At 36.8% G+C, this 72089-nt stretch overlaps 6 protein-coding genes and 1 pseudogene across 6 annotated transcripts; 4 read left to right on the forward strand and 3 right to left on the reverse strand.

Annotated features, from left to right (window-relative positions):
• Positions 1–18209: 18209 nt before the first annotated feature.
• LOC145005567 (uncharacterized) lies at positions 18210–21499 on the reverse strand. The gene is made up of 3 exons (XM_078964669.1): positions 21345–21499; positions 18465–18592; positions 18210–18376 (listed from the first exon to the last, which is right to left on the reverse strand). Exons 1-3 carry the CDS (start codon positions 21497–21499, stop codon positions 18210–18212), a joined length of 450 nt encoding a protein of 149 aa, XP_078820795.1.
• Positions 21500–23030: 1531 nt separating this feature from the next.
• Positions 23031–24039, reverse strand: LOC144997744 (lipid phosphate phosphatase gamma pseudogene; annotated as a pseudogene).
• A 1393-nt stretch (positions 24040–25432) lies between these two features.
• On the forward strand, positions 25433–28994 carry LOC145034736 (importin subunit alpha-9-like). The gene is made up of 11 exons (XM_078983247.1): positions 25433–25639; positions 26118–26340; positions 26415–26568; positions 26674–26776; positions 26873–27057; positions 27171–27250; positions 27332–27482; positions 27845–27926; positions 28025–28083; positions 28240–28545; positions 28643–28994. Exons 1-11 carry the CDS (start codon positions 25588–25590, stop codon positions 28805–28807), a joined length of 1560 nt encoding a protein of 519 aa, XP_078839373.1. The 5' UTR covers positions 25433–25587; the 3' UTR covers positions 28808–28994.
• Positions 28995–29982: 988 nt separating this feature from the next.
• LOC145034753 (P-loop containing nucleoside triphosphate hydrolases superfamily protein) lies at positions 29983–32891 on the forward strand. Its single transcript, XM_078983261.1, has 12 exons — positions 29983–30203; positions 30356–30467; positions 30582–30697; positions 30797–30888; positions 30963–31059; positions 31145–31225; positions 31317–31549; positions 31644–31838; positions 31918–32008; positions 32092–32214; positions 32290–32440; positions 32537–32891. The coding sequence occupies exons 1-12, from the start codon at positions 30120–30122 to the stop codon at positions 32749–32751; spliced, it is 1590 nt and encodes a 529-aa protein (XP_078839387.1). The 5' UTR covers positions 29983–30119; the 3' UTR covers positions 32752–32891.
• LOC145034746 (Tetratricopeptide repeat (TPR)-like superfamily protein) lies at positions 32834–35349 on the reverse strand. Its single transcript, XM_078983252.1, has one exon. The coding sequence runs from the start codon at positions 35172–35174 to the stop codon at positions 32865–32867; it is 2310 nt and encodes a 769-aa protein (XP_078839378.1). The 5' UTR covers positions 35175–35349; the 3' UTR covers positions 32834–32864.
• An 8560-nt stretch (positions 35350–43909) lies between these two features.
• LOC145034764 (elongation factor 1-alpha 1) lies at positions 43910–46227 on the forward strand. Its single transcript, XM_078983270.1, has 2 exons — positions 43910–44030; positions 44656–46227. Exon 2 carries the CDS (start codon positions 44666–44668, stop codon positions 46007–46009), a length of 1344 nt encoding a protein of 447 aa, XP_078839396.1. The 5' UTR covers positions 43910–44030; positions 44656–44665; the 3' UTR covers positions 46010–46227.
• Positions 46228–48960: 2733 nt separating this feature from the next.
• Positions 48961–50878, forward strand: IRX9 (Nucleotide-diphospho-sugar transferases superfamily protein). Its single transcript, XM_078983281.1, has 3 exons — positions 48961–49856; positions 50067–50301; positions 50664–50878. Exons 1-3 carry the CDS (start codon positions 49153–49155, stop codon positions 50781–50783), a joined length of 1059 nt encoding a protein of 352 aa, XP_078839407.1. The 5' UTR covers positions 48961–49152; the 3' UTR covers positions 50784–50878.
• The last annotated feature ends 21211 nt before the right edge of the window (positions 50879–72089 follow it).

The following is a 72089-nucleotide window of genomic DNA, read 5'->3' on the forward strand; positions in this document are numbered from 1 at the left end:
TGGGTTACAAGCAAGTGCTACAAAGTCCAATTTAGGGTTCAAGGTAACAAAATAGTTACCCATTACAAAAGGGTGCGCCAATGCGATCCCTTATCCCCATTATTATTCATAATATTAATGGAGGGTCTAAATATTGCATCACAAAACTGCATGTGAGAAATATTTATATCATGAAATATCTATATCTCACTCAAATACATCTATATCATACCTATTATATGTAATGACACACTTCATGGGGGAATGGAACATAAGAAACTTAAAAAATATGGCTAAAATACTTTGATCCTTCCATATGTCTGTCACAACTAGCATTTTAGCTAGGAAATTTTGTTTTCATGTGAAACATCAACTATTGTAAGACTTGTACTCTAAGCAGATATCATACTCTATGCTAAATTGAAATCATCCATTTAAATCAAAACTTTTGAGTGAAGTTCAAAACCTAATACAATACATCTCATATATTCAACTATGGGTCTGAAACCCTAAAAATCCCGATTTAAATTTATTATCGACTAAGAGCCTCATATAGGGCCTAATAGGCCAATAAACTTTCAAATTAGGTAACTTGGGCCAAGGAACCCGATTTCGGCTCTAATTGGACCCACATTCATTAAGCTAAAGTATTTTGGGCCATGTTGGGTCAACTTCATTTTTATGGGCCCTAATGAGCCATAGATGTTTTCTTGGACCTAAATAGGCCTAAAACCTATTATGTTCACTCTTTTGGGCCGTAAACCCCTAAGAGGGCCCAATGGGCCAAAAACCTCCACCTTGGACCTTGTAGTTTTAAGTATATTCAATTCTAGCACTATATTTCTCCTCACACTATCCCATTCTTGGCCTAATTAAAAAAAAAAAGAAATGAAATATAGAGACATATTAAGATCATGACACCTCATTAATATCCTTCATGCAATTAAGCTTAATACACTTCATGTAATTACCCAATCCCATACTTCCATGCAAGGTGATCCTTTTCCTTCTCTTTTCTTTTTAACTATCGGCCAAAAAGTGTCTCACCACTCTCATTTTCTTTCATTTGAACTCCACCAAAAAGATCTCTAGAACATCAAGAATTCACTCACCATATCTCCAAAATTTCGAGTTTGACTTGTGAAAGATCAAGAACTGTTCTTCAAAGCTCATCAATCTTGGTAAGTTCTTGTTTGACTCTATGGTTAAACTTCAAGTTTACACCAAAATATCTTCCTAACCCACATCATTTCATGATCCATGCTCTTGGGATTTCATAGATCTCGAAAATCTTCTCGAGAACACATCTAGGGCCGAGATCTTCTCATTTCCTCACCAAAAACCAAAAACTTCAAAGCAATGTGAGTTCATACACCTTATTTTCGATTTTTACTTTGTTTTGGGGGAGAATACAAGTTGTTTTGTGTCGATATATGCGTGTATGCATGATTTTGTGTGTTTTTCTAGTTATATTGGTATAACATAACACTTATTTCAACTTTTCTTACAAGAAAAAGGTTTAAAATACATATAAGTTACTTAAAGCTAAGAAAAACTTCATAAAGGAGGCTAAAAGTGACAAAATGACAAAAGAATGGGTTACTTGTGTAACTCACGGCTAGTAAGGGGTTCGAAAGGATTTTTTTTGCTAAACAAGGCTAATTTCGACATTTTCATAAATGGGCCTTATTTGGGCTTCTCACGGTTTTGGGCCCAAAATTATAATTTGTGATCTTTTGTGAGCTTAAATATCATTTTCAAGAAAGTTGTGCCAAAAATACAATTTTTTTTTATAAAAAGGGATGCGAAATTATAAAAATTTGGGCGAAAAAGATGAAATTATCTATTATGGGCCGAAAATACATATTTTTATGAAAATCAAGCCAAAAATGATATTTCTGACAAAAAATGAGTTAAAAATGTTATTTTTACAAAAACTAGCCTTAAATGCAAGTTTTGTCCAAAAAGGGGCCTAAAATGCTATTTTTTTTTTACCAAAAATGGGCCTTAATTGTAAATTTTTGGCTTAATGTGCCAATATGTTATTTTTACAAAAAGTTGACCTTTTATGCCATTGTGGTAAGTAATTGAATTAAAACAAGCAATAATATAACAAATGCGCTAATTATTATTTGATTTTGGGCCATTATAAATAATATAAACTATAAATTTACACATTGGGGCTCCGAGTTTATTGTTTAATTACTCTATTTTAAACGGGATGTTACATTTTTTCTTGCAGGATCGGTAAAGGGGAAGATACTCTATTTTGGAAATAAGAGTAGACAGACAATGGATCTCTGGAAGGGAAATTTATGTCCCTATATACACTAGATAAACATAAGATATGTTGGGATTCAGATAGAATCAAAGTCAATGGACCGTCGTGGGAGTGGAAAAGACAGTCGCACATCACAATGGAAATTTCAGAAATCCTTTAACTACAACAACTTTTTTATTTTGTCCAAGTGAAAGATTGTGCTGATCGATTGTAACATCCCAAAAATATGAACCAAAAATTTCATTTTTAATTATTAAATAAACCATAGTTATCAAATCATTTCATCCAAAAACATGAATCATCGTATCAAATCAGAGCATCATATCAAACCACATGTTGACATATCAGAGAAAAACATCTCAGGCTAAAACAAATGGTGTGTGAACTGTAGTCATCCCGAGCTCTTCCCCTTGCTATCGGAAGTACCTGAGACCAAAACTGAAAATTGTAAGCATGAAGCTTAGTGAGTCTCCCAAAACTACCACATATCATACACATAATCACACAATAACATAACATTAGGCCTTGCCCACTACATCAGGCCCCGCCCGGCATCGGATCGAAGTCCGGTATCGGGCCCTGCTCGACATTGGATAGAAATCCGACATCGGACCGAAATCCAAAAATATATAAACATTCCTCGGGTTTTCCCAGGAATCGAACCGAAGTCCGGAAACACATAAAACAAGCACATGCAAGAATCATGAAAACATCAAGCATACAAACATTCCTTGGGCTTTCACCAACATCAGACCGAAGTCCGGAAGCACATGTATAACTACATCGGGCACTGCCTGGAATCAAACCTTAGTTCGGAATATGCTAACATACATAAACGGGCCGACACTAGTGCCTCGACCCATTCCTACTAGAGGAAACTCACATCGCAAAGCTGAAAGATGAAATCTCACGGTAAGGAATCTCTAACGGCTGCTCCCACGACTCCCCGAGCTATTATTACCAACATATTACTTAGTCAAAATCCAATAATCCTTTTAGATATCATTCCATACCCCAAACCCCTTCACGGGTCAACCTTGGTCAAAGTTAATGTCAAAGTCAACACCTTGGTCAAAGTCAACATTCTAGTCAAAGTCAACGTTCTGGGTTAACTCAACTCGCCGAGTCACCCCCCTCAACTCATCAAGTTTCCATGCTACTCGTGGTCGTGATAAAATGAGTCAACTCTTCGAGTTCTGTGCTTTCTAGGATCGGGACAAATCGACCCAACTCGTCAAGTTCCTTTATGAACTCATCGAGTTCTTCAGTTTGTTAAGCCTTTCTTAATAGATTAAGTTTCTATCCTTCAGATCTAAGCTCCATACTTTATATGCATACTAAAAATTTCCTTTTAAGGGTAAAGTTTCCAGCTTTACCCGTTAATACCCTTCCTTAATGGATTTAGCTCAAACCCTAACTCTTTAAGACCTATATCTTGATCTAAAATCCATTAATACTTTAAGCTAAGGCATACAAACTGAGATACGGACCCTAGACACTACATGAACATGTAAAGTCTCTGACTTTCTCTCCATGCATGGCCTTTTGGAGCTTAAAAGGCCAAGATGACATCCTAAAGCTTGCATGGGACTTCAATGGCCATAAAGTTTGCACCTTTATGCCATGAAAGCCCTTCAAAGTCCTAGATCTGGAAGTATACTCACTTGGGACATCCATTTCTGTGACATCCCCAATTTCTCGGCCAAAAAAGTCCGATTTGTTTATGCTTTGTTTTATAAATCAGAGTAATCGTTTAAAGAAAACAGTTGCGGAATTTGTTCCCAAAACAAGATATGATAAAAACTTATCAAAACATTTCTCAAAGAGAATGTATTTTCATTAAATAATAAAACCTCGGGATTTCATGTTCCGATACAGACACATAAGCATAAACAGAACATACATTCATTTACTCTAGTGATTTACATCTCCTTTAATATCTCAGTGCAAAGCAGTTTCGTATCGATACATGTGATACAATTAAACTGAGTGGGTCAGGCTTGGGAGCCTGGTGAGCATATAGGGTTTTCAACCCACAATAATATAATTATTATATTCAATCATCAAACAATCAACCCAATTACCCATCCCCATTATATTCTTTTAATCTTCCCTAAAGATATTATCGTAAGGGTCATCTCCTAAATCATATTTACCGCTCATCTCCTTACATTTTATATCCTTAGATGCTTGTTCCTAAGAACTTTTCCTAAGGATCATCGCCTACATTGCAGAGACAATACTAATTCGGGGATCACTCCCTCAATATATGTCTAGTAAGGGTTAGGGTATCATCGCATGATTACGCAGCCACAACATCGCCTGGACTCGTAAATCATAATAAGGGTTAGACTATCATCGCATGAATACGTAGCCGCAACATCGGCTGGACTCATAATTCATAGTAAAGGTTAGTCTATCATCGCATGAATACGTAGCCACAACATCACCCAGACTCGTAATTCATAGTAAGGGTTAGAGTATCATCGCATGAATACGTAGCCACAACATCGCTTGGACTCGTAATTCATCACCTACAGGTAGTGAGCCTGCTGGTGTTTCCACGGGGTCATCTAGAATAGTCCGTGGTCGCCATCTATACTCTGGTAGATGACTACATCGCCAAATTGCCACATTGTAGGCCAAGGTTATGGTATCTCCTCTCATCTCACATCACCTAATTATCATCACCTATCTATCATCACCTTTCTATCATCACATAATTCTCATCACCTAATTATCATCACCTATTTCTCATCACCTAATTATCATCACCTATTTCTCATCACCTAATTATCATCTAATTCATCTACCCATGTTCTGCCCAACATATTTGTAGATATAAAATACATATACATATTAACTCATTTAATACCTATATAAAACATCCATTCGACACTCATCTCAAATAGACAACAATATATAAACACATAGCACGTATTTCATAGCAAATACTTAATATATATATATATATATATATATATATATATATATATATATATATATATATATATATATATATATATATATATATATATTGAAACAACTCAAATTTTCAAATGAATTTTTCATTTAAAATAGAACAACATTATTCAACAAAAGTATTTATTCCAAGTTCATTTCAAAATACAATTAAAGAATCCCCAAGATCTCCAACAATGGCAGTGTGTACGCGTCACGCCGGCGCCTTCCCACGGTCGTCGCTAGTACCTGAAACACATACATACAACTTGTAAGCATAAATGCTTAGTGAGTTCCCCAGTATACGACTTACACACATACGCCTTTCCAGGCCCTGACCTTCCGGTCCACTATACATTGCCTTCCGGCCCGTAACATATTCGCCTTCCGGCCCATAACATTTCGCCTTCCCGCCCGTATCATATTGCCTTCCGGCCCATAGTATATTGCCTTCCGGCCCATAACATTTACAACACATAATACATATAACATAACACACATAGCACATACATCATACATCATACCTGTTCTTTCTGTCACATAACATATCGCCTTCCGGCCCGTATAACATACATATCATGTATTGCATCTACCTTTCTAATTATAGCATAAGTAACACATATCACATACGACCTTCCGGTCTCACAGTCAAACCCTTCCGGGTGAAGTATAGTGAGAAAACTCACCTCGTAGTATGCAAGCTATAAATCCTTGGAGTTACTCGCACTCGATCCGCTAATCTGCAGGCTCCCTATAATACCACATACCTTTATTAATGATCTTATCAAACAAGACAACTGACCCTACGAAATTACATGCAGGTCAACGGTCAACTTGACCGGACTCGTCGAGTGCAAAGGCGACTCGGCGAGTCTAGACGTCCTCCCCAACTTCCTTGTTGTTCCCCTTTCTACCCGTCGAGTATCCCCCTTGACTCGACGAGATCCTCGTGGAAGAATAGCGGGGCCACCCCGACTCCACTCGTCGAGTCTAAAGAACGACTCGGCGAGTCCCAGTAAATCTTCAAGCTACTCGCTGAGTCTGAAGAACAACTCGGCGAGTCCCAGTGAACCTTCAAGCTACTCGCCGAGTCTGATCATTGGACTCGGCGAGTCCATGCCATGCAGTCAATCAACTGCCTCCTGTAATTCGCATGGTTCCGAAATATATAGACATGGGACTTCCTGGACCTTTAAACATACTATTACTGGGATTTAAACGCTTGGTAACAACACTATAATCTATCTAATCACTAAATGGGTTTCCTAAACCCTAGATTCGTGTACAACACCAAAACAACAGAATGATCCGAGTATTACCTGGAAAACGTGTTCTCTGTGTCCCTAACCTTCAGAGCTCAATCCTCTTGATCCTCCTTTGACCACAACCTTGCCTCTTCTTGCCTAACAACTCCTTCAAGTTTCCACTAGCCTTTACTCCTGCTCCAGATGCCCACAGACGTTTAGGTTATCTTCAATCGGCCAAAAGATGAGAAATGACGGCCCTAAAGACGTTATATACGATCCAGAATCAAAATGGCTAGGGTTTCTGCTGAACAGCGTCGACTCGCCGAGTCCCTAATGGACTCGTCGAGTCCAGTCGCGAATCTGTGACCAAGACCGTGGTCCTACTCGGCGAGTCAGGCACCAACTCGCCGAGTCCCCTCCTAAAAATGCCCCAAAAATAGATTTAAAGCAATACCTGAAATTCCAGGCTGTTACAACTCTCCCCCACTAGAACTAGACTTCGCCCTCGAAGTCTCACTCTGCGAATAACTCCGGATGTTGCTCCCGCATTTCACGCTCCGGCTCCCAAGTCATCTCAGATCCCTTCCGATGTTGCCACTGAACCAACACCAGAGGTATCTCCTTGTTCCGCAGAACCTTGATCTTCCGATCCCTGATAGCTATTGGTCTCTCGGCGTAATTCAGGCTCGCATCCACCTGAATATCCTCTAACGGAACCACTGCCGATTCATCGGCTATACACTTCCTCAACTGTGACACGTGAAAGGTATTGTGAATCTGACCCAACTCCGCTGGCAACTCCAACCGATAAGCTACCCGACCTACCCTTGCAATTACACGAAATGGACCTATGAACCGGGGCCCCAATTTGCCCCTCTTTCTGAACCGGATCACTCCTTTCCAAAGAGAAACCTTTAGGAGAACGAAGTCGCCAACCTGGAATTCGAGCTCGGACCGGCGTCTGTCCGCGTAACTCTTCTGTCGGCTCTGGGCGGTCAATAACCTCTGCCTAACCTGCTGAATCTGCTCGGTCGTCTGAAGTACGATCTCTGTACTGCCCATCACTCTCTGTCCCACCTCTCCCCAGCAAATGGGAGTCCGACACCTCCTACCATACAACAACTCAAAAGGTGGCATACCAATGCTCGAATGATGGCTGTTGTTGTAGGAAAACTCAGCCAAAGGCAAATGTGCATCCCAGCTACCCCCGAAGTCTAACACACACGCTCTAAGCATGTCTTCCAATGTCTGAATCGTCCGCTCGCTCTGACCGTCTGCCTGGGGATGGTATGCGGTACTAAAATGCAGTTTAGTACCCAGCTCCTCATGGAATTTCTTCCAGAACCTGGAAGTGAAACGTACATCGCGGTCCGAAACAATCGAGATCGGCACTCCAAGCCGAGATACTATCTCTCTCACGTATAACTCTGCCAACTTCTCTACTGATGAACTTTTGCTAATGGCAAGGAAGTGTGCACTCTTTGTCAACCTATCCACAATCACCCAAATTGCATCGACTCCTCTGGCAGTTCTCGGCAATTTGGTGATGAAATCCATCGTAATCTGTTCCCACTTCCACTCAGGAATCTCCAAGGGCTGCAACTTACCATGCGGTCTCTGGTGCTCGGCCTTAACCCTACGGCAGGTCAAAGACCTCTCAACGAACCAAGCGACGTCTCTCTTCATGCAAGGCCACCAATATTCCTTTCTCAAATCCAAATACATCTTCGTAGCACCGGGATGGATCGAGAATTTCGATCTGTGAGCCTCCTCCATCAAAGTAGCACACGTACCGCCCACGAATGGTACCCAAGTCCGACCCCGAAACGTCAGAAGTCCTCGTCCATCCTTAACGAACTCTGAAATTAACCCGACGACCCGCTCCTTCTTCTGCATCTCGGATTTCACAACCTCGGCCTGTGCCCCACGAATAGCATCTAATACCGGAGTCATCACCGTCAACCTCAGACATACATCCCGCAATGAAGTACTCTCCGCCCTACGACTCAATGCATCGGCTACCACATTAGCCTTGCCTGGGTGGTATAGGATCTCACAGTCATAGTCCTTAACCACGTCCAACCATCTCCTCTGACGCATATTTAGGTTGGGTTGATCCATCAAATACTTCAAACTCTTATGGTCCGTGTATATAGTACAACGAACCCCGTACAGGTAGTGACGCCAAATTTTGAGAGCGAACACTACTGCCCCCAACTCTAAGTCATGCGTGGGATACCTCGCCTCGTGAGGCTTCAGCTGCCTCGATGCATAAGCTATCACATGGCCCCTCTGCATCAACACTGCACCCAGTCCCGAAATCGATGCGTCGCAATATACGACAAAGTCTTCCATCCCTTCCGGGAGAGCTAATACCGGGGCTTCGCACAGTCTCTGACGAAGTGTCTCGAAGGAAGTCTGCTGCTCGGGTCCCCATGAAAATGTAACACCCTTCCGAGTCAATCTGGTGAGCGGTACCGCGATCTTGGAGAAGTCCCTAATAAACCTCCGATAGTACCCCGCCAACCCAAGGAAACTCCTGATCTCGGAAGGTGACTTCGGTGCCTCCCAACTCATCACTGCTTCCACCTTGGCCGGATCAACCAATATCCCTGCCTGATTAACAACATGTCCCAGAAATTGGACCTCCCGCAACCAGAAGTCACATTTGGAGAATTTTGCATATAGCTTCTCCGACCTCAGTACCTCAAGGACCTCCCTCAAATGTCCCTCATGCTACTCTCTAGACCGCGAATACACCAGGATGTCGTCGATAAATACAATTACAGACCGATCCAGCATCGGCCTGCATACCCTGTTCATGAGGTCCATGAACACTGTCGGGGCATTGGTGAGCCCAAAAGGCATCACCACAAACTCGTAATGCCCATACCGCATCCTAAATGTTGTCTTCTGGATGTCCTCATCCCGCACTCTTACCTGATGGTACCCTGATCTCAAATCGATCTTGGAAAACCAAGATGCCCCTTGCAACTGATCGAATAGATCATCGATCCTCGGTAACGGATAGCGGTTCTTGACCGTCACCTTGTTCAACTCCCGGTAATCGATACACATCTGGTGTGAACCATACTTCTTCTTAACGAACAGAATCGATGCTCCCCACGGCGAGCTACTCGGCCGAATAAATCCCTTTCCCAGCAACTCCTGGAGCTGCGAGGACAACTCTTGCATCTCTGGAGGTGCAAGACGATAAGGCACTTTCGCAATAGGCGCAGCCCCTGGAACCAGATCGATACCAAACTCTACTTGTCTCGCAGGAGGTACTCCCGGCAAATCCTCGGGAAAAACATCTGGAAACTCGCGCACCACTGGAACCTCCTCCACTGTCTTCGGTCTCTCGGAAGTCTCCTGCGTATCCATCACATACGCCACAAAACCTTTGCATCCCTGCTGTAGGCATTGCCTCGCCCTAGCGGCCGAACAAAAAGCTGATCCCGAACGGGTACCCTCGCCGTATACCGTAAGAACTCCCCCACTAGGGTCTCGTATAGTCACCAGCTGACGCTCGCAGTCAATGACGGCGTTGAATCGGCTCAACCAGTCCATGCCTACGATGACACAGACATCCCCCATCGCAATAGGGATTAGGTCAATCGGAAACGCAACCCCGAAAATCTCTAGCACGCATCCCCGAAGAACCTCCGTAGCACAAACCACCCTCTCGGCCGCAATAGAAACGCTCAAAGGCCGACTTAACGGCTCACGACTAATGCCGATATGCTGACTAAAAGCTAACGATACAAAAGATCTACTCGCACCCGAATCAAATAACACTAGAGCAGGCATAGAGTTCACAAGAAAAGTACCTACACATACATTTTCATAAGCATAACATTTCGACTTTAAAGTAAATACGTGAATGATAACATACCTGCCACAACATCGGGCGCAGCGCGGACCTCCTCCGCAGTCAGCTGAAAGGCTCTCCCGCGAGCCCTCGGGGCCTCGACCTTCGCCGGTCGGGTCTCAGTAGTCCTGGTAGTAGGTGTAGCTCCCTGACGAAGCTGCGGGCACTCGGCCTTCCGATGGCCTGTCTGGTTGCAGTGAAAGCAAACCATAAACCCCTTAGGGCAATCCCTGGCAATGTGTCCCTCCTTGCCACACTTGTAGCAACCACCAGCTCGACACGCCCCCTCATGACCCCTGCCGCACTTCGCGCAAGTGCGGCCCTTCGGACCTCCCATCCTCGAATCAGCGGACTTGATCCGCTTGGCTGCCGGCTGAGACTGAGCCGGCCGCCGATCCACCTGCCGAGACTCGGCCTCCTCCCTCGCCTGAGTCTCCAACTCGATCTCGCGCTTCCTGGCGTTCGCCTGGAGCTCAGTGAAAGTACGATAGGTGGAGTTTGACACAAACTCCCGGATATCCCTCTTCAAAACGCCCAAATACCGGCTCATCCGCGACTGCTCCGTAGATACCAGCTCAGGGCAGAACATCGCCCTCTCATGAAACTTCCGCGTGATCATTGCCACGGAATCAGTACCCTGCTTAAGGGTCAAGAACTCCTGAATCAATCGCTCCCTCTCCACCGGGGGAACGTACTCGTCCCTGAACATCTCAGTGAACCTCTCCCACGTCACCGCTGTAATCTCCGCCAGAGTGAAGTTCGCCGTCACGAACTTCCACCAATCCTTCGCTCCCAGTCGGAGCTGGTTCAAGGCGAACCGTACCCTCAGGTGCTCCGGGCATGAGCAAGTATAGAAGCACCCCTCAATGTCGGCGATCCACCTCATCGCCGCAATCGGATCCTGTGTCCCATCGAACTCAGGGGGTTTCGTGTTGCTGAATTCTCGGAACAGCAACGAATCGCCCCCTTGCGGCCTGGCAGCGGCCACGGCTGCGGTAGCGGCAGCAGCTGCAGCATCAGTCAGTGCGGCGTACCGCTCCTTGAATGTCTCCATCAGCGTGGTCTTAATAGACCCAAACATCTCCGGGATCTCGGCCCGGATCGCTGCAGCCACCTCTTCCTGGATCATCTGACGAATATCCTCGTCACTCACAGTGCTCGAACTCGCCCCATTGCGTGTGATGACCATGATGTCTCTGAAATACAACATAAACTCATCAGAGACTCCACCAAGTACAATTGTACTCGATAACGCACCCTACTTAGTCTCCGATATCCAGGGATTCTTACTTGGGTCTTCCACCGACCCGGTGTCTTCGGTAGTACGGGCCCAATACTACCGACCACACCGTATCAGTATTCGTCCCAAATCTTCCTCCCCAAACCCCGAATAATGAGTACTCTACCTCTAGTATGCACTATCTACTTGCACGCTACCAAATATCTCATATAAACAATCTCCCTAGACTAAGGCATCACAAAACAGACCATTCTAGTCCTATCATGTATACCTAGTCTTCTAGCATGCATAACAATTCATAATTCAGTGCATAACATAACATTGTAAGGTATTCTGGGGATCTTTACCGTTCGGGCGCTGGCTGATCGTACACACTGCTCCGTTCTTGTTTACCGCTTTACCATTTATAAAATTTTATGTCTTTATTATTTTTAAAAGATTTTTCCTCAAATCCTCGGTTTGAGTTCAGTTACACCCGAAGGTACACCCGAATCCCTCAAACCAAGGCTCTGATACCAATTGAAACAGCTCAAATTTTCAAATGAATTTTTCATTTAAAATAGAACAACATTATTCAACAAAAGTATTTATTCCAAGTTCATTTCAAAATACAATTAAAGAATCCCCAAGATCTCCAACAATGGCAGTGTGTACGCGTCACGCCGGCGCCTTCCCACGGTCGTCGCTAGTACCTGAAACACATACATACAACTTGTAAGCATAAATGCTTAGTGAGTTCCCCAGTATACGACTTACACACATACGCCTTTCCAGGTCCTGACCTTCCGGTCCACTATACATTGCCTTCCGGCCCGTAACATATTCGCCTTCCGGCCCATAACATTTCGCCTTCCGGCCCGTATCATATTGCCTTCCGGCCCATAGTATATTGCCTTCCGGCCCATAACATTTACAACACATAATACATATAACATAACACACATAGCACATACATCATACATCATACCTGTTCTTTCTGTCACATAACATATCGCCTTCCGGCCCGTATAACATACATATCATGTATTGCATCTACCTTTCTAATTATAGCATAAGTAACACATATCACATACGACCTTCCGGTCTCACAGTCAAACCCTTCCGGGTGAAGTATAGTGAGAAAACTCACCTCGTAGTATGCAAGCTATAAATCCTTGGAGCTACTCGCACTCGATCCGCTAATCTGCAGGCTCCCTATAATACCACATACCTTTATTAATGATCTTATCAAACAAGACAACTGACCCTACGAAATTACATGCAGGTCAACGGTCAACTTGACCGGACTCGTCGAGTGCAAAGGCGACTCGGCGAGTCTAGACGTCCTCCCCAACTTCCTTGTTGTTCCCCTTTCTACCCGTCGAGTATCCCCCTTGACTCGACGAGATCCTCGTGGAAGAATCGCGGGGCCACCCCGACTCCACTCGCCGAGTCTAAAGAACGACTCGGCGAGTCCCAGTAAATCTTCAAGCTACTCGCTGAGTCTGAAGAACAACTCGGCGAGTCCCAGTGAACCTTCAAGCTACTCGCCGAGTCTGATTGATGTGTGTAAAACCAACTAGTTTTAATCCTACTAACTTAGACACAAAATAAACACACGAAAGGCAGTGTACCTATCAATTAGTAATATAGTTCAAGCAAGTAGGGTATCGAACACAGGGAACGGTAAACAATTAAAATAAATGCTAATATTATCTAAATAAAACAAATAACAAAAAGGGGGTTTTCTCTAGTTTTACAAGACTAGAAACTTAAACAATTAACTAAAACTTAAACGAAGAAACTAAGAGCTAAGCAAATAAAAATCAACTAAATTCAATAATAAAGAGGACTTCTATTTAGGTTCGACTCATTTGTTCTCATGGATGATTTCGATGTATCGGATTAATTCTTCATTGGCTACCGACTAAGATGATTAGTTTCACGTTTGCTATTACTAATCCTTAGGAAACAAATTAACTCAAGCAGTGGCCAGTTGTCTAAATTAACGAATTTCCTAGTTATTGATTCGGGTTAAATAAGACTTGTAATGGTTAATTAAATTGGCCCTTCAATTAACCTCTTGCTGATGTTCATCAAACAATCTCACACATTAACTTACCTATCTTCTAGTTAATTCTAGTTTCACATTCGTTATTCCTAGACATACAACTATGTGGTCACAATAAATCATATGAAATTAATAACTAAGAGATGTTCATACAACTTAATTACTGATTTATTAACAGAAGAATAGTTATTGTTAACACATAAGGTTCTTTAACAAGCTTAATAAAACATAATCACCAATTAAAATTAATCCTACTCAAATAATTAATCCATGTTCACAAAATTGTCTACCCAAACAGAAGTTATGAGTTTTTAGCTCATGATTACAGCAGAAACAAGCACAAAAACGAAATCAATTGGTAAAAACATAGTTCAAACAAGAGATTAGGTAAGAGTAAACTTGATTTTGACTTGATTCTCCTTAAAATTGAATGTAGGGTTGATTCCCTTGCTTCCCACGCTCCAACAACACCTTTAGTCGACAATTGGCCTCCAAGGGTTCATCCCTATCCTAGGGTATCGATCTGAAAGTCCCTTTATATAGATTTTCACAAAACAGGGGCTACTCGGCGAGTCCATTGACCTACTCGGCGAGTTCATCACTTAAAACCCATGTACGGCAAGTCAGCGCGTCCAAAATCGCGAAACTTCAGACCAACTCGGCGAGTAATCGACCCTACTCGCCAAGTACGTTTGGAATCAGCATTTTCTCAAAACACGAAAGTCATCCTAAATTGTTTCTAGTTTTCAGAACATTTTGAATCTCGTCAATCGGAGTTACGGTTCATCAGATATCGCCAAAACACTGACGAGGGGTCAAGCTGTCCAGCAACGTCCTTCTTTCTTCAAAATCCAAGATCCAAGCTTCCAATCGCTAGTTCCGCTTCCTTTTCCTTCCGAGCATGTCATTATTGCTGAAACATGAAATTCTAAACTAATTAAGCACCTTTTGCTCATTAAATGAGATAAAATCAACATAAAGTATTAAGATAATGCATGAATTTTATAACTAAATATGCCCATATCACTGATCATTGGACTCGGCGAGTCCATTCCATGCAGTCAATCAACTGCCTCCTGTAATTCGCATGGTTCCGAAATATATAGACATGGGACTTCCTGGACCTTTAAACATACTATTACTGGGATTTAAACGCTTGGTAACAACACTATAATCTATCTAATCACTAAATGGGTTTCCTAAACCCTAGATTCGTGTACAACACCAAAACAACAGAATGATCCGAGTATTACCTGGAAAACGTGTTCTCTGTGTCCCCAACCTTCAGAGCTCAATCCTCTTGATCCTCCTTTGACCACAACCTTGCCTCTTCTTGCCTAACAACTCCTTCAAGTTTCCACTAGCCTTCACTCCTGCTCCAGATGCCCACAGACGTTTAGGTTATCTTCAATCGGCCAAAAGACGAGAAATGACGGCCCTAAAGACGTTATATACGATCCAGAATCAAAACGGCTAGGGTTTCTGCTGAACAGCGTCGACTCGCCGAGTCCCTAATGGACTCGTCGAGTCCAGTCGCGAATCTGTGACCAAGACCGTGGTCCTACTCGGCGAGTCAGGCACCAACTCGCCGAGTCCCCTCCTAAAAATGCCCCAAAAATAGATTTAAAGCAATACCTGAAATTCCGGGCTGTTACATATATATATATATATATATATATATATATATATATATGTTAGAAGAAAGTGATCACATACTCACACGTATAAACAACAATATGTATACACATAGCATGTATTTTATAAAATACTTCATATGTATGTGTAAGATGAAAGTGACTATACACTCACCCAAAACATATACTTAATACATTCAAACAATACTTGTATTATAATCATGTTTATGAAAGGGACTATACACTCACTTGATCAGAAGATGATCGGACAACACTACGACTTGTAGAAGTAGTATTCTTTGGTGAAACCGGGATCACTTCACACACCTAGTTTCTCGCGGGCAGAGCTTCGGCTCGGAAACTCTTTTCTTCTCGGGATCTTCGGGCTTCAGGACTTGCTTCGGGTCTCGGGGTTGATATCGGGGATTCGGGGGTACTTCTTTGCATGTAAATCGATGTAATATGGGAGAGAGATGAGAGAATGAGCAACCAAACTCGGCTAGCCCTTCAAATCTATTTATAGGGCAAAACTGGCCCTTGCCACGTCGTGGGCTTGATTGTCACTGCATGCATCATCCTAAGTTGCATCTGGGGGACTCCCGGAGGTGTCAGGAGACTTGCCACGTCGTGGTCTCTGACAGTTTTGGGGTTTCGCGCCCCGAACTTCAGAAATTCATAACTTTCGCATACGAACTCCGTTTTCGACGTTCTTTATATCGACGCGAAGGTGAGATTATGCTCTACAACTCTCATTTAGACTCCATTGGCTAATTTTGACTTAATTTTTAATATATTATAATTATATTAGTTATATATTATTTTTAGTAGGCCGGGACAGGAAAACTCCGTTATAAACTCATAACTCCTTCATCTAAACTCCGTTTTCGTTTGTCTTTTTATCGTTGGACTACTATCGCTGACATCTTCAATTCTCATTTAGATTGTTTTGGATAAATATCGCTCTTAACGTAAATTCACTATTTACGTTACGTTGTGTCGTGCCGGTTCTGTCGCGAAACTTCAACAGGTCATAATTTCTTCGTTATAACTCGGGTTTTGGCGTTCTTTATATGCACGGAAACCTTGTGACATATACTACAAATTGGTTAAGATTGATCCTTATAAATAATCTCCCATCAAAAATTCATTTTTGATGCTTATCGTCTCTAAATTGACTAGCCCGGATCTACGGGAGTTACAATTTCCCAAAGACCATGCTTCTTGGACCAAAACACAATAAAAGAGATAATGAAGAGATCCAAGAGATTATTAAGCAAGTTCAAGACTTGCTTACCAGAAAATGATGAGGATGGGATGAAGTTGTTGGATCTGTAATCTCCTCCTAGAGTCTTCAAGCCTCTCCTTCTTCCACAAGCTTTAAACACACAAGATTTCTCTCAAAAAATGGCTCACAAACTCACAAAATGCATTAGGATTTCCAGACTTAGGGTTTGGGACTTGGAGGCTAAGAATGAGGGGATTAAGATGATTTTATATGGTGCAAAACCCCAAAATTAGGGTTTCACCCCTGGCAGTCTACTCATCGAGTTGAGGGCTCTCGACTCGTCAAGTAGGTTGCTTAAAACCCGTGTCTCTTCTGATCTCTACTTGACACGTTTGGGGATCCCAACTCGTCAAATTTCTCTACAAAATGAATAAATTATTATTTAAATACATACCAGGAACCATGCTTTACATCGTTAGTGTTTTAAGATCTCTTCTAATGGATCTTATCACGAGAATATCCTAAGACGATTTTTAGACATGAATCATTCCACCCCTTCATCTGTAATTTGATATAGTTCGGTATCCATTTCATAAAGGTCATTTGTTTCATGTGGAGATCATGTTTGGGTAAAATTCCAACTACCTTTGCCTTTATCTTCGTAGGTGTAAATGTTCCCTCCATATCATGCCCTATGTGGCGATTTTGAAGTGGAGAATGTTCATCACTTACTATTGAATTGCAAGTTTGCTTTGGATGTTTAGGTGTGGATCTTGAACTGGTCCATAATTAATTCTTGGAATTTCTCAAGGATTCAGGCGTAAACTGATTTTGATGCAGAATGGGGTAATTGCCTTGAAAAAAAAATACGCCTTTCCATTTTTTGCGGGGCAATCATGTGCATTTGGAAATCACAAAACAAAAAGGTGTTCAACACGATTCCAACTACTCCCTCAAAGACTGTGGATAATGTTATTACCTAATTTTTGGTTGGGTAAAATATAAGGGTAGTTTTAGAAGGTTTAATTGGGCAAGCTGGAATTATTGCCCTATTAATATTTTATAATTCTTTTTTTCCTGTTGTGTTCCCTGCCTTGAGCCTTGCTTGGTTTGCGCAAACCAATTTTTTGTCATCTCATATATTATGTCACTTTCCATATACACCATTTTAGCTGAGAAATTGTCACCATACCAAAATAATTTCCATGTCATTTTTTTCAAGTTATAATTTTCTATTTCTTTTTTTTTTTATTTTTTTTATTTTTTTTTGATAATTTTAAAAATAAATTACTTAATTTTATAAAAAAAATTATAACATAATATGAAAATAAATTACATAATTTTTTTCTAAATACACTACTTGTCATCATCGTTAGCATCGTAGATATGATCCATCGTCTTGTCGAAAGTTGCTCGAGTTTTTGTGCGTCTTGAATATCAACGACTCTATGCAAAGATTCTGCTAAACATGGTACAAATTGCATGCGTCGAGGATCCTTTGACATATATTGCACCATATTCCATCCTTTATCTTCCACTACGATATTATGAATTATGATACATGCATACATAATATATCGTAAAGTTTCCAACTCATATGGACTTGTCGTATGTTCTACGATGTGTCACTTCGACTTTAGAACTCAAAAAACACGTTCTACATCCTTACATGTTGCTTCATGTCTTCTCCTGAATTGTTTTTCTCTTCGTTTCACTTGGTGTCAGAATCCCTTCACGAATGTGTAATACGTAGGATATATTCCATTTGTAAGGTAATACCCAAACTTATAGTAGTTTCCATTCATTGTGAAAGGAACATCTATTACTTTTCTGAACAAAATATGGTTGAATACTGATGATTGGTCAAGAACTTTGATGTCGTTGGAACCTGCAACCAAAAAAATAAGCATGTAAAACCCATAAATCTTGGGAAACAATGGCCTCTAATACCATCGAAGGCGTCCCATGATGACTACTTGCAAACTCCCCTCTCCACCCATCAGGACAATTTCTCCAATCCCAATGTGTGCAATCAATGCTTCCATTCATATCGGAAAAACATTGTCTCTCTTCATGTGCCAAATACAGGTGTTGCATATCATTCCTACTCAAGCGAAACATTTGTTTGAAATCCTTTAAATTCTATATACCATTATCTGCAAAGCAAGCTAGTAAAAAACGCTCGACGTTTGCTAGTACGTGAACTGAGGTTAAGAGATTAATACCCTAGGCAGAGAGTAATCGGGGGATTGATCGGATACCATTAATTATTAAGAAAAATATTCAAAAATTAATAAATCTAACTTTAATCCTAAGAATATAAGTAAATAAAATCATTAATAAAATTATACTTCATTAATATGTACACTCTGATAAATAAAGAAAGTAGTTAGTATATCTTGAGAACTCATTTGTTTGAACGATTAATATACTTATCATAAACTCACCAATAACGCATAACAAAGTACTCATATAAACCTACCTTAATATCTTCAGTTGGTTCTAACGGTAAGAATAAGCTAATAACTTCAACTTGGTTTTATTTCCTTGATTCGAAACGGTATGTAAGATACATATTTGTAACTTTGAACAATTAAAGCCCAATAAAAGCCTACTATGCATTGTAAAGTACATAATCAACAAGGTGTTCATACTTTAGAGGGACAAATAAGCCAACTCCTCATCTAACACAAGATTGAAGGTAGTATATTTCTTCATTCTCTCCCCAAAAACATAATATCTCTTATTCTCTCCAAACTCCAACTGCCAAACCAACTCCATATGTTGCACTAAGTGTTGTTGTCTCTATGTCTGGTCTCACCATGAGGCTACCCAATAAATCCACCTTCAATTTCACTTCAATACATTATCTAACACCAAAATTCATAACAAAATTAGTAAATCGAGAACATGTGAACACAAACAAACCTGAATCTGCATAAGAATATTACTGACAGTAGCCCTTCCGTCTACCCTAAGCAACAAACATGAATCGTTTTACATTGCTCACCAGTTAATCAATAAACAACTTAACACTTAATCAACATACCCAAAGCATAACCAATAATCATGGAACTCGAATTCTTCTCCTGAAGACAGTAGGTCACAGGTCGCAAGCAGTGGTCATTGTGAAGGCCAGAGGCGTTAAAGGAATCGGCGAATGTCGTTGTGGCGGTGATCGACATCAATAAAGGTTCATTTGATTGAGAGAGAAAGGGTTGAATCGTTCAATAATATAATTACAAGCAAGAAAGTATTTTGGTTGGGGTTGATGACTTAAAAGTTGTGATCGATCAAAGAGAAAAAAGTGGGGAAGATTGAGATGCAAAGAAGATATATGAAACTATTAAAAGTTTATACCACATCGCTAGTGGGAGTATTATTTAAAGGCAAATGCATTCTATAAAAAGAAGCTTGTATCTCTTGGAAAACCATACTCAACTACGTTTTGGGCAAGCCAACTCCTTTGAGCTGACAGGTCCTATAAAGTTAGTTGGACTGACTTTGTCCGATTTGGATCAATTTTGACCAATAGGCCAACTAGCCAACCCTTTAACCTCTATTCGTAGGTGGTTGGAGACCGCCTAATGTCTAGGTGTCGATTAATCAGTCGCCTAGGTCGATATTTACTAAAATGTTGCAAAGTAATCGTGATATAGACGTCCATATGCTTCCGTACGATTTCTGTTTAACCTCATGTTTCTTGTTTGTAAAGTGGCTTTATTTTCTTTTTCTAGCTCGTTAACGTAATACCCGTAGATCATAGTGATGAATATATCATCAATCATCATCATCAAATGACGAATCAAACGCATTCATAAAAAATTTTGTTGGAAATTTGTATAAAAAGATTAAAAAAATTTGAGTTTGGTGTTTAAAAAAATCAAATGGGTATTATATTTTTAAAGGATTTTTTTAAACAAAATTGACAGTTGGAGTGTTTTTCTTCGCATTGAGCACACGAGATGTAATTGGACATGTAGCCGGGACGATGTTCCTGTTGCCTCAATCGGGTTGAGGCTGTCCACATCATGGCCCATACCAAACAACTCAATTATAAAATGCTCAAAAACTTCAACGAGGAACAAATTAAGGTGGAATGGAAACAAACGGACATCTCGACAACTTATAGTTGAAGCATCAAATTCCAATTTCCCACACCTCAAGAAATTGTTCAAATGTCAACTCCTGAAATAATAAGATTTACTATTTTATTAAGCCGTTTAGATATTTCTATGTTGTTTGTATATTTACTTTGTACATCAACTTCAAAATATTATTTTCTTCGATCTATGCGGTTTCAAATAAGCGTATGTAGATTTTATTTATTATTAATTCAGTTTAAAACTATTTGATTACACACCCATTTTGTTGCCTCTAGAGTAAAGTATTGCCATATATATCCTAAAACAAAGTCTATAGTTCACCTTTTAGGCTATCAGGAGTGGTAGAGGAAAAGACGCGTGGGAGCTGACGTGTCAGCCCCCTTCACGCGTGAACACCGCCCCACCTTCTGGTGGGTGTCTTGTTCCGTGGAGTTGAAGACGGGTGAAGACAATGGATTTGATTGACTCTTTCTTTTTGACTGTTGCTTTATTGACCGTTTGTAAAAAAAAAATTTAATTAATTACTACCAATTCTCTATATATATCAACATATATTTTACCTTTCAAACACACACCAAACTTTGAACACAAACAAATATACTCTCATTCAAAAAATACACTTTCCTCCATGGATTCAAACCAAAATAACCCACCCACCCCAAACACCCCAAATACTCCAAATGATCCGTTAGCAAACATTGGCTATATGCAATTGTTATCATCCCCCGTTCAACAACAACCTTTATTTACCAATCTTTTATACCACCCACACTACTACCAAAACCAACCACAACCACAATTTGTTCAAACCTAATTTCAACCCTTTCAACAACAACCTCCTCCGCGTTTTCAGCCCCAAACTTTCCAACAGCCACAACCAAGTTCACAACCATCTCAAGTTTCATTATCGCAATCTCAACCCGTAAACCTCGACGATGAACGGGTTCAAGAAACACAACCAAGTCGTAGAAGGCAAAAAAAATCCAAAGATTCAACAAAGAAGAAAAACACCCAATAGACCGAGGAGGAGGAGGCGACTTTAGCTAAAGCTTGGATTGCCATATCACAAGACGGGGATGTCGCCAACGTGCAATCGGGACATAGCTTTTGGAATCGTATTTTAGACCACTTCCACGCGTTATTGGGAAGGCAAACGAGTCGGACATATGATTCAGCCAATGCTAAATGGCGCGATCTTAGAGCAACGTGTACCAAATTTAACGGCGTATTTGACAATTTAAAAAATATTCATCGAAGTGGTAGCAATGATTTCAACATTTTGTCAACGGCGTTGCACCAATACAAAATTACCAGTAATGGTAAACCTTTTGGCAACCAAAAAGCGTGGGAAGTTTGTCGCAATGGCCCAAAATGGGTCCTTTATCCGGAAACGGCGCATTCGGGATCTACCACCGGTTCCAACAAAAGGCCGAGAACGTCCGAGTCGGAGATCGGTGCTAACCTCGACCTCAATGATGAGTTCGACGCCACCGAGGATGAGGGTCCATCGGACGTCCATCTTCGTCGACCACCGGGTAGGGACAAAGCGAGAAAAGGGGCTTCGTCAAGCGGAAAATCAACCAACGAGGACGTGTTAGCGGAGAAAATCGAAAAAACTCTACATTTTTTAGAAAAAAAATTTGATTCAACGGAGGAGCAACGCCGGCGACAATTGGCACTCACCAATCTTCAAATCGTAAACACAGTGCCGCAACCCAATCTCGGCCCGGAAAATTTAAGGGTGTTTATGAAAATTCAACAAGAAGTTCTCGACCAATATCGCAACTAGATTTGATGTTTTTTTAATAATTTAGGTTTAATTTTCTAAGTATGGATTATGTTTTTTTAGTATTTTAGTTTTAATTTTTAGTGTTTTAAATTATGTAATATGGTTTTAATTAATATAAAATATGTTATTTATAAAGTGTTATTTATAAAATATGTTATTTATTTAATATTTTATTTATTTAACAAAATGGTAAAAAAATAAAAAAATAATATAAAAGTGAATGTTGTTAGTGGTGACCATTTCCATAGTGGAGTGGGTTGGTGGTGAAGGTGACGTGGCACATAGGTGGCGCCACTTTTTCGGTGAGTTTGTAGGGACCACTTCATATAGCCTTAGTGTCAAATGAGTTATTTTCCATATCAAAATAGAATAAATTTGTATTATTTGTTATTTTGAAACTACTTCAGCCATTCAATAAAAAATTGCAATGTTTTGACTCTATAAGTTTGTATAGAGTTTATTAATGAAGCATTAGTCAAATTTCCAAGATATTCTTTCATCAACACAGAATGAAAAATAATCTTGTTAGCAATAAGTAAGAATTTTCATAATTTGTAATCATCATACTGTAGATGCTTGTAAATGTTAGTATAATTCATATTTTATGACATGTCAACAAAAAGGTTAAAAACCAATCAACAAGAATTATGGCTGTATACTTTTGTAGATGATTTGTTATAAACATCAATCAAAAGCATAAGATCAAATAATGCAACAGACCACTGAAGTACCAAAAATATTACATTGTATCCTCAAGATTTAAAGAAAAAGGAGTTAAAGTTTAGGCCAATTTTCTCTTCAAAAATTCCCCCAAAATAACTTTGGAGAGAAAGGAAGAAACAAAAGCATACCTGTGAACTACAGTCATCAGTCTGAACGTTTGTACGATGGATGCCTTCTTGCACCTCTTGCATTTTCATACTCAAACTCCAAAATATTGGGAATGTGTGAAGTATCTTTGAGATAAAGCAACCTCCCAATCGAACTTTCTTCAATCGCCGGAAAACACCGTCTAATCTTACAATAAACCACCCAAAACCACACCCCACCAAGAAAAAGCCCAAGAGAAGCACCGGCAAACACCTGACCGACGGTATGGTACCCCAAATATACCCTAGAATACATCGTAAGCACTGCCAATGGCCAAACGACAAAACCCACGATCCACATTTGCTTTCTAAACAAAATCTCCAGTTTGTAATAAGTCAATAGAGTGAAATAGGTGGCGAAGAAGAACATGTAATTAGAATGGCTGGATGGCCAGCCATGTGAATCGCACATTTCGAGCAGGACGCAGGTTTCAGGTCGGGCTTGTTTGACGACTAGTTTGATCGAATCGCTGATGAATTGGGCAATTAATAAGCCTATAGCGAAGAACATACCTTGGAGCTCACGACGAAACATGAAATGGGAGATGAAACCACCGAGGCTAATGAAGACGGGAACTAATGAAATCCATGCTAAGAAATGGCCTAATTGATCTCCTCTTCTGTAACGGACATGGGTTAGGGTTACAGCTCTTAGTTGATTCGACATTGATGGAGTGAATTGATCAGAATTGGGTGTCATGTTTTAGGAGGTGATTGATTGATCAAATCTGGATTTAGGTTTGATTAGTAGTCGCCTTGGCTGCCCAACCACCTTTCATCAACACAATAACTAACTACTCATGAGTGGCCCTTTTTTTCCTGAAAATTTTGTATATTTCTTTAAAATATAATTATAATCAACTTCAAAACAAAAACTATAAATTTTGATAAAATTGACATCCAAGCATTTTACGATTCACTTTTAACTATAACAGCACCTTTCTTATTAGAAAACCCTTGAATAAATTTATAGTAAATTTATAGGAAATAATTTAAAATTTACACAAGTTTTGTTAACATTTAACAACTCTTAATAATAATAATAATAATAATAATAATAATAATAATAATAATAATAATAATAATAATAAACCACTTGAAAAGATTAAATATACTTATAACAATGTTGGACATTGAAACTAAGTGTAATTGATCCTAACTATAAAGCTAAAAGGAATGGATGAGGACTCTTACGCACAATGAAACTAGGTGTATTTGATCCTGACTATAAAGCTAAATGGAAAGGACGGATGATTCTTACACATAAAAAAATGATCACATCAGCTAAAAAGGAAATGACGAATGATTCTTACACATAAGAAAGTGGTGTAGATGTGTAAGTGAATTTTTTTGTGATATACCCCTTAGCCTAACTAGTCCTACAAAATATTAGACACTAAGATAAGATGCACATACAGGACACAATTTTTAAGGTCTAGAATTAAACATATTTTAGTAAAAAAAAATTACTTTTTTGTTGTTAGAAGTTTAAGATACAAAAGATCTTATAAATAAGTCTATCTATTTTATCTTTTTCTTATAACGGGTAATTGACAGTCTCTACCATTGGATTAAGATGCATACATCTTATTCCTTATTTACCTCATTCGGATATGCATAGGATATTGTATCTATTATAGTTGTTATTTTCACTATGAAGATTAGTAAGACAATATAAAAAGACATAACCCTTACAATTTAGATGACTCATATTGAACCCGTCCAAACAGTCATCATATTAAGATAAATTGTATAACACTATCAATATTTTAGATCCGTCATATTTGTAACATTGAGTATTTTTTATAATTATACAAATCAGCTATTAGACTTGTATCGTTTGTGGAAATTAATAGGACAATATACATTACTATTTTAGAGCATTTTAGAAAAGAAAACCAACATTGAAATTAACATCAATTATATTTTTTAATAATATATACATAAATACATTTATATGTATCTTATGTATTTCAAATACCAGCAAAGTAATTAAATAAAAACTTACATTTATATCCGTAATAATTAAAAAACTATATAATTCTTAATAATGAAAAAATAAAAGTCTTTGTGTTATTTTGAGTTTGATATTTTACCGTTATTATGATAGTTTATGTTAATTATGACCCAATCATTAAAAAATATTTCAAGATTTCACCCCTATAGGCTATAGCAACATTTGACATTAGGTATACGGTTACCCCCTAATTGCTGATTTGAAAGAACAAACCCCACATTGGATCCATCTGTGTCTGGTATTCAACATTACTGCAGAGGGTTTTGCTTGAGAACACGTTGAAAAACCTGAACTTGCTCCGTTTTTGGAGTCAAAACAATGGCCGATGAACACGCAGCGACACCCAAAAGAGACCCCATCAAGAATCATGGTTTGCTTTCTCTTTCCCTGAACAGTTCACATGTCAAATTCACGTCTTTCTTCACATGTTTGTTCGAGTTATCTTTAGTCGATTTTCGTTTTGAGTTATCGCTGTTGAGTATGTTAATTGAACAAATTAAGTAGATTATAGCTTCATGCGCTCTTTTTTCGAATGATAAAACAACTGTTTCACACTCAACCCCTTATATTTCCTCGATTAACATCTACTCTGCACTGAATCGATAACATCTACTCTGCACTGAATCGATATGATTTCATTTGGGTTTTAAGGGAAGTGAATTTGGAGGATAACCCTAAAACTGATAGTTTAATTTGTACATTCAACTAACCAATCCACCAATTTTAGACTCGAAATCAAAAATTCTACATGTAGAATAACTATTCGTTTTAATTACCCGATAGCTTATTCTTCAAACTACATAACATGTACTTGATACTTAGACTGAAATGTTATTTCATCATTGTAGTTGGGAACACTGCTGCACAAAAGAGAAAACAAAATGCAGTTTCAGTTGGTAAAGAAAGAAGAGAAGCTTTATTCAGAACCAAACGACTATGTAGAGCAGGAGTTAGCACCGATACAGATGCCCCCATTGATGATAATGACATGATGATAGAAGAAGAACAATCAATTCTAGAGTCTCAAACAACTTCAGCTGTCCAAGAATTAAACCTTGCAGTCACCTTCCAGTAAGTTATCCCCTTTCCACAATCCTCAATTTCACCACATCAAATACCCCTTCATTCTCTTTGATAATCCTCAGGGGAAAAGGTGCAGTTCAAAAGAAAGTAAATGCTCTTCGTGAGTTAAGACGTTTATTGTCTAAATCCGAGTTTCCTCCTGTTGAAACTGCTATAAAATCTGGAGCTATACCTTTACTTGCACAATGTCTTTCTTTTGGATCCCATGATGAACAGGTAATAAACAATAATAATAATAATAATAATGGTAATGACTTTCTTTCTTTTTAGCATACCCTTTTTTTAATATGTTTTAATGTTCATTCTGGATCCATAATACAGTTGCTTGAAGCAGCTTGGTGTCTTACAAACATAGCTGCTGGAAAACCTGAAGAAACAAGAGCTTTATTGCCTGCATTACCTTTACTCATTGCTCATATTGGAGGTTAGTGATAACTGATAAGTACTTAGTTTTTATTCTTTCTTGTTTTTTTTTTCATCACTTCAATGGCATAATTGTAATTTTGTAATTGTTATCCAGAAAAGAGTTCAGTGCCTGTTGCAGAGCAGTGTGCATGGGCATTAGGAAATGTTGCAGGAGAAGGTGAAGAACTGAGACAAATTCTGATTTCTCAAGGGGCATTACTTCCTCTTGCAAAAATGATGTTGCCAAATAAAGGTTCAACAGTTAGAACTGCTGCTTGGGCATTATCAAATCTTATCAAGGTATGTGTACTTCCACGTCAGCAATATATATTACACGTGTATGTCCTACATGGACAATGACATTTGCTATTTTTTCCAATTTCTCCTTTGATGAGTTATGTTTGTGGATGTAGGGACCAGACCCAAAGGCTGCAACAGAACTCATAGAAGTTGATGGAGTAGTTGAAGCTATACTAAGACACTTGAGGAAATCGTAAGTTTTTTACACCATATGTCATATATTTTTCAATATTAAATGGTTTTAACTTTTAATTTATTCTTTTATTATTTTTAGCGACGATGAATTAGCGACAGAAATAGCATGGGTTGTGGTGTATCTTTCGGCTCTTTCAACTGTTGCTACTTCCATACTTGTGAAGACTGATCTTCTTCAATTACTTGTTGAAAGATTGGCCTCTTCAAATAGCTTGCAATTGCTCATTCCGGTAACAACTTAGATACGATTTGCTATTTTAATTTAGAGTAAATTACATTTTTGGTCCCCGAGTAAAACTGATTTTTTCAATTTTGGTCCCAAAAAGTTTTCCCTTGCTATTTTGGTCCTTATTTGAAGTTTTCATAATGTTTTCTGTCGTTGTTCCAATTAAAATGACTATATTTTTGGGACCAAAATTGCTAAAGTTCACTATACATACATAGTAGGTACCAAAAATAATTATTTTACTTGGAACATGGACCCAAAACGCTACAAGAACCTCAAAAGAGACTAAAACTGCAAAAATCAGCTATAGTCAGGGACCAAAAGTGTAAATTACTCTCGAATTTATATAGTGATATACACATGTAGGTGCTTCGGAGTTTAGGTAATCTCATAGCAGGCGATGCTTACACAACTAATGCCATTCTTGTTCCTGGACATCAAATCACAGGCTAGTTTTATTTATTTATTTATTTTTCTGTTATTTTCTCAATTTAGTCCTTCTTTCTTTATTAAGTTGAATGAAACAACGTTTTATAAAATTTGCAGATAATATCATATCGGCATTAAGCAAGTGTCTAAATAGTGAGCACCGTGTCTTAAAGAAGGTATACTCTCTCTCTCTCTCTCTCTCTCTCAATATATATATATATATATATATATATATATATATATATATATATATATATATATATATATATATATATATATATATATATATATATATATATATATATATATATATATAAGTTTAACATTTGTAGGAAGCTGCATGGGTGTTATCAAATATAGCAGCGGGTTCAGTGGGTCACAAGCAATTGATATATAAAAGTGAAGCGGTGGCATTATTAGTAGAGCTTTTGTTAACAGCGCCATTTGATATTAAAAAGGAAGCGGCGTATGTTGTGGGTAACCTTTGTGTTGCACCAGCGGAAGGTTCCGGAAGGTCAACTTTGATATTTGACCATTTGGTTTCATTTGTTAGAAGTGGATGTGTTCGTGGTTTTATTGATTTGGTTAGATCTGCTGATATTGAAGCTGCAAGACTTGGTCTTCAATTCCTAGAGCTGGTAACTTGTGATATTTATGTGTTTTTATATATTTTTTTTACTTTAACCTTTTTAAACTGTCATAAAATAATAATGGTTTGACTTTTTTTTTTTGTAGGTGTTAAGAGGGATGCCAAATGGTGAGGGACAAAAGTTGGTGGAAAGAGAGGATGGGATTGATGCCATGGAAAGGTTTCAGTTTCATGAAAATGAAGATCTTCGGAATATGGCTAACCAGTTAGTTGACAAATATTTTGGGGAGGATTATGGGGTTGATGAATAATATAGGAAATTTGTTTGTAATGTCCCACAAATTGATCATGTAACATTAAGGTTTGATATGGGTTAAGTGTTGGATGTTGAATATATGTATGTTGTCAATGGTAGTGATGATTTTGTGTTGATGTCACGTAGGCGGATGAATGTTAGAAATCGGAAGGAGGAACTTGCTAAAAAGAGTTTTGACATTATAGTCGTTTGTTTGTTATTTATGTTTAGTTATTTGTATAAAAAACTAGCGAAGTGTTGCAAGATAGCTTGATAAACAAGAAAATCTACTAAGTAGCAACCATGGTTATTAAGATCCATATCTTAATTTTAAGACCTTATGATTTTAACAGCATTAAAGGGAAAAATGATCTTGATCTTGTTATTCTATTGCCGATTCTTTAGTCTTGTAACACTACGAATTCTATAATTTCGGCTAAATAAATCACATGCATGACTTAAAAATTGCCTATTCAACTTAACATCAAGCCTTTAAAAATTCGCCAATTTAACTCAATATGGAGGTGTATCATATATTTCATATATCATCACAACTTCATCGATTCATTTTCAATTATAAAGAGAATCGTTACACATATGTTACCTAGTGAGTTTGTGTCTTTAGTTATACATGATCATATGATTTTTTTGTTTTTTCTTAATTGTTATGATTTGCATCTACAAATTTTATGATTGCTGCTTTAAAGTTAAAGTTTATACCACTGTTGAAGTATTAATCAACATCATGTTGTAATAGATATTTCACAAACAATAAATTGGAAGCAAATTTGAAGACTAATTTATTTTTATTGGAGCTTCCATTCTCAATATCTTACGATACATAAAATGGTTATAGATAAGATCTTCAATTTTGACTTTACTAGTCTACTATTATGTTATAAAATCAGAAAGAAAATACACAAAAATAATAAAAGTATTTTGGTGATTTAACTTAATATGTATTCAAATTCAGGATTAAAATAAACAAATGTGAATTTTGTTTCACTCAATTTATTGCGGGGAAATTCTAATTTCTTTAATATATTTCAATGTGATTTTAAAACATCATAAGGACCAAAAAGTTGAGAATAAAATAACAAAGAGCATTCATTGGAATAATCTACTTATAAGGGTATATATTGCTAATAGCGTATAGTTTAGGTCTATATCTGCAATAAAAAAGTTAAACCTATTTTCTGGTTTCTCAAACAGAGGTTTATGGTTTGTTGTCCTTTAAACCCTAATTTTGTGGCGCTTCATCTGTTCAAGGGAAATTGTTGATCGTGGCGTGGAGAAGTTGATTAAGTGAAATTTCTTAGGGTTTACGAATGACAGATAAGGATCCTTCTTTTCTTTTCTCCGGAATCACATTCAACCGGAAGAGATTCTCCAGTGATTTTGCTCGGTTCAAGGTAAAATAGTGCTTACCTAAGATTCTAGAGCTACTTTATCGTCATAAGAAATGTTCAAGTTGTCGATATCAAATTCAAGTTCCTAGTTATTTTGATTAGGTGGATTGCTTTTGGCACATATCTGATTGTTGTTTCACCGTGTTCCTGTTCAGGAAAAGAAGGAAATCAATGATTCCGAAGGGACATTGCCTGAAAACAAAAGTCCCGAGGTGGAGGTGGCAGCAAAGCCTGCTAAAAAGAGGAAGAGGAAGTCATCGGTTTCAGGTAATTCTAGAATATGGGTTTAGTTATATACAAGTACACCTGAATGCGTATAGAGATTTTCCAAGCTTCTTTATGTTCTTACTTTGATAGCTTGATTTGTTGCATTGATTTTAGACCCTGTAGAAGGATTTAATGTCTTCAAGAGCTCAAAAACAGAGCCAGTACTCGAAGAGAATGAAGAATCTGAAAATGCATCTGAAGGAAAGAAGGAACTATATAGACAAATGGAGGTTCTTTCTTTCTCTGATCATCTTATTCTATATGATCTGAGACAATTATATAAACATCTGATACAAACTTATTCCTTTTGTAAACTCTTTAAAACTCAGAGGGATGCAATTTTCCGTAAGCAGCATAACATTCATACATCTGGAAGTAACATCCCATCACCTCTTCATGATTTTTCAGAGTTGAGATCAAGGTACTTTCATATCCATTTCTACTATTTAATTATTTATAGAACGAAAATTTCACTTTTAATTATGTTCTTCACAGGTATAAATGCAAACCGTATATCTTGCGAAATTTAGCAGAACTTGGAATCAAAGAACCAACACCAATTCAAATGCAAGCCATTCCATTACTCCTATCTGTATGATCTTTTTTTTATAACACTAAGTTATTAAACTTTTTATATTTTAACATTTATTCTGAAGCTTCTTTTAACTTTTTATCAGGGTAGGGAATGTTTTGCGTGTGCTCCAACTGGTTCAGGAAAAACATTAGCATTTGTTTGTCCTATGCTTATGAAACTAAAGGTACTTAAGTAACTTCAATTCATTTGATATTGATTATAAACATTTGAAACAATTGTTTCACTGACTTTTTTTTTTTTTTTTACATTATCAGCATGCATCAAAAGATGGTGTTCGTGCTGTTATACTTTTGCCTACACGAGAACTAGCCTCTCAAACAGCAAGAGAATGTAAAAAATTAGCAAAAGGAAAGAAATTTTACATAAGGTTAATGACAAAACAGCTTGCTAACACTGGTGAATTCTCAAAACTTCCTTGTGACATACTCATCTCTACACCACTTCGCTTAAAATCTGCAGTCAACAAAAGGAAGCTTGACTTATCCAGGTTAGTTTTTTCACTTCTAGTTTTACGGAAGGGCAATCTTGTCATTTTTCATAAGATAAAGAGAATGTTTAATATTGTTTTTTGGTTTTTTCAGGGTTGAGTACCTTGTTTTGGATGAATCTGATAAGCTATTTGACCTTGGTTTACTGAAACCAGTTGATGCAATTGTGAAAGCATGTTCAAATCCTTCAATTATTCGTTCATTATTTAGTGCTACTTTACCTGATACAGTTGAAGAACTTGCACGTACAATAATGCATGATGCTGTTCGTGTAATTATTGGAAGAAAGTAATATTTTATTTTTTACTTACATTTATTTACCAATATAGGCAATGTATGTATACTTACATTTATTTACCCATATAAGGAACTCTGCCTCTGAATCAATAAAGCAAAAATTGGTATTTGTTGGGAGTGAAGAAGGAAAGCTTATGGCTCTTCGTCAAACCTTTGAAGAGGTACAAATAATTAAATAATCATTTGATTTGGGATTAATGAAATATTGATTTTGATTTTATGAAATATTATTGTTTCTTTGCAGAGCTTGAATCCACCGGTATTGGTTTTTGTGCAAAACAAGGAAAGGGCGAAGGATCTTTATAAAGAATTGAGATTTGGTGATATTAGAGTGGATGTTATACATTCTGATCTGTCTCAAGAACAGGTAAAAAAATTTAATTCCAAAAATACAAAACATTAGAAATTGTTCATGATTTTTACTTTTTGAAATTTAATTCAGAGAGAGAATGCGATTGATAACTTTAGAGCTGGGAAGACATGGGTGTTGATTGCGACTGATGTGATTGCACGTGGGATGGATTTCAAAGGGGTCAACTGTGTGGTCAACTATGATTTTCCGGATTCCTCTTCAGCCTATATTCATAGGATTGGTAATGTTATTTTATAATTTTTCTAAATGTTTTTTTTTTTTTTTTGAAATTTAGATTTTGTTATTATTATTATTTTTAATTTTGTTATTTTATTAGGTCGGTCTGGGAGAGCGGGTAGGAGTGGGGAAGCGGTTACATTTTATACAGAAGCGGACATACGATACTTGAAAAACATCGCGAATGTGATGAAAGCAAGTGGTTGTGAAGTCCCCGAATGGATATTGTCTTTACCCAAGCTTAAGTGGAAAAAACATAGACCAAAAAGAGAGTTTTTGTCCACAAAACCACATGATGAAGAAGAAGAAGAATAAGTTATAATTAAGCATGTGTTACTTTTATGCATCCCCCACCCCCCCTAAGAATATGCTTGTAATACTTCAAACACAAACCCAATTTTGGTTGTAATAGGACACATGATTGGATTTTATGCATTCATTCGTTTCTCTCTCAAGTCTATTCCAACTTGCTCAATTTCATTCAACTCAATATCACCCCCTACCTTATCAAATGAACTCATATGTAACCACAATTCCTCTAAAACTCCATATATTTTATCCCTTTCGTTATGCAAAACATCTTCTACACAAAACACATGTACTAGTCCCTCAATTTCAATCCAACTTTGCCCCGGAACTTTACCTACACCCTTCTCTTTCATCAACCTTCTCAACTCACCAACCTCTTTCCACTTCCCTAAACCCGCATATATCCCACAAAGCAACACATAACCCGTATAATTCCCCGGATCAATCTTCAATATCTTCTCCACAACCCTTTCACCAATCTCAACATTATTATGCGTCTTACACGCAGCCAACACAGTCTTCCACATCACAACATCCGGATCATATGGCATCCAATCAATAAACGATTCCGCTTCTTTTATCAATCCACCTCGAGCAAGCAAATCAACCACACACGCGTAATGTTCTCGAGTTGGCATGATCGCGTGTTTTGTTTCCATGGAATTGAATAACTCCAATCCTTCTTTTATCAATCCCACATGGCTACAAGCGGTTAAAACACCAACAAAAGTCACACCATTCGGGTCGACCCGTGAATCTCTCATTCGTTTGAAGAGATCAAGAGCTTCTTTTCCGTATCCGAATTGAGCATACCCAAGAATCAAACTACTCCATGAGAAAACATCATGATAACACATGTAATCAAAGAGTTTTCGACCGTTTAAAAGGGACCCACATTTCGTGTACATGTCGATTAATCCATTTGTCATGCATATATCAACCTCAAAACCAGTTTTGATTATAAAGCAATGAACTTGTTCCCCTGTTTTTAAAGATGCAAGTTCCCGACAACCCACGAGTAAGGAAGCAAAAGTAACATGATCCGGGTTATTATTAGACAAAATCAGTAATCGAAAAAGTTTGAAAACTTTTTCCGATTGTTTATTCTGAATGCAAATGGTAAGTATAGTGTTCCAAGATACCAAATCTTTGTTGTTTTCAAGGTCATTAAAGATTTGAAAAGCATTAACAAGATCCGAACACTTTGCATACATTGAAAGTAAAGTATTACATACAGAAATGTGTATGTCTAACCCTGTTTTAGTGACGTAGGAATGCAATTGTTTACCTTGGTGTAGAGTTGATGGGGTTGTGAAAGCACAAAGTAGAGACCTAAGAGTAATGTCATCAGGTTTGAATCCCATGTTTCTCATCTTTGAGAAATAGAATACAGCTTCATTTACATATCCAGAATAAGCAAATCCAGCTATAATAGTGTTCCATGAAACAACATCGGGATTCTCAATCTGACAAAATGCAGTTTCTGCAGAATTCAAGAATCCAAATCTTGCATACATGTCACTAAGTGAACACCCAACAAAAGTGTCTTTTTGGAGCATGTGTTTTATACTCATTGCGTGTATTTGCTTTCCGTATTCTGGGTGTAGAAGGTTGCCACATGCACTGAGAATACTACCAAAAATGAACTCGTTTGGGTTGTATGTTCCATAGCTGAACATATTCTTGAAACAGGCTAAAGATTCTTGTTCATAACCAAGCTGAGAAAAGCCAGAAATCATAGAGCTCCATGATATTAAATCTTTTGTCCTTATACTGGAAAACACAAGTGAAGCCTCGGAAATTTTGCCAAAGTTTGTATACATTGTGATTAAAGCGTTTTGGGCTATGAGGTGAGAGCCTGATGATAACTTAATGACATTTGCATGCAGTTGTCTTCCTAACTTGATGCTATTCATACCTGATGAAGCTCTTATTATGCTTGCAAATGTAAACTGATCAGGCATAATGCCTGACAACCGCATTTCACAATACATCTTAATTGCTTCGTTTTCTTGACCAGTTTGTGAGTACCCAGCAATCATTGAAGTCCAAGAGACTACATTTCTCTCAGGCATTTTGTCGAACACCTTGCGAGCATCCTCTAATGATCCGCATTTTCCATACATGTTGAGAATGTGATTACAGAGAATCATATCTGGATGATAATTCGATGCTAGAATATGTTCATGAACTCTTCTGCCTTCTTCAAGCGATCTCAGAGACGAGCATGCAGAAAAGAGATGGGCGTAGGTGCTGGGCTTTACTTGAAAGTTGGTTCTTTCACGTAAAAAATCAAACCCATCCATTGCAGCTTTGAAAAGTTTTTGTTTACACAACGAACTAATGTGGTCATTGCTTGACTGATCTGTTCTGAAGTTGGAAAGAGCAATTGGTCTGCAAGCACGATTAGCGAGCGTTGCCATGGACATGCTATGCTATGATCCAATTTGAAAGCGAAGAGTCGATGGCAAAGCTTGAACTGATAAATTGTTGAGCGATGTGGAATCAAAATCTATATATGGCGTTCTCTATTGCAATGGCGGGGTCAATCGACTCCACGGCCATGTCAATATCTTTCGCATATCACCATCTTTTTGGGGACAAATCAAGTAACATTCAAAAACTATTACTATAGTTATGTCATTAAAATATATAAATTTTCCAAGATATTCACTGTTTTTTATTTATCTAATTTTTTATCTATAAATCTATAATTTTTATCTATAAATTATGATTATTTTTGCTATTCATTTAGCTTCTTCACACGTCCTTTAAATCCTAAATTACAATTTAATCCACTAAAAAAATTGTACTCCTTAGAAAGGAACACATTTTTATGGAAGGTCAAACATTCTTAAGAACCCTATCATTATTAATCATCTTTTTTCTTTCCTTCACCTAAAACCAAAGAATTGGTAGGAAATTTTCTTCACTATTTTGTTTTTTCTTAATATAATTAATTTATTTTTTATGATTTAATTTTTAAATTAAAAACAACAAAAAAGAATATGCATTTCATTAGTTAAAATAAAAAAAATACAATAAACATAAATTTTAAAAAAGTTGAAAATTAAAAAAAAAAACACATAAAAAAATCAACAAACCAACAACAACCTACAGAAAATATTTTTTCACAATTTTTTTCCTCTTCTTCATCACAAGCTCGAGCTCGAGAGCTGGTCTAGAGAGATGGTCGGTGTTTTCCATCAAAAACTTCATATCCTCAATTGTTGTGTCTCTGTCCGTTCCTTCTTCCTTGCTTCTTCTTTTTCTTTGTCGAACGTCAAATGTTCAGAGAAATTAAGATTGTATCGATCAGACGACGTTGTTATTTTCCGCATTTCGTCAATATTCATGCTAAAATCTGATGCACCCGAAGAAGTCTTTTTTCCCTTTCTTTTTGTTTTGTCCCTACCCATCGGTCGGACAATTTCTTCTAGCTCGAGTTCGTCATCCTGATTTAAATCTAGACCGACCTGAGCATCCGAGGAAGTTGTGTAACCACTAGAGCCTGTTTTCGTTCGCTTTGATTGTTGGACTCCAAAAATAAGATATTGCTCGTATTTTTTCCATCTAGAACATCAAACCAATAATTTCCAACAATCATGCCACTTGAATGGTTTTCCGACTTCCTTAAGGTAAAATTGCAAAGCTTCTTGAAGTATTTGTTTGTCGCATTGGTCGCTTTTTCGTTAGGTTTTTAGGTTGTTGTACAACCCGTTTATTTTTGAAACCCCCTTTGCTATTTCTCAAAACTTCGAATTCAGTTGGTGTTTTGTACAGTAGTCGTCAGCTTTTTCTAGCTCCTCCCGAAACCATTCTAAAAATGCGTAACCAAAAATGCTTTCCCGGTTGTGTATTTCCATGAATCGAATCCTCAAAAATGTCAACCTAAGCTTTTACCAAAACTATCTCTTCTTGTTGAAGCCATGTTGTCAGCTTTTGTCTTCCTGATTGTGCGACACCCTCGCGCGCTTGTTTTTTTTTTTTTTTTTTCCTTTATGCCATTGTGGGGTGGTGTGGGTTGAATTTCAGGAACCATCTTTTCTTCTTCCGAATCATCCAACTCATCGGTAAGTTGGAATTGTTGTTAGGTTTGGCTTTGAGTTTGGGTTTGGGTTTGGGGTTGATTTGAATTTGAGGTTGATTTGGCGAATGTTGATCGAGAAAAACAACAAAGTTTGATAACATTTGCAGAGTAACATTTGGAACTTAGACCGGGTAATATTGTCTAACATTTTGGTATTGAAATTGTAGTGGAGGTTGAATGGGAGCATCGAGTTGAGGACGATAAACTCCTTGTGATGATGAATCAATAGCAAAAATGTTTCGAGTAGGGATGCATAACTCGAAACATTAGTTTTTTTTTTCCTTCGATTGAAAGTCGGGGTTTGATTGTCGAGATTCTTTTTTTTTTTTTTGAAGAAAATAAAGGTTGTAGAGGGTTTGTTTGAATGTTGATTGATGGTAAATAGTTATGAGTATTTATAGATGTTTTAAAGGGTAAAAAAAAGAGTTTTAATGCATATAGCCGTTGGTAAAAAAAATACCGTTAAAAAAGGGATAGTTAAAAAAAAAATTCCACCAATCGACGAGGGAGAGAGAATGCTGCAAGGGGTTCCCTCACCGGTTCACCCATTTCGCACCGACGGTGCAGTGTTCCGCCGAGCAGGAAGCTTCCCGCTTCCATTCCGTCTGGCCTAAGAAAAGAGTATTTGTAGACCACATGGCATCTCCTCGTTGCATCCTCAATTCATTTTCCCGATCATTTTTCCAAAATTAAATTCTCAAAATACCCCGAAACTCTATCTTCTCATATGTTTATTCCCAAAATCATGCCTCTATGACCTTTGATTTCGCATTCTTAGTTTTGGAAACCAATTTAAAATATTCCCAAATCCTTCATAAGATGAAAACTTCGATTTCTCTCTACCTTTCTTCTGAAATCAATGATAGCTTTACAATGAGAATGTGAAATCATGTTTTTTCTACAAGGCTGAAGCTTTATAACCTTAATGGCAGGTTTTCTAGAATTTTTGATAACAAAGATAGATGTTTTCTAGATTTTTTCTTAACAAAGATGGTGGTGTCTGGGATTATTATGCTCTTCCTATGGATTTAAATTTCTTCTTCTTTTATTGTTTAGTTCTTGATGAGTCTAACTTGGAATATTTGTTCAAACCCTCAAATACAAAGAAGTTATCACCAATCGATTTCAAAAATATTCTAAGTTTGATTATTTGGTTTGTTAATCACCATCGATTACGGGTTAAACTGAGATTTTGGTGCGGTCTCTAGGTTGTAATCGCCACCACCACCGATTTACCGTCACCGTTTATTTCCCTTTATCTTTATGGATTAATGTTATTAACTAAATGCATAGAAGAACCAAATTTTGAATACCCCAAACGAACCAAATCGGTACTCTCCCAATTTTATGATGCATAAAAGGAAGGAGCACTCTCATTTGTAAGTTTTTCTTATTTTTTTCCTTGAGTCATCTCCTTTTACTATCTTAAGAATAAGATTGTGAAGTTTTGATGCATTAAAGGTTGAGATATACTGATTTCAACATTTTTTTTCCTTTTTATTTATTTAAGATGATAAAAAATTTGATTTTGGGATATTCACAACGCAACTAAGAAGAAATAAGTAGATCTTATGTGTTTTGATGTTTGAAGAACGTCTATTGTATCTAACTTAGGTGATTGTAATATCATTCTTTTATGTTTATAATTCTGATTTATATTTGATGTAAAATACATTGTAGCTCTACATTTCATTGTCTAACTTAGGTGAATGTTAACCAAGTTCTCCAAGTGTGACTTCTGGTTGCACGATGTTCAGTTTTTGGGACACCATTATAATAGTATCTTAGTCGATCCAGCCAAGGTAGAGGCGGTGATGCAGTGGGAAGTGTCGAGATCTCCATTTGAGATTCGAAGCTTCCTCGGATTGGCAGGTTATTATCGGACATTCATCAGAGACTTTTCCAAGATTGTTGTTCATCTCGCCAGGTTGACAAGGAAGGATGTTGCTTTCAGTTGGGGGCCTGAGCAGCATGCATCATTTAAGACTCTTTGCCAAAGATTGTGTGAGACACCAACACTTGCCCTCCCTAAGGGAGTTGAGGACTTTGTGGTCTACTGTGATGCATCCATTGTAGGATTGGGTGTTGTGTTGATGCAAAGATGACATGTGAAAGCATACGCTTCGAGGTAGCTGAAGCCTCATGAAGCGAAGTATCTCACGCATGATTTAGAGCAGGGGTCAGTGGTTTTCGCCATCAAGATTTGGCGTCACTATCTGTATGGTGTTTAGTGTACCATGTACACATACCATAAGAGTCTGAGATATCTTATGGATCAGCCTAACTTTGATATGAGACAAAGGAGGTGGTTGGACGTAGTGAAAGACTATGAATGTGAGATCATTGTATCATCCGGGCAAGGCCAATGTGGTGGCCGGTTCCTTGAGCTAGAGGGCGACAAGTGCCCCGATTCAAGATATGTGCATGAAGATGACCGTGATGACTCCATTCTTAGAGATCATTTAAGAAGCACAGTCGGAGGCCATAAAAGAGGAAAATCGGACAAGTGAGCGGGTGATCGGTCAGATTTCAGCCTTTGACATTGACAACCGAGGACTCTTTTGACTCTTCATGGGCGGGTATGGGTATTGTATGTGGGTGGACCGACGGATTTTGATGGAGGAGGCCCACAAATCAATATTTTTCATCAACCTAGGGCCACCAAGATGTATCTCGACTTGAAGCATAATTATTGGTGGTCATGTATGAAGAGAGATGTGGCATGGTTTGTATAGTGATGTTTGACCTGCCGGAAGGTCAAGACTGAGCACCAACGCCCTCATGGAAAGTTGCATCCTCTAGAGGTCCCCTATGGAAGCGGGAGCAGATTAATATAGATTTCATTATAAAGTTACGGAGGACTGTGAGGGGTGTTGACACTATCAGGGTGATAGTGGATCGTTTAACGAAGTGTTCACTTCCTAGCCATCAGTGAGAACTGTTGTGTAGAGAAGTTGGCTGAGATTTACATTCGAGAGGTGGTAGCTCAGCATGAGGTGCCGACATCTATTTTGTCTGAATGGAATGTATGCTTTACTTCCAGGTTTTGGAAGAGATTTCATAAGGAGTTGGGTACCCGACTACACTTCAGTACCGTATACCATCTGCATACGGATGGGAAGAGCAAGCGGACGATTCAGATGCTCGAGGATATGTTGCTTGCTTGTGTTATTGATTTTGGTGGGAATTGGGACTCCTATCTTCCGTTGGTTGAGTTTTCTATAACAACAAACATCATGTCAGTATTGATATGCCCCAATTCGAGCTCTTTTATGGTCGGAGATGTCGGACTCCTATTTATTGAGACGAGGTGGCATAGAGGATCATATGGAGCAAGGAGGTTGTGCTTAAGACGATTGAGCTTATACACCAGGTTCGACAGAGATTGCTGAGAACGTAGAGCCGCCAGAAGAGTTTTGCGAATCAACGACGCTCTAAGCTAGAGTTTCAGGTGGGAGATCTAGTGCTCCTGAAGGTGTCACCCTAAAAGGGTGTTATCTGCTTTAGGAAGCAGGGCAAACCGGGCCTCAGGTTCATTGGCCCTTTCCGAGTTTTGGCCGGTGTGGGCAAGGTGGCCCACCGGTTGGAGCTACCGGAGGAGCTGATAAAGATTCATGATACCTTCCGTGTTTCCCAGCTAAGGAATTGTATAGTTGATGTGACATCTGTGGTCCCTTTGGAGGACATTTAAGTTGACGATCACCAGAATTATGTGGAAAATCCTGTATCTATTTTGGTTCTGAAATTGAAAACCTTGAGGAACAAGGTTGTCAACATGGTCAGGCTTTAGTGGCAGCACTAGAGAGGTTCGAGGTAGACGTGGGAACCCGAGTCCAAGATATGTGATCAATATATGGAGTTATTTCGTGAGGATGACTTCGAGGGAAAAGTCTGATTCTAATGGGGGAGAATAGTAACATCCCGAAATAATATTTTTTTTTATCTCTTGCATCTTTATCAAAAATAGCACATTTAGTCCCTTAAAGAAAAAGGCATGCAGAATTAGTCATATGCATGACACACATATGAGTACGGGCAACGTACTCATGCAGTGTGTATGATTGCGGAAGGCCAGCTAGTATGTTGGGCGTATGTGTGGTATGTCGGGCGTACTATCCCAGACTTCAACCCCTAATTTTAAGGGTTGCCTTTATTTAATGAAAATTATGTCTTCATTTTGATCACCCTTATATGGGTTATAGTTCTTGGTGCTTGAGGTCGCATTGCTTTGTGTGGTAGCCAACAAACCCTGGAGCATTCTTGATGTGAGCTGAGGGTCGGGAAGGCAATGCCATACTCATACTGAATGCTCAGGGCTCAAGAGCATTTCAGATACGAGCTAAGGACCGGGTGGTATGTCAGACTTGTAATGAGGGCTTAAGGGTATTTCAGTTTGAAGACTGATTTAGTCAGGAAGCAGGCCAGACATAAGTTGTGGGCCCAGAGGGCAAGCCAAACTTATGATGTGGGCTCAGGGGTAATCCGGTCTGATGTGGACCCAATACATGTTGTTATTGTATATGTTATATGCTTATGTGTTGTTACTTTTGTGAAACTCACTAAGCTTTGGCTTACGTGTTTTATTTGTGGTTTTAGGTACTTCAGATGATCAAGGGAAGATGAATGCGTAACCATACATATCCTTATCTCTATAACTTATGGTTTTGGGAGACTCTGATGTTGGAAAAATGTTTTGAAAACTGTGACTTGTAAACAATTTATGAAATGGGTTGATTTTAAAAGTTTATTTTTTATTTATTTATTATTATTTTTTTATTTTTTTTGTGATTTGTATGGTTTACATAAAAACTTTTATGTCAATAACCCTATAAACAATAATATATTTTAATAAAAAAACAAATCTAAATATACTATTGAAATTTCACCATGCGTAGACACCTTTTAAATTTTACAAAAAAAAAAGGTTATAACTATATATACATGTAAGCCCATTTTTTAATGAATAATTTATAATTCATAAAAACTAGAGAAATATTCTAATTAAGTCATTCCATCTGCTATTTAACGATTTTATAAATGGGCAATGTTTATATTTCTCTCTACCAAATCAAAGATGAATTGTTTCTATCTGTGATTTGCTCTCTTTTCATATGTTATTTTATGATTTTTTTATTAAAAAAAACTTATGTTTGACTATGAAATTGATAAGATTGACTGTGAATTTGTAATGAGTGTATTTTATATAAAAAGAACAAAAAATATTTAATGTATTAGTTATTTCTTTAGAAATTTTGTATTGGTTCTCTTTAGAATTTTTGTTTCGTTCTTTGAAGTTGGGAACCTGAGAGTGTTTTCGAACTTGGGAGATGAAAAAATGAGGGTTCCCCCCCCCCCCCCCCCCCCCCCCCAAAAAAAAAAAAAAAAAAAAAGTATCAATACTAGCATTGGTCAAAATCGCAAATAAACTTGGTCAAAATCGCAGTGAAAGTCTAGCTATAAATATACAAGCCTTTTATGCATAGTTCGTGCATTAGTGACCTCTACATTGCAGATGGACTTCCATCTGCGATTTAACCCCATATCCATCTACGATTTGGTTAGCTATTTTGCTTAGTTGCCTAATTTTTGGCAATTTTTCTAAAATGTCATTAACAAAAATTGCTAGATTTGCAAATTTCTTAATTTTATTTGGAACCGACAAATGATTAATTAAAAAACAGAGGACCTCGACAAGCAAGGAGCTAGAGAGAGTCGAACCAACCAATACAAGAGGGTAAAAATACACATGCTAAACAACAATACAGAAACATTACAGACACAAAAGCGGACATGAACACCAATCATTCCAACAAACATTACCATTTTTACCCTTATGTTTAAACCGGACGGACACCATGGATTGAAGCAAGTCACCTTTTGGGGAGATATTTTATTTTTGTTAAAAACTCCCGTTACGAGCCATCCAAATGCCCTAAATCGAGTCGTAGCACATGCCCAGGAGAATTTTCTTCTTATTCTTACATGTACCCTCTTTGAGATTTCATTCACAACTCCTTACAATTTGTACATTGAATCACCGATATTCCACACCATTTAAACACACGAGCCCAAGTCTCTTTAGCAAATTGATAATCCCATAACACATGGTTAGTGTCTCCTCTTCCGTGTTGCAAAATCCACACATCGTGGAATCAATATTTACACCTCGTTTAGATAGGCACACAACAGTAGGGATACGATATGTTAAAGCCCTCTAGATAAAACATTCAACCTTCAGCGGAACCTTCTTTATCTAATCAATCAATTCCATGTGTGAAGTTGAGATTTTTATCAATATGATGCCTCGGAACCTCCGCTATTTAACGACCATCTGATGCCAACTCACACATCCATGAATCTTGGTTGTATTTTAGTTGGATGGGACCTATATTCGTATGAGTTGGTTCATGAGGTTACTGTTCGGATTGCAGATCCAAGACCACATAAATCTTGCATCATAAATCCTATCTGCAACGATACATTTCTTATAGGAATCCATATGGTATAAATCAGGGAACACTTGTTTAAGTGGACCTAAGGGGTGTGTGGGGTATCTTTTCAGAGGGCAAAAGAACTTTTGGAAAAAGTTCCAAAAAGTCACGTTTCCTGACTTTTCCAAAAAGTCAGTTTTCTTTCTTTAAAAAATCTAAAAGAAGCTTTTAAGGAGCTTTCCCAAACATTTTTTCTCTGTTATTTTTTCCAAAAATCATTTTACCATCTCAAAAGATATCCCAAACACCCCCTAATAGAAAGGTAACTTGGTTATTTATTGTGATATACTAAAAAGTTTCTTCAATGGAGATTGTAACATTTGGACGAAATTCGTAACTGTGAGTATAAAGAAGGGACCGAAATTATAATTTTCTTTAGAAAATGTCGAGACATTTAGAGCCAAGCATGCATTAAATGAGCGGTCAATTCCTAATTTTGATACCAGGTGTCGGAAAAGGTTGGAAATATTTGACGTGGCACTTTGAGAACGAACAGAACCTACATTCACCGTTGGATCATATTAACATCGGACGGTCACGGAAAAACCCTAAATGGGAGAGAATTTAGGGTGCGTATGGCTGTCTTAACCTTCGGTATATAAACCCCTATATGCTCTCTCTGTTCTATATTCTCTATTTAGTCTTCGTCTTTTCGCCGTTCTTCAAATTTCTTTGATCGAAGAGGAATTCACTGTTTCTCAAAGGTTAGATCTCTTCCTTTTTGATCTGTAATAGTCGCTGAATTCTGAGTTTGAATGTTTGTAACTGTTTACTGATCGCTTGATTGTCGAATTTAGAATTGCTTCAAGATATGTACGATTTTTCTTTCGATTTTGTTTATCGTTATGATAGAAGTAGTGTTGTTGAAATTGAACACTGCTTTGTTCTTAATGACGTGATTATATGAGTTTGTGACGATGTTCGTGATTCGGACCTACATTGTCTGTTTTGGATTTTTTAAGCGGATTATGCTTTATACAAGTTCTGTTTTCTCATTTTTCTTTTTATCTTAGAAGTTTACTGTTATAATACATTTTCTGTAGTTGTTCGTGCTCACAAATTTCTGTTCAAATAAACGTTTCTCGTCAAAATTTTTAAAATCTGTTCATCTGCTACATGAATCTAGACAATGTGTTGAGCTTCTAACGTTTTAAGCCCTAATTATTGCGAAATTTTTCATAGTTTTCGTGAAAATTAGCAGCTATTATTCATGCAGATCGTGTTTGTTTGTTTAATTTGTTAAAATCTTCGGAGACGTGTTATTGAATGTGATTTATCTTCATAGACGTGTTATTGACTTTGAGTTGTATTCGTTTTGATCAATTGCAGCTGTTAAACCATGGGTAAGGAAAAGGTTCACATTAACATCGTCGTCATCGGCCATGTCGACTCTGGGAAATCAACCACCACCGGTCACCTGATCTACAAGCTTGGTGGAATCGACAAGCGTGTGATCGAGAGGTTCGAGAAAGAAGCTGCTGAGATGAACAAACGTTCATTCAAATACGCCTGGGTGCTCGACAAACTGAAAGCCGAGCGTGAACGTGGTATCACCATCGATATCGCTCTCTGGAAATTCGAGACCAACAAGTACTACTGCACAGTCATCGACGCTCCCGGCCATCGTGATTTCATCAAGAACATGATCACCGGAACCTCCCAAGCCGACTGCGCCGTCCTCATCATCGACTCCACCACCGGTGGCTTCGAAGCTGGTATCTCCAAAGATGGTCAAACCCGTGAACACGCTCTCCTCGCTTTCACTCTCGGTGTCAAACAAATGATCTGTTGCTGCAACAAAATGGACGCCACCACCCCGAAATACTCAAAAGCCAGATACGATGAAATCATGAAGGAAGTCTCAACCTACCTCAAGAAAGTCGGTTACAACCCTGACAAAATCCCATTCGTCCCAATCTCTGGATTCGAAGGTGACAACATGATTGAAAGGTCAACAAATCTCGATTGGTACAAAGGTCCAACTCTCCTCGAAGCTCTTGACCAAATCAACGAGCCAAAACGTCCCACAGACAAACCACTTCGTCTCCCACTTCAAGACGTTTACAAAATCGGTGGAATTGGAACTGTTCCAGTCGGGCGGGTCGAAACCGGTATCATCAAACCCGGAATGGTCGTCACTTTTGGCCCAACCGGTCTAACAACTGAAGTCAAGTCCGTTGAAATGCATCATGAAGCTTTGTTGGAAGCTCTACCAGGTGACAATGTTGGATTCAATGTGAAGAATGTTGCTGTGAAGGATATCAAGCGTGGGTATGTCGCTTCGAATTCTAAAGATGATCCTGCTAAAGGTGCTGCGAGTTTCACTTCTCAGGTGATTATCATGAACCACCCGGGTCAGATTGGAAACGGGTATGCTCCGGTGTTGGATTGCCACACGTCTCATATCGCTGTGAAGTTTGCTGAGATTTTGACAAAGATTGATAGAAGGTCTGGGAAGGAGATTGAGAAGGAGCCGAAGTTTTTGAAGAATGGTGATGCTGGAATGGTGAAGATGATGCCGACTAAGCCTATGGTGGTGGAGACGTTTTCTGAGTATCCGCCGTTGGGGAGGTTTGCTGTGAGGGATATGAGGCAGACGGTGGCTGTTGGTGTTATCAAGAGTGTCGATAAGAAGGATCCTACTGGTGCTAAGATCACCAAGGCTGCTGCGAAGAAGAAATGAATTTTGGTGGGGAAGGGGAAGGTTTGTTTTTCGTTTTTTAATTTTCGTTTGGTGTCGTGTGTCGGTTTGTGTGTTTGGTTGGCGGTGGTGATGGTGGTGTTGTTGCGGTTTCGTGTTCGTACTTGGGTGCTGGATAGGCGGTGGCGTCTTTATTTTGTTTGTTTTTGTTGAAGACAATTTTGGTTTTGGATTGGAATATGATTGGTTGAGTTGAGTCATATTTGGCTTTTTGGTGTTTTATGCTTTTTAATATTTAACTTTTGCAGTTATATAACACATTTAAAACGGATAACTAAAACTTTAAACAGAATATTTTGTTTTTTAGTTGATTCATTACCAATTGGATTTTGCATAGAGTTGCAGAGCACTTTTAACTTTTCTGTCTATTTTTTTTATTAATGTCTTTTATAAAGTATTTATTATATTCTTACCTTGGTTCTTTTTGGGTTGGATATAAAGATGTAAAATCTTTGTGCTTTTTGGGTTGGATGACCAATCTGATATGGTTGTTGGAATATGTGAGAATCTTAATATTAAAAGGTACAGAAAATAAACATAAACAAAACAAAATTTATATTTTGATGTAGATAATACATATGTTTTGTATATTAGTAATATTAAAAATGGTATTTAAGATATCAAAAAACTATATTATAAGGTTTATTTCGATAAAACATTAATCAAATCATAAAATCAAAGTGTTTTATACAAAAAATATCATGTTTGCAAATCTTGGGATAATCTTCAATATGGTTTTAAAAAAACTAATTTATAGGCGTTGTTTTTATAAAAGAGAAGAATTGGATTTATGGTCGTTATTTTTTACAATAAAATACATAAGTTGTACTATTATTTGAGATGATTATTTTATTTATTATTATCTTATACAAACAATGAAATAGAGCTGAGGATGTAATCAAACACCATCGTTAAGGAATTTTAGTCCCACTAAAAAGACAAAGCCAGTGGATTATATCAATATCTTTAAGGAGTTTTAGTCCCAACTATAAAGGCAAGAGTGGACCATATAATATCATATATTATGTTAGCTTCCTTGTGTGATTTAACTTCAAATAACGTTCTTGAAACTATCAAATATCAATGCACATCTTCAATGATTTTTGTCCTGAAATTTTTAGAGGATAAATAAATGATAAGACTTTCAAATCCTAAGAACAGTACATTCCTTGCTTTGATAAAGGAAGACGATAACGGCGACTTGGTTTGGGTTTATAAGGGATGAAATAGCCCGCCAAAAATAGGTATGTGATATGGCGCCAAAAGTTCCCGCCATCTTTTACCGTACAGCTCTTCTTCCGGTAGGGATGCATTGGATAACTAATATTACTAGTGATGTAAAGAAAAAGATGGATGTAAATTTCATCACTAGTAATATTGGTAACAACAGATATGACATTTAACTGCAGTTAAAACTTATCTGAAAATAAGTAATTTTTCAATCAACAACTAACTGTCAAAAACTGTTAACGAAATTAACCAACAAAATTTTCTCCCAACGATATTTAAACCATTTGCACTGTTTATGCATCTTTTGACTTATCAATTCATTTTTTTTTCACGAATACAGGACTAGCAAAAATGTAAAGTATGTTAATAAAGATCAACGCCCTTTGGTTGACGTTTTGAAAGCATGCCAATAATAGCCATGTAAGTTATTTTTAATTTCGTATTCAATTATTTCATAAACCACCAAGCAAATTCAACCAAATCGCTATTGTTTTAATAGTAATATATTATATGTTTTTCTATCTAATAACTTAGTAAGTTATCAATAATAATATATTGGTCAAGTCTTCAAAAGAAACATTGCTATATTGATATATGTTTTATATTAATGAATAATCTGAATCATAAAAAGACCATTGTGCAAATTAAATCCGTTCATTGATGTTTGATTATATACAAACGCATCTATGGTAAACAAAAGCGATGATTACCCTAAATAATGACGAATAAAACATATGGTTCATATATGATATGTTTGATGCATTTGTAGCTGGTTGACTTACAAATTTAATATTTATAACTAATGAGCAACCTCATCATAGACACGTAATATAACACGATTATTAAAGAATTCGTTTATCTGTTCTTTAATAGCGGGTCATATATATTTTTCAATAGTGACCAAGACCTTCAAAAGTTACTTTTTATGTAATAAAAAGAATATACGCACGACATTACAATATACAAATAAACAAAATGAATACATAGTTAATTTGTAATTAGCCCTTCAATTAAATAAAAATACGTGATATTAAAATTTGGGATTACCTAAACTTCACACCAACTTTAGGTGATGATTTGTAAACCTCAACAACCATTTGGTAGCAAATCTTTCTTCTACTCCAAGGGATGACTTTGTGAAGCAATGCTCTCATATTCCACTTAACATAAAAATAAGTAACATTATATATCTTCTTCTAGTACCTCGGTTAAAGATCATGTAACTATATGTTAAAAACTTCGAGCGTTATTATTATATCATATTTATTTAAAATGACTTTTAAGAGAAAGTAGGATTTAACATTGATTATCCACTAATTATTTTATTTGTATGGCTTTTAACATTTTATTTTTTGTTAAACAATTGTATACATAAATTCTATAATCATATCAGTTATAATTATGAAGACAAATGGCCGATAAATCGAGACTAAATTTTATTCTAAATAATGTAAATAGAAAGCTGAAAAAGTTTAACATAATAATAAGAAATCTAAACGAATATTGCAAAATTTAAAACATCTCTCTCTCTCTCTCTCTCTCTCTCTCTCTCTCTCTCTCTCTCTCTCTCTCTCTCTCTCTCTCTCTCTCTCTCTCTCTCTCTCTCTATGCAGTGCGCATATACATACATACATACATACATACAAATTTACACACAGTTTTTTAGTCGAATAAAAGGACATTCAAACAACTAGCAATGGAGTTCACCTGTAGCAATCATAAATCAACTGCTCCATCTAATTCTTTGAAAGAAAGCTACTATTTAATCCCTGTCAACTCCAGAAACATATAAATCCACCCTACATATTCCATTTTTATCATCATCCAACCTTTACCCCTTTCTATCCCACTAAAACTCTCGATTCTTCCTCTTTTTTTTTTTTCCCTATATTTACATGGGATCATCAGAAAGACCAAAGAAGAAAGTCCACTTATGGAAGAAAGCCACAGTCCATTTCTTGTTATGTTTCATCGTGGGATTCTTCACTGGCTTTGCCCCTACAAACAAGTCTTCTTTCTCTCTTACTAATAATGTTATTCCATCCAACGGTTCACAGGAGATCTCTCCACCACCAGAAAAAATCCTTGACCGAGTTCCCGAACAAGAAAGTGGGAATTTTGATAGGAGCATGTTGGATGAATCTTTATCAATGAAAGTGCACCAAAGGCCTAATATGGGTTCAATTGAAGAGGAGGGTAAAAAGGTAATTTTGACTAAAGAGAAGGACGAAACGGTAACTTTGACTCCCCGAAGGCTTGTGATTATTGTTACTCCAACAAGCGATAAAGATGAGCTTCGAGGAGTGTTTTTGAGGAAAATGGCAAACACGTTGGCGTTGGTCCCACCACCACTGTTGTGGGTAGTTGTGGAATCACAGTCTGAATCCGATGAAGTATCAGATATTTTGAGAAAAACTAATGTGATGTATAGACATTTGGTGTTTAAGGAGAATTTTACGGATGTGGAAGTGGAAATGGATCATCAAAGAAACGTTGCGCTTAAACACATTGAATATCATAGGTTAAGTGGAATTGTTCATTTTGCTTCACTCTACAATGTTTATGATCTAAGCTTCTTCGAGGAGATTCGGGCCATTGAGTAAGTTAATTATTTCCCCTCTCTTGATATCATAGTCTTATACATGTTATCAAAACAGTATTATCCTGGTCCAGATCTTATTACATTGATCCTAGTTTTTATTCATATTTTTTCTATTAGGACATTCCTTTTGTTTCTTTAGTAAATTAATTGTGGTTGTTTGTGATTTGGCATATGTTGAATTAATTGATGATTGAATGTTGGATGTAGGGTTTTTGGGACATGGCCAATGGCGTTTTTGTCGGCAAATAGGCAAAGGGTGAGAATTGAGGGACCAGTTTGTGATTCTTCAGAAGTTATAGGGTGGCATTTGAAAAGTTTGAACAATTCAGCAGATGATGCGACCAGATCACCTGTTCACATCTCAACCGTTGGATTTAACAGTTCGATTCTGTGGGACCCGGAAAGATGGGGCCGGCTTTCATCTGCCCAACACACATCTCAGGTACTCGACTACTGGTACTCTATCAGGTCCCACTAATTTACATTTTACCCCCTACTAAAAAAGAGAAAGTGCACAAACAGCTCCTGCCGAAGCTACATTTTGTATCAACATGTAGCTTATGCTATTACAATGGCAAATAATATATGTGGCAATGGTCCCAATATCTTTTAGCAAAGAGGGTGGGAGTACTGTGGAGTGACCATTGTAACAATTTGTATGTTCATATTTATCTCGCCAACATATATTAGTAACCTTTTGATAAAGATAATAAATGTTTTCTATACAAAATAGGTTACATGATTATTTTATGGATTCCTCTTTGTTAACTCTTACTAATTTGTACTTTGTTTTTCAATTTGCAGAATTCTATAAAGTTTGTTAAAGAAGAGGTCCTTGAAGAGGAAACAAAGTTAAAGGGGGTCCCACATGATGGGTGCTCCAAAGTCATGCTATGGAATCTTCATATTCCAAAGAGTAATTAGCGCAGTAACCAAATGTTTTATATCATTCTTCAATTTTGTTTTAGTTCAAGTACAATTTTTAGTCGATTTGGCATATATATATATATATATATATATATATATATATATATATATATATATATATATATATATATATATATAGGAAAAATGAATATATGACTTTCATGTATGTAATATTATGTATAGAACCATCAAAATTAACTTCATTTTGATTAAAAAAACACAATTTGCTTTGATTTTAGTTTTTTCTTATTGTTTTTTAACTCATATTAATTTATATTTCATGATTCATCCCCAATATTTATGTATTTCATATATGTTTTTTGTGGGATAATGACTTGAAAGGGTAACGAACTTTCGATTTTTGTCACATTTAGACAATAAACTTTTTTTCGTTATCTATTTGCCATTGAATTATTGAAACTGTTCATATTTTACCCTTATGACCGGCAGGGTAAAATGTGAACAGTTTCAATAGTTTAATGGCAAATAGATAACGAAAAAAAGTTTAGTGACTAAATATGAACAAAATCGAAAGTTCGTTTCCCTCTAAAAAGTTCAATGATTAAATGTGAACAAACTTCCTCTTGTATTATGTTTTAGCAAATTATTTATTTTTGTTAAATTATAACAACATTTGTTGATGAAGAAATCTATGAAAAAAAAACCCTGAAAATATATTTAAAAAAAAAAAACAAAAAACCAAAACCGAAATAAAAAACCAATGGTTTAACATTTTTCAAAATAAAAAATCAAAATTTCCAATCTGATTTTGGTTTTACTAAAAAATGAACCATTCACACTGATGTGAATTATAATCATTGGTTTGGCATGCGAAATTTGTGACATCCCATGAATATGTAGTTACAACATCGTCTGAACTCGTAATTCATAGTAAGGGGTTAGAGTATCATCGCATGAATACGTAGTTACAATATCGCCTGAAATCGTAATTCATCACCTACAAGTTATGGGCCTGCTGGTGTTTCCATTGGAGGTCTAGAATAGTCAGTGGTCGCCATCTATACTCTGGTAGATGACTACATCGCCACATTGCTGGTTAAGGTTATGGTATCTCCTTTCATCCTACATCACATATTCATCACCATCTATTTACCTAATTATCATCACCTTTCTATCATCACCTATCTCTCATCATTTTATTTCATCACATTGCTGATTAAGGTTATGCTTCCTAACTTCGAACCCCAAGGTTTACTCTACTAAAGCTTCATATTCTCGTCTCTCTGGACCTAGAAGGGTCCAGATCTATCACACCAAAAAGCTTAAGATAGCTCTTCCTCCCACTCTACACACTCAAGCTCGCTAGGGTTCTTACTTATGGGAAAAGTAGTCGCAACTGAAGGTCATAAGTTCCTTTAAATATGGCTCGGGTCCCAAATATTTAGGGTTTCTGCCAACAACGCAGACTCGTCGAATCGCCTCACCGACTCGTCGAGTCCATTCATTAATCCGAGTCATCAGTCGCGACCTTACTCGACGAGTTGAGGCGTCAACTCGTCGAGTCTCTCTTCTTAACTCAAAAGAAAAATACTTAAATTATGATACCTGGAAATCCGGATGTTACATTTTGTTTTTTTTTTTTATTTCATAGATTTCTTCATCAACAAATGTTGCTACAATTAAACAAAAATAAATAATTTTGCTAAAACATAATACAATAGGAAGTTTGTTCACATTTAGTCATTGAACTTTTTAGAGGGAAACGAACTTTTGATTTTGTTCACATTTAGTCACTAAATTTTTTTTCGTTATCTATTTGCCACTAAACTATTAAAACTGTTCACATTTTACCCTTATGACCGGTAACGGCCGGTCATAAGGGTAAAATGTGAGCAATTTCAATAGTTCAATGGCAAATAGATAACGAAAAAAAGTTTAGTGACTAAATGTGATAAAAGTTGAAAGTTCGTTAACCTTTCAAGTCATTATCCATTTTTTTATTAGACCACTAATAAGTTTTATAACTTCTTTTGATACCTACCTTATGTATACTTGCATAGTTTTTTTTGGTGGGTTATGAAATGAGATTTATTAGGTTATTTAATGAGTACTTTCAATCTTTAACTATAGTTTTCTGTATTAAATTTCAATATGGAGACCTATAATTAGTTGGTAAAACAACCTTATATACGATTTGTGGTGCAAAATTAAACTTATAAAACTCCATAAAAATATACATACAAAGCCTAGCATAAGGTCTAATAGAAGATGCAAGAAAGATGGAAGAGAGATTTGATTGCATTTTGTTAAAACGATGTAGTTTTTTATGATTCTATACCTAATATAAGGTACATAACATCTACATATTTCCTAAACCCTCTATATATATATATATATATATATATATATATATATATATATATATATATATATATATATATATCCCTATATATATATATATATATATATATATATATATATATATATATATCAGCCCCATATAAGCTTAGGTGTGGAACCTATTAAACCACATCGTTTTAGGGGTGATTTACAAATAATCAAACAACATCGGAGCTCAGAAGTTTTATATGGTGATGCGATTACTCAACTGCTACTTCTTCCCTAATAAGTTCTGGTTCAATTCTATTTCTCTCCCACACCAACATCTCCTACAATCCCCTTACCAGCATTCTACCCTTCAAAAAACCCTTTATCTCATAAGCTTCGGTGTGCTCGTTGTCCCCTGGAAAATAATCAGTTGATTGATTCCTCCTTACGATATCTTAATCATGGATTAACCAAAGGTTAAGTTCTCGTTATCTATGTTTCAATTTTTTGCTCTCCTTGATATGAATCATTTTAGTCGGTTAGGTTTTCAAATATGAATTACAGGAAAAGTAGATGGCATATTCATGCTCCCAAATTCTTGTCTGGTATTGGATTTTCCACCAAATTTGACCAATACACACAATTTGGTTGCAATTCAATGGTGTCACTGTTTACCCAATGTCTATAAGATTCCTGAAAATCACTATAACGGGCGACAAATGGGTGAATGTGTTCCGGTTCGTGATTTTTAATATGTCATTCACAAAAGCGGTGTCGAGTGTTTGGAAACACTTTTTTATCACATTACCCATCGCTTTGTCTCGATCCGTAATAATTTCCTTTGGATGCTTGCTGTAACACTCGTAGATCTGGGCTAGTCAATTTGTAACACCCCAATTCTGGTACGATATTTATATTGTTATTTATTGTTATATTTCTTCAAGTTTTAAGGGGAACTCGACGAGTCAGTAGCTGGACTCGTCGAGTAGGGTCCCGATTTCGAGCACGTTTAAGTTGGCGACTCGGCGAGTCCGCCAATCTGGATGAAACCCTAATTTCAAGGGTTTGCACCCTATATATATAACTTTGGGGGGCCTCAAGTCAGCCCCCATCACCCCTCAGAGCTTCATTCTCGAAACCCTAGAGCCCTTTTTGCATTTTGTGTGATTTTGGTGTATTCTTTGAAGATTTTGAGAGATAAAGAAAGGTAGATCAAGAGGAGAAGAAGGAGATCCTAGATCTTTCAGGAATTTCAGAAGAAAGTAAGGTATATCTTGGCCCTTTTCTGTTTCTATGCTTAAATCCCCTTTGTGAAGCCATTCTTAAACAATTTCTTAGCTTAGTAGTAGCATAGAGGACTCATGGAGTTGTTTAACCTTCAGATCTAGCTAGATTTGATTTCCAGGAGCTTAGATCTAGCACCTTTATGGATCCATTTTGCATGAAAGCTCTAGATCTACTATTATAGTGTGCTTTTAACCTTAAAACCTCCATTTGATGTTATTTACACGTAAAGTTGGAAACTTTACGTGTAAATCAAGTCCCAGGAACCCAGATCTATTAATGGCATGTATTAGTTTCAAGCATAATCGAGTGTATAGTATTTGCATGCATACAACTCGGCGAGTCGTTCTTCTGACTCGGCGAGTCGAGTTGCGAGTCCCCTGTGTTTCCTTTTTCGAGTTATGCCGAGTGGAACCAGTGAGTGAGAAGTGGACTCGGTGAGCTAGAGGGTTAGACTCATTTGTGAAAGAACTCGGCGAGTCAATGTCGTGACTCGGCGAGTCCAAGGCCATCTTCATACTTCAAGAACAGACTCGACGAGTTGTTCATACAACTCGGCGAGTCACAGCTAGAATAGTCATCTAATGAAGGAGAACTCGATGAGTTGTTCATACAACTCGGCGAGTCAGATGCAGATTGTCAGAGTGTTAGTAGTGAAGAGGAACTCACCGAGTTTGCGCCAAAACTCGACGAGTAGTAGCGAGTGGAATCAAGGAAGTAAGAGTAAGGACTCGACGAGTTGGCGGCCCAACTCAATGAGTCAGGTCAACTGAATATTGACTTTGATGGTTAGGTTGACTTGGACCAAGGGTAGGAGAGTCATTTTACCCTCAGTATTGTTATTAACAGTATTTGATTAATGGTGCTCATGGATATTGTAGCCGGGGTGAAACCGGAGACGCAACAGATAGGTTCCAGAGCATTCCTTTCAGCAGCTAGGCTACGAGGTGAGTTTCCTTCCAATAGAAACGGGTCTAAGGCCATAATACCGGCCCGTTTAGTTAGTAGTAGTTTTCGGATTTCGGTCCGATGCAGTTGTTAGTGTGTTTGATGCCTTCGTGGCTCAGACAGGATTTATGTGTTAGGTGTTATGGGCTACGACCTGACGTAGTATGTAGTATATGAGTCTATGATCATGTGTGTTATGCTAGTTGATATGAGTTTATCCTATGCTATGCTCAGTTAGTTTCCGGACTTCGGTCCGATGCAATTAGTTCCGGACTTCGGTCTGATGCAGGGGACAAGGTCCCAGTCAGCTCCGAACATCGGTCCAATGCAGTTAGTTCCGGACTTCGGTCCGATGCAGTTTCCGGGCTTCGACCCGATGCAGTGGGCAAGGCCCAGTACGTGTTTATATGTTATTGTATGGTGTGTGGTAGTTTGGGTGAGCTCACTAAGCTTCGTGCTTACAGTTTTAGTTTTGATTTCAGGTACTTCTGCAAGTAAGGGGAAGAGTTTGGGATGATGGCATCGCACACACCACAGCTTCAGTCTTTATCCTGGGAGTTTGTTGATTTGTAGTTTGATTTAATACAGTTGTTTCACGACATTTTATTATTAGTTGAGATATTTGACACATGGTCTTTATGATATGACAAATAGTATATGATTTTTATTACTACTTAAACAAAAATTTTGGGTCGTATTTTTGGGATGTTACACAATTTAGAGATGATAAGCATCACAAATGACTTTTTGGTAGAAAATTATTTAGGGTGGATAATCTTAACTAAGTTGTAGTGGTCGTGACAAGGATTCCGGAGATATAAAGAACGCCAGAATCCGAGTTATAACGAAGAAGTTATGACCTGCCGAAGTTTCGTGATAGAACTGGCACGACGTTGAATGACGTAAAAAGTGAATTTACGTTAGAGTGATATTTATCCTTAGTGATATAAACGAAAGTCGTAGATTTCATTAAACCGAGAGCGTGCATAAAAAGAACGCCCAAATCTGACTTCGTACGAGGAAGTTATGATTTTCCGAAGTTTCGACTTAGCGGTATGCAACCCGAATACTCGATTTGAGATCGAACGGTTTTTTAGCCAAAACAATCTAAACAAGAGTTGAAGATCTCGTCGATAGTAGTCCAACTACAAAAAGACAGACGAAAATGGAGTTCAGATGAAGGAGTTATGAATTTCGAACGGAGTTTTCCTGTCCCGACCTACTAAAAATAATATATAAGTAATATATTTATAATATATTAAAAATAAAGTCAAAATAGCCAATGGAGTCTAAACGAGAGTTGTAGAGCATAATCTCTCCTACGCGTTAATATAAAGAACATCGAAAACGGAGTTCGTATGCGAAAGTTATGAATTTCTGAAGTTCAGGGCGCGAAACCCCAAAACTGTCAGATACCACGACATGGCAAGCAGTGTCATGATGTGGCAAGTCTTCTGACGCCTCCTAGAGTCCCCCAGATGCAACTTGCGATGACGCATGCAATGACAATCAAGCTCACGACGTGGAAAAGTTGCCACGACGTGGCAAGGGCAAATTTTACCCTATAAATAGATTTGAAGGCCCAGCCGATTATGGTTGCTCCATCCCTTCTCTCCCACTTCCGATACACCCTCTAAGCCCTATTTTAACCCCCCGAAGCCCCGATATCATCCCGATACCCGAAGCGAGTCCCGATGTCCGAAGATCCCGAGAAGAAAAGAGTTTTCGAGCCGAAGCTCTACCCGCGAGAAACCCGGTGTGTGAAGTGATCCCGGTTTCACCAAAGAATACTACCATTGCACGCCGTAGTGTTGTCCGATCATCTTCTGATCATGTGAGTGTATAGTTACTTTCTTCTAACACATTAATATTAAGTATTTGCTATGAAATACGTGCTATGTTTATATATATATTGTTGCTTATTTGAGATGTTTGTGGGATGGATAAATTATATAGGTTTTAATGAGTTAAACTGTATATGTATTTTGTATTTGCAAATATGTTGGGTAGAACATGGGTAGATAAGATTGTTGGTATGTGATAAAAGATGAATTGGACCATGAGATAAAAGTATAAAGAGATAAACTTGTTTTAGATCTAGATGTATGGATCAGATCAGGAGGTTAGTTTTAGATCCGAGAGTATGGATCAGAGGTTAGTTTTAGATCCGGGAATATGGATTAGGTAATGAGGAAAATTTAAGATCCATGAGTACGGATTATGTATTATTAAACTACGTGTTCTTTCGATAAGGTATCATGAGTATAGTCCTTTTAGGAACATGATTTTAATACGAGTATTGATTAAAGTATGAAATATACATATGTATGTGAAGTATTTGTTATTGTCCGATATACGTTTTAGATATATATGATTATATACAACGTGCGAATCAGTTATGGTTCAATATGTGTTAAGATGTGAATATATGATATTATTACTTAAAACTCTATGTTAAGTATACACTAGTCAGCATTGCCTAAACGAAGTTAGTATCGAAAATTGATTATAAGCATTGTAGGCTTGCCTAGTGATGGGTTAAGACTTAAATAGGGATGTTTAGTTCCATTAAGTTTGGACATTGGGTAGCCTCATATTAAGAGTACGTGTGTTGTAAGATTGATGATCAGTGGAGTATGTCCTACGTATAGAAGTACATTTTATGTACGAAGTCCTTTTCAAAGCTATGTGTCTTGGGTGCTGCTTGTTCCAGGGTACTATTATCTTCTCGGATACGAGTCTTTCGCATACTAGAGTACTATAATGTGCCAGAAGTACTATCATGTACAAATTCCTTTTGACAATTTTGTATGTCGGTTACGGGAGCGTACGGGAGTACTCTAGTAGTATTTCCCCATACTTTTATTTTGAGAGAGCTTTGGAGTCAACGTTTCTTTTATGAAGTGATCGACCGAGCTTCATATGTCAGCGTTTTCTTTCACGAAGTAATTAAGGGAACTTCGTAGACTGCCTAATAAAGTGTGTCGGTAACAAATCACAGCTAGGTATGTCTGGTGTTATATTGTTGGATAGGGTGCGTCTGGGGGTGAAATACCTCCTGTATTCAGGCCACTGCTAGGCAAAGTTCGATGCTGGGATAGGTAGAGTTTGGGGGTATAATACCTCATGATAGTCAGACCACGCCTAGAAATTGTTATCTAGATAACTACCCCTGACTTAAAATGTCTTGTGGTTCTTTCTTTTACGAACGAAGGTTCGTGGTGAAACTTATTCCATTCCCCTCATTTGATGTCATTATTGATCCTCGTTTGCTGCAAGGGAATTTCCAAAGCAGCTTCGTCAGTTTGTGGTTCATATCGATTCTTAGGCTAGATCTCGTAAGATCATTGTATAGGGTCAGTATGTGGGGATCGACGGGATGGGATATATTGTTTTAGAAATATGATTTATATGTGTTTATAATATTAGTGGTTTTGCAGGATTGAGATGTAGATTATTATTACATTGTTTGAACTAAGAGCTTTCGTACTCTGTGTTCCTTAGGTGATTGGGTTCATTAGGGATATTCAGGGATATTCAAACTAAGTGTTCATTAGATATTTGAACTTAGTGTTCATCAGAGATATTTGAACTAAGCATTCATTAAGTGTTTTTGAACTAGGTGTTCATTGGGTAGTATTAGAACTAAGCGTTAATTAAGTGTTTTTGAACTAAGTGTTCACTGGGTAATACTGGAACTAAGTGTTTATTAGGTGTTCTTTAACTAGCTGTTCATTAATTATTGTGAACTGCGTGTTCACCAGAGGTAATCTAAGAACCTTGGCAGCACTATACTTTGTGCCAGTTCCTTAGGACAATCCTTAGGAATGAATGGGAGAAGGGTAATTGGTTCTTAGGGTAAATATTTAAGAAATAAATGGAGATAAAGGGGTGGGTAATTGGATTGATTGTTTGATAATTAAATATAATAATTATATTATTGTGGGTTGAAAACCCTATATACTCACCAGGCACTCAAGCCTGACCCTCTCAGTTTTCTTTGTATTACAGGTTATGGCACGAGAGCATAAGTTGGCTGACATAACGAGAGATTTTGGATTATAGGCCAGTAGTTATGAATAACTGTTGTAAGGTTTATTTTATTATGTTTATGCTTTTGGTCTGTATTGAACATGACATCCCGAGATTTTGTTATAAAATGAAAATACATTTCTTTAAAGAAATGCTTTGATAAATCTTTATCATATTTTGGGAACAAATTCCGCAACTGTTTTCTTTAAAAAATCACTCTGATTTTAAAAACAAAGCGTAAACAAATCGGTCTTTTCTGGCCGTGAAATTGGGGATGTCACACTTGCTAAACATACACTTTAGGAAATTCTCGAATAACCATACAAATGTTTCTTCTTTTTCGTTTTCTAACAATGCTCCACCAAAAAGTATAGATTGTCGATGATGATTAACCCCTACAAAGGGAGCAAATGGCATTTTGTATTTGTTTGCCATATAAGTGACATCAAACACAACATCTCCAAACTTAGTATATGCGCCTCTTGATCTTCCATCAGCCCAAAATATATTCCTAGGAGAACCATCATCACACAAGTCCACAACAAAATACTAGTCATTATCCACTAATGCTTTATCTTGGAAATGCTTTATAAGTCCATAAAACTCCTTTCCCCTATACTTTGCTCGAATAAGACATCAACACATTACTTTGAAGTAACATTGGCTTCATCTGAAGTTTTCATTGCGTTAATAGCCTTTTTAATTTGAGAAGGCTTCAAATCTGCTTGACCAAATTGCACCATAAGAGATCTGCATTCCATAGTATGGTGGAACTTCCCATGCGATCTATGCTTCATTACCTTCGGTGGTGTCAAGCTCAAGGCATGATTGTGTGTGCCATTAAACTTGTCCACAATCCATTTCTCATCCTTCTGTTTTGAAATTCGAATCGTTACTTTGCATCCCGTTCGTACTTCTCTACGACGTTTTATCACTTTTCCACTTGAATTATTAACTTTCAAGCATTTGAAACCTTCTTTGTTGCATACATATGTCTTCCGATAATGCTCATTTGCTGTCTTATTCTTTAATTTCCAATGAATACGTATACCAAATCCATGTAAAAATGCGTAATCATTATAAAATGTATACGCATCATTGGGTGTATCGAAAACCTTTTCACTAATACTTTGATCATTACGTGCACCTTCGTCACATCCAAGATTGACATCATCATTATTTATTTTCTCCGATTCAGATGTCGATCCTGAATAACCATTATTTGCATCAATATCTTCATTTGTCTATTTTCCAAATGACTGATCTGCTACTTGCATTTCTAAATCCATAATGTGGAATGTAACCTATACCAAAAAAACCACACATCAATGTCATTCTACAATTAAAAAAGAAAGAAACAATTTTGGTTAAAATGGATTTGAGATACATGTTATGTATATTTAACCGTAGAAGTATAAAGACAATATAAGAGACTTTATATGTTTATGTAGATTGCAAGTATATTACACAGTAATATGTTAATTTAATGGTTTATGAAAATAAAGATAAAAAGAGCACATGTGTCGTCAACTACACAACTGATATCAATTGATTCATAAGGATTTTGTAAAGCAACAATTGATATCAATTTAATCATAAGGATTATGTAAAGCAGACAATCAAAGAAACAATGAATATTGTGATTTCTTCCATTGAAAAGTAATAACCAAAAACCCAATATAGGTTTATTAAAAATTATAATTACATGTGATCAATCCCACTTTCTGCCACTAAATCGATTAAATATATTATTATATAGTCTTGGCCAACTTGATTTAGATTTTTAATAAGTGAATCAACGGAATCAATTAGCAATTCTAAAAACAAGTAAAACATGTGTTTATCCATAATTCGTCGTGTAAAAGGCGATTGGTTGTGAGGTATTTAAACTGCATATAATGAAATTAGGTGTGTACACTGATCGTGAATTGAATGAATACGAACATACGTAATATGCACCTGTAGGTCGCCGGGAAAAATGATGTTTTCTTCAATTAACGTACTTAGGTTTAAGAGGTGAGAAGAAGATGATGTTTTTTTAATTAACCTACGTGATCTTGTAAGATATTAGATAATGTTCGGCCAAAAAAACGTGATTTAATAGGTTCCACACCTAAGCTTATATGGGGCTGATATATATATATATATATATATATATATATATATATATATATATATATATATATATATATATATATATATATATATATATATATATATATATATATATATATATATATATATATCGGTGAGTATATGACAAGTGGTAAATAATTTGATATTTGAATCAAATTTTAAAAAAAAACTTTTTTTTTTCTTTTAAATACTTTATCCAAATAATGGTGATTCCAAAACACACATGTGACGGACTGATTCATTTTGGAAAGTTGGTAAGTTGATACAGTATCACATAAAATGTTTGAAATCCAACATTTCAGACCTATTTAGAAAAACACATTCTAAGTAGAAATTAACTTAAATTCTATAATAAAAGAATATAAAAAGAACTTAAAAAGAGTCGTGTATTTGTGTGTTATACGTATGGCCTTTAAATTCTAAGATAAAGAACATGTATAAAAGAACTTAAAATAAACATAAAATATATGTTTGATTAAGTTTGACTTTATTAGAATACAAAGAAAAATCAAGCAGTAAATTAACAACCTTACTAAAATATGTGATCAAGCAATAAACTGTCATTTCAATTTACAAGGTTTTTACAAATTTGTCTAAATCTTTTTGTTATAATAACTTTAAAACTTATATTGTTTAATAAATATAATCAAACTCTAAGGATAAAATATGAGACTGTTTTGAAACAACTCACATTAAAATATAACAAAATGATTAATAAACTCACAATATATAAACACAAAATTAAACAAGTTAAATAAACTTGAAATATACAAAATCAAACTTGAAGGATCAAATATAACAAGGAAACTCATGACTAATGTTACTCTAAATTTGAAGTAAAACTATATATATATATATATATATATATATATATATATATATATATATATATATATATATATATATATATATATATATATATATATATATATATATTATATTTAAAAATATAGTTGGATCTGAGAGTTTTATTCTATTTTAAACTCCATAAATAGAGCATAAGGGGTCGGAGATACATATTGGATCACTGTTGAGGTGGTTGAGAGATTCTTTTAATCACGCATATTGTTTTCTTCATCACCTCAACCCAAAATGACATGATATATTTTTGTCGTGAATCATGCTTCTAGATATTTCAGCTAAGTGGTGATTCTTCCTCTCTGAAACCTAGTTTTGCTATGGAGTAATTGGACAACGATCAATTTTGTTTTTCTTTAAAATATTCATCAAAGTTAAAAGTCCAATATTCTCTACCGTTATCTGATCGAAGCCTCTGAATGTTATGTTTAGTTTATCCCTCAACATCAACTCTAAACTCCTTTAAACATTATTAGAACCACAAACTTCTACTTTATAAAATACACCCACACGGAGCGAGAGAAATCATTAATGAAAGTCACCATATGTACAAGTTCTAGAGGATACTTAGCTTGATAAATTGACTTTTCTAATAGTTTGTTGATGAGATTTATCAGTTAAGTTTAGAAGAGGTGGACAAAACGTCTGCAATCTGAAATAAAAAGATTGTTTGTTTTGATAACGTCTGTAGGCTATTAACATAATCTAAAAAGCTAAATAAACTATTTTTTTTTTAAAACTTAAAAGAGATTTTTAATACGTTTTTTACTTTATTATAGATAATTTACAAATCTAGATAAAATTTTATGTCTTGTTGTATAAAAAGTGAAAACGGTACGAATTAACGTATATATTTGATAAAAACCAACAAGCTTTAGGCGCAAAGTTATATCTAAATATTGTAAATATTGATCAAAAAATTTAACACATAAAATAGATGGAATAAACTTCAATTTTAATATGAAAATTTTCCTTTTACTTTTTTCATTTAAATCAATTAAAAACTAACCGTAAATATTTTTCTCAAGAAATGAATGATACTACATTGAATAATAATTTATAAAATTTGACACAAAAAGTATAAACAACTTCAACGATCATTATTGTAATTAAATATTTATTTATAAATTTCTCACAAACGTAACGTTTGTGTCGTCGAACCTTTTTTTTTTTCTTGAAGTATTGTTTGTGTCGTTGAACTTTTTTTTTCAAATTGTTTATCACGGAAAAAGTTTGAATAAATCAAAAAGTTAATAAAAAAAAGGTATATGTGATTTTTTAGGCTAGAAGATGTCTGAAGAAGTTAAATTAAAAGATTTTGATCCACATCTGCGCTAAGAAGAGGACGTGCATACATGGCTGTGTGGTCTTCAAAAAAACAAACAGTTTACGAATAATAATATATGTGTATGGTCTGTGTGGCGCATAAAGAAGAGGACAAAAAGATTTACAAACAAAAAACAAACCACACCTAATTGTGGTAGGCCAGTAACCAGTTTCTTTTTCATCGCTAATTCAAGTTTTTCACAACTTACACGGCTAATCTATATATTCCACAAATAAACATTTTTTATTTTTCTTTATCTTTTACGCATATTCTTCTTCTATTGACATGACATAAATAGACTCAGGTCGTCGACCTTGCAATATCGGTGTTGATAATGTTTTAAACTCTTTAAAAATCTTCATATCATTTGGTCCAAACAATACGTAATGCCTAACAGATGCTAATTGAGCAACCGATATCATGTTCTTTTTCATTATAGGTACATGATAAACCCCTTGGGAAAAATGTGTAAAAAACTCAAATATGGGCTAAATTTGAAAAAAAAGAGTGTATGGACGAAAAACGAGCTGAACTTAACATTTGGTTAAAAAGTGCAAAAACTTAAAAGTTTGGGATTGACTTTGGAATATAAACAAAAATGAAAGAGAGGGAGTTAGGAGGGTTTTGAACCCCAACCTTCATTATTGGAACCAAAAGACTTACCAATAAAGTAACATCTTAATTTTCATTTAAAATCAGATCAAACATTCAAAAGTCATCCCTTAAAAACATATCATAACATTCATATGCTTAAAATGTGACATCCTCAATTTCACAACCAGAAAAGACTGATTTGTTTTATAAAATCAGAGTAAATCTTTTTGATTAAAAGAGTTGCGGAATTTGTTCCCTAAACAAAATATGATAAAATTTATCAAAACGTTTCTCAAAGAGAATGTATTTTCATTAAATAATAAAACCTCGGGGTATCATGTTCCGATACAGACCAAAATCATAAACAATATAAAATAGACCTTACAACAATTATTTGTAACTACTGATCTATAATCCAAAATCTCTCGTTAAGTCCACCAATTTATACTCTTGTGCCATTACCTGTAATGCAAAGAAAAATGACTGGATCAGGCTTGGGAGCCTGGTGAGCATATAGAGTTTTCAACCCACAATAATACATTTATTATATTCAATTATCAAACAATCAACCCAAATACTCATTCCCATTATCTCCTTTATTTCTTAAGGATTTACCCTAAGAATCAACTATCATTTATCCATTTATTCCTAAGGATTGACCTAAGGAATTGACACAAAGTCCACCACTGCCAAGGTCCACAAATTACGACTGGTAAACACTTAGTTCAACATACTTAACAAACACTTAGTTCTAAAACTCCTAATGAACAATTCATTCAAAACATCTGGTGAATACTTAGTTCTAAAACACTTAGTGAACACACTCACTTCAACAACACCAAGTGAACACATCTAGTTCAAAAATACTTAATGAACACATTGAATCCAAAAATACCAAGTGAACACATAGAGTTTGAAAATACCTAATGAACACATTGAGTTCAAACACCAAGTGAACACATAGAGTTCAAAAATACCTAATGAACACATTGAGTTCAAACACCAAGTGAACACATAGAGTTCAAAAATACCTAATGAACACATTAAGTTCAAACACCAAGAGAACACATAGAGTTCAAAAATACCTAATGAACACATTGAGTTCAAAAATACTTATTATTTCGTCTCACATCAACTATTTCATCTACCCATGTTCTACCCAACATATTTGTAGATGCAAACACATATACAGTTTAAATATTTTAAAACATGTATAAAACATTATTTCAACATCTATTTCAAGTAAACAAACAACGTATAAACACCTAGCACGTACTTCATAGCAAATACTTCATATCTATGCGGTAGAAGAAAGTGAATATACATTCACACATATAACAACAAAATATACACATAACATGTATTTCATATAAAATACTTCGTATTTATGTGTTAGAAGAAAGTAACCACACACTCACTTGGTTAGACGATGCTCGAATAATACTACAGCTCTAAGAGTAGTATTCTTCGGTGAAATCGGGATCACTTCGCACACCGGGCTTCTCGCGGGCAGAGCTTCGGCTCGGAAACTCTTTTCTTCTCAGGATCTTCGGGCTTCGGGACTTGCTTCGGGTCTCGGGGTTGATACCGGGGCTTCGGGGGGTACTTCTTTGCACGTAAATCGAGGTAATATGGGTGAGAGATGAGAGAATCAACAACCAAACTCGGGTGGCCCTTCAAATCTATTTATAGGGCAAAACTGACCCGTGCCACGTCGTGGGCTTGGTCGTCACTGCATGCGTCATCTTAAGTTGCATCTGGGGGACTCCCGGAGGTGTCAGAAGACCTGCCACGTCGTGGCACTGCTTGCCATGTCGTGGTCTCTGACACAGCTTTGGGGTTCGTGCCCCGAACTTCAGAAATTCATAACTTTCGCATACGAACTCTGTTTTCGACGTTCTTTATATTGACGCGAAGGAGAGATTATGCTCTATAACTCTCGTTTAGACTCCATTGACTAAATTTGAATTTATTTTTAATATATTATAAGTATATTACTTATATATTATCTTTAGTAGTCCAGGACATGAAAACTCCGTTCGAAATTCATAACTCCTTCATCTGAACTCCGTTTTCGTCTGTCTTTTTATTGTTGGACTACTATCGAAGAAATATTAGGATCTCGTTTAGATCATTAAGGATAGATATCTATCTACCTGAAATTCACTATTTACGTCGCGCTGGGTCGCGTTGGGTCATGCCGGTTCTGTCGCGAAACTTCGACAGGTCATAACTTCTTCGTTATAACTCGGATTTTGGCGTTCTTTATATGCACGGAAACCTTGTAACATATACTAAAACTTGGTTAAGATTAATCCTTATAAATAATCTTCCATCAAAAAGTCATTTTTGATGTTTATCGTCTCTAATTTGACTAGTCCGGATCTACGGGCGTTACATAAAATTCATGAAGTTAAACTATAGTTTAATTATAAACCCAGTGGAAGTTTAAATAACAAGATGGCACCGATATGAGGTATAGTCATGTCGCGATATTCCCTCTTACACCCGATCAACCTGAAAAACATTTAACATAACAATTTAAGCAAAAAGCTTAGTGGCTTCCCCATTATACCGTATACTTCTCCATACATACAAATAAAGGCTCACGACTTTAGTGTTGTTCCACCTGATCAACGGTGACTGACGGCTCCTATGTAGTCTAGCCATAAATGTTGACTAATGTCACTTATGTCGTATAGTCGTCAACTAGTATAGGACCTCAACCATCATCCAACTACAATTGGATCTCAACCATCATACAACCAAGCCATCATATAGCTACAGGCTCTCACCATCATACAACCACACATAAGTTACTACTAATATTGACGGTCGCCTTATGAATACATAATTATGCATAGTTAGGAAATAAGATAGACAATCAGATAGTTGATCCTACCGTAAAGTGACAAATCGAACAAAAACCATGCAATAAGGCCATATTAGAGTTCTAAGGTTGTTTGATTTAAGCTATGTACAACCCCTACAACATTCATTTAACGATCTACAAATATTAGCAATACCACATCCAAAAAAGACACTTAAAAGTACCATGCACTCAACCAATCACATACATAAAAAAAGACTATTCAAGTCTACCAACATAATATTACCCCAACAATACATATATCCTATCATACAAATGATATACAATGTCACATGTAATATAGTGAAAAAACTCATCTAATACTAGAAGCAAAAGCTCAACAACTATCTTCAAAACGGCTAGCACAAACCACCTAATACCCACTTGAGACAATTCCTTAGTCAAATACTAAATTTTATCAAAGTTTGAACAAAAGTCAAACTTATCAAAAGTCAACAACTAACAGGTCAAAGTCAATGATCAACGGTCAGGTGCATGAAGACCTTCACGTGACGCACCGCGCCCACAAAATGACAAAAAAATAAGTCAAAAAATACATCTAGAGGCGTGTAGCGACCCTCCAAGAAGTGAGTCGTACCTTTCGGCTTAGTAATGTTCCTTTTAAAGTCTTTAATCTTTTCAGCCAAAGGCTATAACTCTCATATCTAAATATTCTAAGGGCATCCATAATGATGGTTGTATGAGAGTTCAATGGAATAAAATTGAATATAATATAGAGGAGAGAGAGAGAGAGAGAGAGAGAGAATGAAGTTCAGTCTTCATTGTACACATCATATAGATTTTAGTGAAAAAATATGGGTGTTTTTATGAATCGAATGATCTCTCTCTTAAATATCATTTCATTGAAATCTTGAGTGTGGATTGGCGTGGACTGAGTTTCTGGAAAATTCCACGTTATTCTTGAGAAGTCTCCACAAAGATCAAGAACACTCTACGAGACCCCTGAAGACGCTAGAAAATTATAGGTGTCTGCGGAACATGATGGAACGATCCAGAATAATCAAGAGAGCACTAAAGGAAGCTAGAACGATAGGGAAGATCCTAGACCATTGTAGAATCCTCTAGGACACAAAAGAGTAGTATAGAAACTTATAGAATGTTATATGTAGAATAAGATCTTGTAAGAATGATATAGAATACTCAGGAATGTCCGAAACCTAGAAACTTCCCTTGAGGAGGTGTAAGGTTCCTATAAATAGGGAGAAGGGATCATTTTCCCAAACCATTGAGAAGTTGCCTTGTAAAGAAGTTGATTTATATGATAGAAGCTTTCCTTCGTACTTGAAGTGTTCCTTGTTGTGACTCTTGCTTCCTAAGTTCGTTAGTACATCTAGACTATTGAAGTTAGCCTGACTTAGTCGGAGAAGCATTAAGTGGCACACGGTATTTACTTGTCTAAAAGAGTCATCTGATGACAAGTGGTATCAAAGCCAGGTTCATACAAGCAAGTGATCATAGTCATGGAAGGAGGAAGTAGTGAAATAACCAACACTCTCCCTGTCGCCAAAGAGAAAGGAAGGAAGTCTAGGAGGACGGACCAATCCGTTGACCCTTTGGCAAGCTTAGAAAACAAGCTTACAAAGGTGGAGATTAGCATCCGTGAGATCCTTGAGTGGACTCGTCGATCAGTTCGTTGCAGAGATTAGTGGCACGAACGATGGATTAAAGGAGCCCATCGGTGTCATCAAGGAAGAAGTCCTTGGACTTATCAACACCTTAAATAATGAGTTATGTGAGAAGGTTGCTACGTTGGAAGCTGAAGTAAACTTGTGCAAGGAAGCAATCGTCGGAGGAGCCGTTGCGAGTAAGTTGTCGCACACAGAAGCACCCAAACCATTGAAGTATGGAGGAAAATGTGACCCTAAAGAACTTGAAGAATTCTCTTGGTCAATGGAATGTTACTTCAATGCTAGTTAAGTAAACGAAGACAAGACGAAAGTCGATACAACAATCCTTTACCTATGTGAAAGTGCAACTCTATGGTGGAGAAGGAAGCACATAGACATTGAAAAAGGCTTATACACCATAGAGACATGGGAAGAGTTCAAGAGGAAAATTAAGAGACAATTTTACCCACATAATGTCGTAGACATAGAAATGAAGAAACTACGTGGGCTAAAGCATACTAGATCCATTCGAGACTATATAGTCGAGTTCACGAGCTTGATGCTAGAGTTACCCGACATGCAGGAGAAGGACAAACTTTTCTATTTCATGGAAGGACTAAAATCTTGGGCCTACAACAAGCTCAAGGGGAGAAATGGCAGAGACATCAATGAAGCTATTGTCGTAGCAGAAGATCTAATGGACTTTCAAAGAGAAACCACAACTAAGAGAAATAGTAGGGGAGAGCAATCTACATATGAACCACAACCAAAAGAAGACATACCCCAACCTTCGAATACGAAAGGAAAGGAAATTGAAGGAAGATATCGAAAAGATGAATGGAAGGGGAACATGTGTTACCTTTGTGATGGTCCTTACTTTGTCCGAGATTGTTCGAAAAAGAAAACCTTTTATCCAATGGAGATGCGAGAAGAAGAAGAAGAAAAAGAAGCTCACATGAGTTCCATGAGACTTATAAACTCTATGGAGAAAGATGAGATGAAGGAATTGAAAATGGAATGGTTCTAAGATAGGAAGTCTCATGCTAGTTGAAGCCAATGTATATGGAAGAAATACTAAGGCGCTAATAGATTCAGGTACGACTCATAATTTCCTTTCTGAAAAGAAGCTAAGAGACTAGGGATTTGCTACACGAAAGAAGAATGGCGATTGAAGGTTGTCAATTCTCCATTCAATCCTATCCTAGGAGTTTCATGGGGAGTACCCAAGAAAATCACAGTTGGGGAAGGCAACATTGACCTAGTAGTCATATCGATGGACGACTATAACATGGTATTAGGAATGGAATTCCTAGATGGAGTACATCCATGGTCATTTGAAAGTGATAACACCATGCATATTACTAAAGGTACAATCATTCACATCGTACCAATAGAAAGTAGTAGAACAAGGTCTCGAACGCTAACATGGATGAAGTTTAACAAAGACCTTGGGGAAGTTGGGAAGATACGGGAAAATACCCTAAGTTGGAAGAAGGAAGATAATTCACAAGTGACTAGTGATCAAACCAGGAAGTATGTGAAACCAAACAACATAGTTCAAGGTTTTGACACATATCGGTGCAAGATGGAGTCATGATCAACCTTAAGGATTGCTCTGATATGTCATGAGGCTACGAGAAGACCCACAACACGAGGGGAAGTAAGAAAACAAGTGACACATACTATAAGAATTGATGAGGACGTCAAGGGTTTAAGTGGGGGAGGGTGTCACAGACCGAGTTTCTAGAAAATTCCATGTTTATCTAGAGAAGTCTCCAGAGAGATCAAGAATACTCTACAAGACCCCGAAAGACGCTAGAAAATTATAGGTGTCCACGGAACATGATGAGACGATCCGGAATAATCAAGAGAGAACTAGAGGAAGCTAGAACGATACGGAAGATCCTAGACCATCATAGAATCCTTTAGGACACAAAAGAGTAGTACATAACCTTATAGAAATTTGTATGCAGAATAAGATCTTGTAAGAATGATCTAGAATACTCGGGAATGTTTGGAACCTAGAAACTTCCCTTGAGCAGGTGTAAGGTTCCTATAAACACGAAGAAGGGCTCATTTGCCCAAACCATCAAGAATTTGCCATGTAAAGAAGTTGAGTTATATGATACAAGCTTTCCTTCGTACTTGAAGTGTTCCTTGTTGTGACTCTTGCTTCCTAAGTTCATTACTACATCTAGATTGTCGAAGTTAGCATGACTTAGTTGGAGAAGCATTAAGTGGCACACGGTCTTGACTAGTCTAAATAGTCATCTCGTGACAGGATGCTCTAAGTGAGAGTGTTGAGTTTTTATCAGCTCCCAATTACTTCAAAACGGGTGATTCTATTTAATTTATTCATGCCATTAGTTTTTTTGTTTTAATGGCAACTTGGTTCAATCTAATACATCTTATTCAAATCGTATTATTCAAAAAACATAAGGATAGTGGGCGGGTTGATTTGATGGATAAGACTGTGAGTTTGATTATTCAAAATAATGTTTTATATGAAGTGAATTTTAAATCAAATTCTAAATGGTAAAAGAAGTTGGATCAAGGTCTCGCTCCAAACGTGCTCCAGGTATATGAGAAATTTCTTGATTCATATCCACGTTCCTGACCCACAGACATAAAAATGGTTGACGTGGCATAACTGATTTGTAAGCATTCAAATCTCTTTTATTCATAGAGAAAAGGCGAGACTCCTACCGATCACCAGAAAATGAAAACGTTCGCATCGATTCTGAAGCGTTCTCGTTTTATCGCATCACCTTCTTCCCGAAAGTACTCCCATGGCAAATCCCCTATGCATCATGATGTATTCAGTCCTAATTTTTATGTGTTTTAATTTCGTGAAACAATGTTAACTTGTTAATTTCATCGTAATGTAGTTGATGAAGAAAAAAGACGAGGCAACTTCTCTGCAAAGTCAATAGTTAATTAGTTTTTTTTATTTCTTAAACAGCAGACAAAAGCTGGAATTAAAATCATAAAAGCTAAATTATGCTCTATAAAGGCTAATTAGTTTTACTTTCATAAACAGAAACCAAAATCTGAAAATGAATTGCGAAAAACTAGAGAATGATTAGTAAGTCATGCTCTTTTATTCATAGAGGACTCTTACTGATTACCAAAAACTGAAAATGTTTCCATTTTATGTGTTTTAATTTCGTGAAACTGTGTTAACTTGTTAATTTCATCCTAAAATATTGGATTAATGAATTCTTGGAATCATTGGAAAAAAAGACGAGGTAAATTCTCAGCAAAGTCAATAGTTAATTAGAGTTTTTATTTCTTAAAAAACAGGCAAAAGCTGAAATTGAAATCATAAAGGCTAAGCT

Source organism: Lactuca saligna, chromosome 1 (assembly GCF_052625555.1).
Source record: "Lactuca saligna cultivar CGN05327 chromosome 1, ASM5262555v1, whole genome shotgun sequence".
Taxonomy (NCBI): Eukaryota; Viridiplantae; Streptophyta; class Magnoliopsida; order Asterales; family Asteraceae; genus Lactuca; species Lactuca saligna.

Coding starts and splice junctions, on each gene's coding strand:
- LOC145005567 (XM_078964669.1), bottom strand. CDS start 21,499: ATGAAACTTGAGATGGTTGTGAACTTGGTTGTGGCTGTTGGAAAGTTT. Junction 18,593..21,344: donor GTGGGTGGTATAAAAGATTG/GTAAATAAAGGT, acceptor TCGCTTGAGTAG/GAATGATATGCAACACCTGT. Junction 18,377..18,464: donor GTGGAGAGGGGAGTTTGCAA/GTAGTCATCATG, acceptor TTTTGGTTGCAG/GTTCCAACGACATCAAAGTT.
- LOC145034736 (XM_078983247.1), top strand. CDS start 25,588: ATGGCCGATGAACACGCAGCGACACCCAAAAGAGACCCCATCAAGAAT. Junction 26,777..26,872: donor ACTCATTGCTCATATTGGAG/GTTAGTGATAAC, acceptor ATTGTTATCCAG/AAAAGAGTTCAGTGCCTGTT. Junction 28,546..28,642: donor GTCTTCAATTCCTAGAGCTG/GTAACTTGTGAT, acceptor TTTTTTTTGTAG/GTGTTAAGAGGGATGCCAAA.
- LOC145034753 (XM_078983261.1), top strand. CDS start 30,120: ATGACAGATAAGGATCCTTCTTTTCTTTTCTCCGGAATCACATTCAAC. Junction 30,889..30,962: donor TTTTCAGAGTTGAGATCAAG/GTACTTTCATAT, acceptor TGTTCTTCACAG/GTATAAATGCAAACCGTATA. Junction 31,226..31,316: donor CTATGCTTATGAAACTAAAG/GTACTTAAGTAA, acceptor TTACATTATCAG/CATGCATCAAAAGATGGTGT.
- LOC145034746 (XM_078983252.1), bottom strand. CDS start 35,174: ATGTCCATGGCAACGCTCGCTAATCGTGCTTGCAGACCAATTGCTCTT.
- LOC145034764 (XM_078983270.1), top strand. CDS start 44,666: ATGGGTAAGGAAAAGGTTCACATTAACATCGTCGTCATCGGCCATGTC.
- IRX9 (XM_078983281.1), top strand. CDS start 49,153: ATGGGATCATCAGAAAGACCAAAGAAGAAAGTCCACTTATGGAAGAAA. Junction 49,857..50,066: donor GAGGAGATTCGGGCCATTGA/GTAAGTTAATTA, acceptor TGTTGGATGTAG/GGTTTTTGGGACATGGCCAA. Junction 50,302..50,663: donor CTGCCCAACACACATCTCAG/GTACTCGACTAC, acceptor TTCAATTTGCAG/AATTCTATAAAGTTTGTTAA.